We start from the raw sequence: 72,089 nt of genomic DNA, 5'->3' as shown, positions 1-72,089 counted from the left end.
TTCAATCTTAAATCAATTGGTTAGTTGTCTTGGAAAAGAAACTCTCCATAATTGGATCTCCTCTGAGCCTTGGAAAAGGGATGAGGAGATCATGCTAGAATTGCTTTCTCATGTTGGACCAAATTAGGGTTTGGATGGATATAGTGACATTTAATCCTACCAACACTTTGATTTGGAAATACATGTGGTATAATCAGTGACCATACTTCATCTCTTCCCATGAACAATTAAATCAAGGAATTGGGCAATTGTTCAAGCTTAGAGAGATTGGGTTGCCAAGGAATTGGGATCCAATAACTTAAGATTGCCAAGGAGATCAATGAATGCATTGATTGAGGAAGAGATGAGAATGAACTTGATCCAGAGGATTGCAATATCTCTTAATCCCAATGTTCATTTTATTTTTAGTTCTTACATTTACTATTCTTGCCATTTTTCTTTTCTGCAATTTATAGTTTTCCTTTACATTCATGTAATTTACATTTTCTTGTTGCTCATCATCCAAATATGAACCGTCTAACTAGGATAATCAATTAACCATTGATTGCTTAATCCGTTAATCCCTGTGGGATTCGACCTCACTCTATTGTGAGTTCTTACTTGACAACAATTCGGTATACTTGCCAAAGAAAAATTTATTGAGAGACAAGTTTTCATTCATCACCTCTCCACCTGCACATTGACAGCTTCATCCGCCTCTGCCACCAACTCTGTCGATCCCGAGGACAACATCGATTTGAGGGAGCAAGTGCAGAATCTCACCCAGAGCCTTCACCAATAGGCTCAGTAGCTGTAACATGCAGTCTAAGAAGATGTATAATAAAATCCTCGCACATATGTTAGACACAGATTCCCTCAGGCTAGAGCTTAGCCAAGACCTAGAGTGAATTCAACGGATGCAGCAATAGTAAAATCTGAGAAAATTAAATTAAGTAAATTAATTAATTAAAACTGCGCTAATTGGGATTAAGATGTCCGGAATATATATTAGAATTCATAATTAAATTTAATGGTAAAATATAAATTAAGCATAAAAATATAATTATTTTGGAAAAAATACGTATCGGCGTTAACATTTACTGTACCAGCTTAAATCTATCTGATACTGTGAGTGAGAAAGCTAAGGCTATGGAAATGATAAGAGAAAATAATTAGAATAGAAAATCGGACACTTATTTTAAAGATTTTGGACTGAGGTTGGGCCAAACGATCCTAAATCACCAAACGGACCCACGTTGGGTCCAAAGTCTAAGCCCATACCTATAGGCTCATAACTTAATAAAAATTATAACAACCCGAATTTTTAAAAATTAAATAATGATTTATTCATGATTTATTATTTTATTTAAAGAAAATTATTTCTCTAAAAGTAAATAAATTAAATTTTATGATAATTTGAATTTAAAATCCATTAAAATTTTTAAATAATTTTTATTATAATGAGATATTTCAGAAAAAATAAAAGAATTATTATTATTATTATTATTATTATTATTATTATTATTATTATTATTATTATTATTATTATTATTAATGACACCTACTGAGCTTTAATACTACAAATTTCCATTCAACACCATTAGTCTTTAATCACCCTCATTTTCTTTCATTCACCACCGAACCATTAAGAAGAATAAAGAAAGAGAATGAACCGTGGGTGAGGAGAACCATGAACCTCCAAGCTTCTGGTTTTGATTTCTTGAGATCCGTAACTCCAATAAAAATTTAATCCGGTAAAAGTATTCGTATCTTCCTCCTCTACACGTTGGCATCACTTTTGTTCGGTAGAAGTTGACGATAACGTAACTTTCCTTCCCCTTGAATTTGGCCAATTGGAGTTGTGGAAGACACAGACGAATTCTGATATTTTTTTTTTTTGGTAGCTTGGTCAGAAAGCTTTTCCAGAGTTTCAAGTATTTTGACTTCATACAAAGGTAGAGTTTGGTAATTTTAATGTGAATTAAATGTATTCTTGATGTGTGATTGTTAGTTTGATGATTATTCCCAAAGGTAGAGTTTGGTAATTTTAATGTGAATTAAATGTATTCTTGATGTGTGATTGTTAGTTTGATGATTATTCCTTAAATTTGAGTGATTTTGTGCTTAAAATTTTGTTGAATCTCGTTGATTTTGATACTTTAAAGTTTTGCCATTATAGATCTGACAAGAACTGAACTATCTTTGATGTATTTGAGGACTGTTGTTAAACTTGAATATTGAAAAAATTGATGAGATTTAGTGGTTGAAAAATTAAATTAAAAGCTGTAAAAAAATGGTAACCGAAAAATTCAAAAACGGATTAAAATACAAGTAATATTTTGAAAGAAAAGGGCTAAGAGTTTTGGTTTTGGTCTAAGAGGAAGATTAATATTTAAACTTTATTTTTGAAGGATAACATTGTATTTGTATATAAAAATCGAGGTACAATTTGTAATTGTATAAATTTTCGGGTATTTTTGGTGATAAATAAAGTTCAGGGATAAAATGGATATTTTATAAAGGTTCAGGATTATTTCTATAAATATGAAAATAAGTGAGGTTTCAAATATAATTTTGTAAAAATGTTGAGTTAAAAATAAAATATTTAAAAGTTTGAGGTTTAAAACATAGATAACAAGAGTTTAAGAATAAAAGCTTTACGAAGCTAAGTTTTTAAGAACATATATCAATATTATTTATTTACCATTTAAAATATCTTATTTATATTATTATTTATTATTATTTTATTAAGAATATTATCTAGTAAAGATATTATTAATATTATTATAAGTCAGAGAAGAGCACAAAGTGATCTTAAAAGCTTTAGAGAACGCAAACTAATTAAAGTATTTTATAATTCTTTTTCCTAAGACACTTAGGGAAAGGCGAGGGAATAATGCGAAGATAATTTATATTATGGAGTGATAGGAAAGAAAATAAGAGAGAGAAAAAAGAAGTAAGAAAATAAAAAAGAAAGATGAAAAAGAAAAGAAAAGAAAAAGAACAAAAAGAGAAGGATGTATTAAGTAATAGGATCTCTGCCACAGAAAAGCAGAGAGTAGTAACTGAAAAGATTTTAATGAACGTCTGCCACAGTAGAGCAGATAGAAAAGAATGTATTAATTAAAGAGATCTTTACCTAGTAGAGTAGAGAGCAAAGATTGAAAATAAATTGAGTGTTGTTTGGGCATTAGTGCCAAGTGTTTAGTGGGGACGGTGATGCGTAACGCTCACTTGATACTATAAGGACGGCTCAGTGAGGACAGCGATGCGTAACACTCACTGGAGACCGAAAGAAAGGTTTCCCTATGAGGAAGGTGATGCGTAACGCTCATTGAGGGGACGTTGGCTGAGATAGGGACGGCGATATGAAACGCTTATCTCAGGACCAGTGTTGAAAATCGGACAACAAACCGATACATGAGCTCATGGCCTGTATAAGACTAGATAAGCATCATAGACATTTGCGCATATTTCTATGTTGTGAAATTTTGTGAACGTGTTTGTGTGTTTTTGTTAATTGACTTCTGAGTGAATTACTTATCATGCTTTGTTGAAGTTTGTCTGTGTTCTGTGGTGTGCTTCTGTTGACTAAGGAATAAAATAAAATGACTATAACTATACACCCCGACCCTACTAAGAACTCCCCAATTCTTACCCCCCCTCCCCCTATTTTCACCCATTTTAGCTACAGGTGCGAAGGTTTAGTGCGGAGCTACAAAAGCATAGAAGATTATGTTCATGAATTGAGTTGTTAGAATTTATTTTTCCCTCGTCATTTATTGTCTTGATTTTTAGAGGGGTAGAATTTGTTTTTGAGAATCCTGAAATAAGTCTATGAATTTAATGCTATGTAGTTAAATGGTTTAAAATAAAGAATCTTCGTTTTCTTAATTAAAATTTTCGGTTCGTATTCGCAAATGCTCAATATTAAATAAATATAGTATGAAATTGAAGGTTTAGAGGTAAGTAATGGCTGAGCTTTTAGTGTGATCATGAAGTACTAAAAGTTAGGATGTTACAACATTCAGCACGCATCCACCCCTATTTTGAGGAAGAACTTGTGGAGAAAAGAAGAGAGAGAAGGGAAGAAGAAATCCTAGCCCCAAATAGCTTCAAACCTCCATAACTTTTGCTCCAGAACTCCGATCGCCGCACTGTTTGCTTCCACACAAATCTTGTCTGCTTCTCTTCAATTCTAATTGATTACTTTGGTGAGTAACTTGAAATCCCAGTTTTAATTTATCATTCAAATCTGATTTCATGTTTTGAGCTTGGGTATTGAGAATTTTTGGTATTTTGGGTTTTCTAGCTTGTGTTCTTGGTGATTTCCATCACCAATTTCAATAGGGAAAGGTAAGGATCTCTTTCCTCCTCTTGGCTCATCAATTTATATGAGCTCTAGTTTTGATATTGTGTCAAATTGTATGATATAGTGTTAGATTGAGTAATTGGAAGCTTGATTTAGGAGATTTGTGAAATTGATGCTTAGAAATTAGAAGGAAAAGCTTGAAATTGTGACATTAAGGTATGGGTTTATGTTTCGGATAAATACCATATAATGTGACATGAAATCCTAGGTTAGTGGACTTAGGATTATTGTTGAATTGTTGTGGTTGATTGTTTGGTTTGGTGGAATTTTGATATATGGTGGTTGATGATTGAGTATTGATGAGATAAAGTGTGAATTTGCAAAGATTTTGATTGAGTTGAATGAAATTGTGATTTGATTAGCTTTTGAGACATTAATATGAAAATTGGGCCGGAGGCTGGGATAAAGTGAGGAATCCCCTATGTGGTAAGTTGAGGTAAGTTGATGGTTTGGTTAGGTTGTAATTGATGAATTGATGATGTTAAGTTAGATGATTGATCTAATTTGGTGTGAATTTTTTCTATGTTGCAAATGGGTTGAAATAATGATTGAATTTAGTTTGGGAGTGTTATGTGTTGTTGTTGTGAAATGGTATATATGATAGAATGTGTTAAAATACGTTATGATTGGGTTGATTAGGCTTGAAATGGATAAGGATTGATAAGTGAGTGTTTGAAGTGTTTAGAAATGGTATTGCAGTGGATTTGGACTAAATTGAGTTGAGGTTTGATGAAATTGGAGATTTGTGAGGATTTGGTAAAAATAGAGTTTTGACCCACTTCGACAGGTCATAACTTGGCACTCGGAGTTCGGATCTTGATGAAATTTATCTTGAATTAAAGGTGGTGATGAGAGCTTTATATTGGATTAAAAATAAAAAAAATTGGAATTTGGTAGAGAAAGTTATGAGAGTTTAAAATTAGGTGTAAAATTTTGAAATATGAGAGTTTGTAGAAAAAGTAGAATTTCTGGTATATATGCACATGCACAGGTCAGAACGGGTGAAAGGACTCATGCTACGCACAAGGGATGTGCGCACGCTCGAGGAAAACTTTACAAGTTGTGCGTATGAACAACTAGTCATGCGTACCCATAAGCTGGTTGCACTTTTGATTTATGCGTACGCAGAAGGGTGATGCGTACGCACAAGTCTTGTTTTCTCATTTAAACTCTATTTTTGAATGTTTGGCTTTCCTGGAAAACTTATAAACTTTTGTAACCTGTATAATGAGTATAGAGACGGTGGATTAGAGGGTAGAAAGCGTTGGGAAGGAAATTATTGAGTCAAAATGAGTTGGAAGTGATTGAAGGGGTGAGTTGATATGATTGGATGATGGAAACAAATTTGATTGATATGATACTCTCCAGGTAGATGCAGTAATTTACCCCCAATTGCTCCGGATTGAGACTGGAACTCCCTGGATAGATTCAATGGTTCACCCCACTTGCTCTGGGTTGAGTTTGGAACTCCTTGGGTAGATGCAAAGGTGTGGTTCGCCCCACTTGCTCCAGATTGAGATTTGAGACTTTGTTGATCCTCCGTCGTAAGATGTGGCCGGATACTTATACCTTTTCGGATAATTCTTCCAAAGAAAGTGAATACCTCTTGGGGATGCACACACCGAGGGATTGTCCGGGGTTCGCTACCAGACATGTTAGGTTTGGCTGTATAACCTACAGATGAGCTCATTAGACATAGGGCAGACTTACATCATTTTCATTTGTGTGTTTTGATTGGGTGTGTATCTTGTATTTGGCTTGCTTTGTTGAATAATTGTATCTATATGCTATTTGATCTAATTGCTTTATTTGTGTATTCTTTGTATTACTTTGTATGTATTTGAACAACTAAGAGATCCCTTATGCTGGCAATGGTAACACTGAGGGTTGTTTCTGATGTGGTGATTAGAGATTTTTGAAAAAATGAGAATAAATGGTTATATTAGAATCCTTTAGGTAAGTTGTCATATTCTGGTTTAGTGAGAACTCTAGGATTGGATCATTGAGACGTTGAAGATTAAGATTTCTTAGAGAGTTTCTATTACCTTATATTGTATCAATTTAGCACTTTTACCCTACTGGAAACCCTCTTGGGTTGGGTTTGCACCCATATATTATTTCTGTTTTTCAGATGTAGGTCCCAGCACTCCTCAATGAGCGGGAGTTCTATTTGGAGGATGACGAAGAAGACTTTTTGCTTTTGTTTTAATTTTAGAATCTCTCCTTTTGAAAAACGTATATGATGTATTTATTTATTTTAAAGACTTGCCTATAGAGGCTTATGATGTATTCTTAGAGAGATAGGTTATGTATATCAATTGTTTTACTGTTGTAACTCTAGCCGGTTTAATCTTCACGAGCTGAGGCTAGTAGATATTATTATATATACTTATATATATCTCTTTACTCTTATTTTTTTTAAAGCTTTTTGTTATCTTCTTTTCTGACGTGCATACGTATGCTATCGAGTGTGAATGATTGGCAAATTGTCTTTTATCTAAGGTTTAAAATTCTCTTACAAGCTTCTAGCTTAATATTTCTTCTATACATAAGTATTTATATCTCAACTTTGTATCTAGCACCAAACCCTCATTAATTTATGACTTAAGCATAAGGCTTTGAAGGGTAGAGTGTTACAGCAACAGAAGGCGGTGTACTACGAGCAGATGCGTGCTGGTGGTAGTAGCGCTGCTGGAGGGATACCGCATCATTGCCTAGTCTGCCGCCTCAGCAGGACCAGGGGGTGATGATGACGACGACTATCAAGATCCATAGTGATTAGGATTTTCTTCTTGACTATTTGATTATATTTTATTTATTTAACTTTTTATTTTGTAGTAAACTTAATATTAAATAAAATTATTATTTGATTTTTATTATTTAGAATTTTATTACTAATTGTGTTAAAAAAAATTAGAAATAATAAAAAATTAAATTTATTATCAGATTTACCAGAGAAAAAATTTGAAAGTATGAAACAATATAGTGTGACGTCAAAATTATCGACAAAAATTTTTTGCGGCAACCAAATAGTTTTGATAAAAAAATACACTGTAGAATCTGCCGGTAATTACTAATTGAAAAATTCGATAGTAATTAATTACCGGCGAAAATTACACCGTCAAATTATTTTCAACAGTAATATGTTTACCAACAAATTATTTTCGTTATTCTATTGATAAATTCAACAATATTTATCATTTTTTATAGTGTAACTAATATTTTTAAATTGTTATATATTTAATACGTCTTCTTATGCAATAGAATCTTTTGAGTTTAAATAATAAATTAGCATAGGTCAATTTTTGTTTTATACTAGCCATAAAATTTCATCTTTTAAGGATCGCAGCAAAGATTAAATTTTGAATTATTTCTTCATAAAAATTCTAATACTATATTATAAATTTTTTTTAAAAAAAAATTAATACTATTAGATAAAGTCACATAAATAATTATATGTTTAACGTTGCAATATGTTTCTAAGTATATAATTTGATTGCATCTGCAACCGCAACTATGACCACACGATCAAAACGCAAACCCTGCTTCTAATATTATTGACGTTATTGTTAGCTGTAATATATTTACATAGATACATAGGACAAGAACTACAAGTTCTCGTGTGTGTATGTTGGTGTTGATGTGGCCCTTAATTTGAACGCAACTTCAATTTTCTTTTATATCATCATCAATTGTGGTTCTACGCTACTACACAACACAAGTTTGCATACGTTAGGGTTCAGTCCGTGTTTCCAGTCATCAAATTTTGCATATTCTTTCAGCCTCTTCTTGAATGTTGACTGGGAACATTGTCTAATTCTTCATGATTTTTAGGGAACTTGTTGGGCCAACAATTTGGCTTCTGAATCCATGAGAGGCCGCGCACACAACAAATATAAGGAAATTATCAATTAATATATAGTATATGGTTCTGTTAACTTTATTTAAGATAAATTCACTTATTTATGTGTTGTGTCACACCATTTTTTGTGAATGCGACTAAAGTGAAATATAAACGAGATTACATTTAAACTCACCGAAGAATATTCTGTTCATGACTCAACCTAGCTTGTATTATAATGCTAATAGCTGAGATAGTAACTTTTATATCCTAAATGTGCTAAACTAAAACTCTTTTTCAAAATAAAAAAACTTATATCAAAGTAATAAAATTTTGAGATTTTCCATCCATTTATTATCTATGAAAAACTAATTAATAGCGTTAGAAATATAAAATTTTGAGATTTTCTATCCATTTTATTATCATGTGTATTCTACTATAAGATTAAACTTTTAAAACAAGTGATTTCTTAACAAAGAGAAAGTCTAGAGGCCAGCATTTTTATAAAAATTTGGCCAGTATTTAATCATCAAAAGAAAAATGAGTAATCTTACACCATTAGATGTCATCTCACATCATTAAAAATATTGATAATGACTAATTGATGGCTAAACATTATAAATTCTGTTGTCCCTAACACTCCTCCTTAACAAAATATTCAAAAGAATTTCGACAAATAATTTTTAGAAACACTTGTCTTCATCATTTTGATATTTTTTCTTTTAGTATATTTCTTGCCAATTCAACAAATAAAACTAGAAATATGAATCACGGTGCATTTTATTTCACTTTATTTTTTTTAAAAGAATTCTACAATTAATTAATTAATTTATATGAAAAGGAAAAACAGCTTCTCGACCCTTATTATTGGGCTGGCATGTGAACAAAAAAGTGACACACATAAACAGTACACATGAAAGAGTAATGTCCTAAACCGCTATAAGCCCTATCTTAGCATCCGCCAATGGATTTAAGTGCAGATTCTGAAAGGTTCATGAATTTCTCCAATTCAGAGGAATTGAAGAAAGCATGACGTCACTATTTGCAACAATTCTATGTATAGTGACTTCAACAGTTATCAATTAGGTACTCACTCTTACATAACATGTTTTAATAAGCATATATACAACTTCTTAATTCTTATAACAGCGGCTGCAGTTTAAGGTTTTAATGCTATGATGATGTAACATCCTTTATATCACCGCGTATTTATTATTTAATATAATACTATATGTTATTGTGTTTTGGATTCATTAAAAATCTATATATATTGAATAACCCGGAAAAGGAAAATTGTAAATGTTACTTTTATTAGTGGTGGTGTTTAATAAAAGGGATCATGTGTATACAATTGTATAATAAGATCTTTTTGTGCTTATTATTGTAAATTATCTTTGTGGGTTAAATTTAAGGTATGGACTATGGAGGGAACACCAATTGAAGATGTTGAAAGTGGGAAGGAAAAGTATATAAGCTGAAACTTTTAGTACAAGGACGGTTGATGACATTTAAGAGAGTAATTTATAAAAATAAAATTAAAAAAAAGTTGATAACAGGAGAATATAAAAAAAATTATATAATTATTTTATTATTATTTTTTCTATTGTAAGTATTGAAATAATAAGTGAAAAAATAGTTATATTTACTCATTTAATATAACAATTTTATAATTAAAACACAAATTTAATTTTGATGCACTGTTAGTATAAAAATAATTTTTATATGTATCTAATTACATAACATTACATCAATAAAAGTAATTATTTTTTACATTGATTATATGAATAATTATAAAAAACAAACGAGATATAATTAAATGATTGTCTAAAATATTTTATATTATAAATATATTAAAATTAAACTCTTAAAATAAATTTATATCACATATATATTGCCATTAAATCTAAAGCTATTAACACTTCTAACTAATAACGAAATCCTCAAGCTTAGCTTTAGTGGTGCTTTTTTGTGACAATCACAAACCTACTAACTGCCAGAAGCCAAGTGTTACGTGATCACATGGAACTTTCTGTGAGTTTATTATAAATCAAATCAAAGTATACAAATAGATATCCCTAGGCTCTAATTTTTTAATATGGCACTTCGAAGTATGGCGAAAAATGGCACAAATTAATTCTATGTATAATTCTTTGAATTCTTCATATACTAAGTAAGGAAAGTGGGGGCTCTATGCTGGTAGGGTCTTAACCCTTAAGGGAACTTCGGTTGGGGCTTTTTATATGTTTTTATGCACTTACCTAATTGTACATTATGTAATCTAAAAATACATCATGCCATTCGTCACCCTCCAATCCTCCATTGCTATTTAAAATTAACTGAGTTTTTTTTTTTTTTCCCAATAAATGGCCAATTCTAAATCTCTTCTTTTGTTCCACCTCCTATCTGTTAATATCCTATGGCCACTCCTTCAGAAGCTGACAATTTTCCCGAACCAATAATAACAATGCTGCTACACACTCATCCATATTTTTAAGCTAGATTACACCATCTTTTTTTAATTTAATTTTGATATATTGATCATGAGATAATATAAAATATTTTACATAAGTATCTAATCAAATAATTTATGTAATTATTAGATGATTTTGAAAATAGAATGCTTAAAAATTAATTATTTTTATTATTAAAAAATGTTAAAAAATTAATAAAATTTATTATTTTAGTTCTGTAATTAATTATTAATATTTAAAAGTGTAAATTAAAAATATGTTATTAGATTATTAAACTAAAAAAATTAGATTAATAATTAAAAATGATAGTTAAAAATAATAAATTCTGTTAAAACTTTAATATTTCTCTTTATTAATATGACACTATATAATTAATTATTGATGTAAAATTTTTTTATATTTTATAGTGTATGAAAATTAATTTTTTTAAAATAAAACTTTGAATATATAAATAAAAAGGTGATTAGATCATATAACACATTTATCTATATAAAACTTAGTAATGTTGTCTCATAATTCACAAAATAAAATTTTGACCAAAAAATTTTAGTTGAAAAATTTAAACAATTTTATATGAACGCGCGTGTGTACGGCCACCATATATTTGATTTGATAAGGTTTGAATGTTATAAAATTGCAAAACAATATATATAATATAATATAATTAGTACTTGTTCTTCTTGATTAGCATGTGCTGAAAATTATATTCTACAATCTTTAGAACAAAAATATCAAGAAATACTAACTACCTTTTCGTCAGGGTTAGAAGTAAGTCAAGCCAACTTATAAATTAGTTCGAGTTCGACTCGTTATTAATTTGATAAGTTAAATTCGTGAGCTGATAAGTCGAGTTTGAATTTAGAAATAAGCTCATAAATTAAATGAGTCGAGGTTGAGTTTGGATAAACTCAACTCATTAACTCATGAACTGGCTCAATTATATATATATATACACACATATACTATATGCATTTAATATATATATATATATATATTAATGATCTTAATTATTTAAATATTATATTTATTTTTTATATATAATTCTGATATAGGATATAAATAAATATTTTATAATTTATTACTAATAGAGAATATATTAAATTGATTTTTTAAATATTTTTTTTTAAAACATATAAGTTATAATTTATTGATATAAAATTATAGATTATATTCCTATTATTTGAGCCAGCTCATGAGTTCGAGCTTGCTCGTGAGCTTTTGGTGAGTCAAAGTTAAGCTTAAGAAATAGGCTCAATTATTAATGAATCAAACTGTGAGCCAAACTCAATTTTCGTGAGTCAAATTTAAGCTTGGTCTAACTCAGTTCAACTCGACTCACTTTCAGCCTAATTTTTGTAAAGAACTTTTTCTTCGCTTTAAAAATTTCATCTAATATATTCTCAAAAAAACTATAGCATATTTCACTAATTTTAGTTTCTCATAAAAAATTAATCAGATAATTACAAAATGCTGCAGTAGCCATCCCATTATTTGAGTGAAGCCTGACAGAGTTGAATGAAGACCAATTGGTACATGTGGAGCCATTCAGAGCCGTTTTTTGTTGTGACAAAGATGTTATATAACAATTTCGGTTTCTCCTGCTACATTCTTCTTTTAATTTTAATTTTTTCGTTTTATTTAATGAGATTTGCGATAATAAATTTATTTTTTTGTTAAAAAAGGTTTTCTCGTCCAAGCAACAACAAACAAAAATATAAAAATAAGACATTAAGAAATTTTACGTCGAACATTTTTATTCCTACAAAATAATTATTATATTAAATTTTTTAATTTTTATAAAAATAAAATATAAATCTTTATCTTAATTAAATTTATTATTTTTATTTAGATAAATAAATATTTAAAAATATAATAAAAAGATTTATATATTTTATTTTTATAAAATTTAAAAATTTAAAATAAATATTTTTTAAAAATAAAAATATCTTATACAAAATTTTTTAAAAACGTATTTGGATATATACTTGCCTAGGAAAGGAAATAGTGAAATACCAACAGAATATTCTAACAAAACAGAACCCATTTCTATCGGAGGAGTGCGCTCATATCAATTATTGACCACCAAGGAAGAATTAAGTAAGGATAAGTTTGTCCTGCGTTCTCAAATTTTAATTCAAAAAATAAAAAATATTTATGCAGAAATAGACGGTTTTGTATTATTTTAGAGAACTAAATTTTTATTATTATAGAGTTTAATGTTTAAAATTAGAATCTAGAGTTGCAATTGTAACTGCAACATTAATATGTATGATTATGAGAATCAAATCGAACCAACCAGTTTAATCGATAATCAACAATTAGTTATTAGATTAATTCGATTAAAAAAAATCGATTGTCAATGAATCAGTAAAAAATCAGTAAATTGACCAAGTTGGTTTAGCTTTTTAACCGTTAATATATTTAAAATAATAAAATATTTAAAAAATTAAAAATATATATTTTATACATAAATATATCATTTTATTATATTCGGTTCAATTTTAATTAAATCTTTAAATCTTTAAATCTTTAATTTTACCAATTTAATGATCGATTCAATTGTCAAAATCTTAAACAATTACTTTAATAAATTTTAATTGGACGATATACATTCTTGTAAAAGTAAAACAAAAAAACTAATAATTTTAATTTATTTTAGTCAATACTTTTAAATATTATTAGTTAACTGCTAATAAAAAATAATAAATTTTGATCTTATAGCATTGTTCATTCTTGTAACTTGATCATGATATAATCGTATCAAAATTTAATGAAGTATCTCTAGTGACAATAATAAACTCAAATCAAAATGATAAAAACAAATTAAAAAATATTCACAATCCGACACCAATATTGTATTATTATTACCCAATGTCCATCGCAAAAATGATAAATGAAGTATTGCATTGGGTGTGTGGAATAATCCAAAAAGGTCAATTCAAAATTGGGTTATGTGCATGTGCAAAGAGGTTTGTGTTGTGTGTAGAAAGCTGAATATTGGTCAATTCTGTCAATGCCGTCTTAGGACCCCCCCTTTCACTCACTTTGGATCCTTTCTTATTACCCCCCAAACCCAGAAAGGTATATTTTGATGCCTTAATACACATTCTTCCAATTCCCCTCAACTTGTGGCCCTAAACACTTCCATACATATATCTTTCACAACAACCACACCATTAATTAATAATATCGCATTTTTTGGCGGCTTCATTTAATTTAGTAGCCCTCACATATATACGATAATGTAACACTTCAATTTCACATTCTTATATTATTTAATTTACTTATTTAGTGTTTGATAATTAAGCAGTGGTGTAGTGAGTTATTATGCAGAGATTAATTAGGCCCCAGTCAATTGGTCTCTCTATGCTTTCACGGAAATAATGACAATTGAAATGTACCTTTCAATGCAACGTAACATTTTTCTTTGATTGGGGGTGTGGTGTGAACTTGTCATAATAGATGTGACCTTATTCAGAGAAAGCATACATTAGCATGAAGGTGACTATTTACGTTAGGATGTTTTTATATAAATATATATAATAGTTAAAAACGGTAAGATAATTTGATATCTTTTGATTAAATTATTTAATATAATATATATTAATATCTTAATTTTAATCTTTATATAAAAACATCTTTACATAGATAATTATATAATAAGAAATTCAAACACTAATAGTAATCTTAATCTTATTTCTATTCTAAGATAGACAAGCATAACAAATAACTGAATTTTTTTCAATAATTTTTTATTTTCTCTGTAAAAGCTTTTTAACAAGCAAAATTAGTTTTAAGAAAAAAAGAGTATAAATAGAACGACATATATATAAAATGTGAAATTCATATTCGAATGTTGAATATTCGATCCCTAAAATCATTCATTTGGTCTAAGTCCAGCAGAAATATCAGAGGTATTCTTGTAAGGTATAAATTAAAAGAGCGATTGATTGATCAATCAATCAATAATTCTTATCTCAATAGTGAAACAGAAAACTCTATCAAATTAAAAGTGATATGAAACGTAAGATACCTGACGGGTGAATCCAGTGACAAGTGGCACTTCTCAATATCCTGAATGCTACACTTTTTTATTTGTGCTGACTCTTAATTTCATTTTCAATTCTGGGAGTCTTGGCCTTGGAGTGCTTGAATGGCCACCAACGTACCCAATAACTGTAATGTTATAGTATAATTTGCAAAGAGTTAATTCAATTTTCATAGTTCTAATGGCCAGTAAGAGTGATCTAAATACTTATAAACACTATTAATGTCATACTATTTGTTTCATTTGATTTTTTTTTTAACCTCGCTAGGGTATCAAATTAAATTTATATCAAGATCTCAATTTGGGGAGCAGATACAATTCTTATGAAAAAGAATGGACTCGATCCGAAATTACTTAGTATTTGTGTCAAAATATATACAAAATTCTCAATAATATTAAACTATGGCAAATAATATAAAAAATTACAATAAAAATAAATAAAAGCTTTAAATAACCAAGAAAGTAGAATCAAAATCAAAAGAAAGCAAAATACTTGAAGAAAGAAAAAGAAAAATGCTCAAAGAAAATTAAGATAAAATAAATTAACAAGAAAAGAAAGAACAAAGGAAATAATAGAAAAAAAATAAAATAAAATAAATTTAAAATGGACTCCAGACACTCACATGCACTTGCATTCTATGATTCTCTTTGGCGTCAGTGTGACTTGGATTTTTGCAGAGTTTGGTGTGATAGTGAAATATTTAGGTTAAAGTCCCTTATTCCTTTTGAACTTCTCCTATTTATAGATCATGAGGATAGACTTACAGAATGTATTTCTCTTCCCACGATCTAGCTTCTTTTTTTCCCCTCAGGCTATGACCTTACCTTGACTATGAAGAATCTTGATATCTAAGTTTGCCACTCCACGTCTTCTCTCTTCAGCTTACTCCTCAAAATTCGCCCATGTTCTCAACTTAGGTTGAGGGTCAAACAAAAGTCTTAATGTTCGAGAAAAAAACAATAACTGTTTTTTGACATATTTTTCACGTGTTGAAAATCTTCAATTTCGATGCTCTTGCACTGTCTATTATTAGCTTCAACTAATTCTTTTCTTTAGATCGACACAATCTGTAGTCGAAGCTCATCTTAGTCGAGGAATCTATTTTTGGCCCCAACAAATTCTCACGTTCTGTATCATGCTATCAATTTGGAATTGCTCAGTTTCTACTCCGATCATTCTCGACTCAATTAATAATCGTTGTTCTGCTTTTACCATAGTCGAATTTCACCGCCAGTCGAATTTTTTTATGTTAACAAATTTTTTCTTAAAACTTGTTTTTTCGGAAAATGAAATGACAAGTTCTATTTGATCATGTGCCAGTCACGTGCCAAATTTTAAATTTCAGAATTTAAAGAGACAGTTACACAATTTTTAAAACGGTTGGCATGTTTTCCTAAAAATACATAACGTTCTCCATGGGCTTTAATGGACCTTTTTATTTTTAAACTTCTTCAGTTTCTCTTAGGAGTTTGTTCATCCCCATTCACTCTCATTGTCTTCACCATTACTTTCTTTCGAAACTTTTCTTTTCTTTCCTGAAGCCGCTTTTTGCCATTTCCATGGATTCTCAATTAGCTCAGCACCAAACTTCTTCCCCGTCTATTACAACTGCTTCTTCCACTTAAGCCACAATAGGTATGGCTATGAATATTGCCTCCACCATTCTTCCACCAACAATGGCGTTAGCATCCTCTTCTCTTCTAGCCATCACCTCTATGGCGACTGCCTCCGCTTCTGGGATGGCAACTATTCAAAACTTACCTCAACAACGTGGGAAAGAAGACGATGATGTGCAAATTAGAATGAAGGGAGCTCTATCCTGAAAGTTGCGTCGAGATCTTTCTCGACTACCACCTCTTCTGCATGTCCCTCATTGAAAAGCACATTTCTTCTGAATTTCAGCCCAATTTCCAAAACCTCCTCTAGAAACGTTAAAGTTATAGTTCCTTGAGTAGTTTGGAGCATTGTTCTATACCCACTTATTGTTTGACACATTAGCAAGCGGGACTCATGTTCGATTTGATACCTGGTATGCGAAATTGTTACTCGGGTTGTGAATTATTGTTCGAAATTGATTTCCTGGCAATGGCACCAAAAACGGATGCACAGAACCATGGTCTAAACATATCTTCACAACTTCGCATAACTAACCAACAAGTGCACTGGGTCGTCCAAGTAATACCTTACGTGAGTAAGGGTCGAATCCCACGGAGATTGTTGGTATGAAGCAAGCTATGGTCACCTTGTAAATCTCAGTCAGGCGGATATAAAATAGTTATGTAGTTTTCGAAATTTAATAATAAAAGAAGGATAGAAATACTTATGTAAATCATTGGTGAGAATTTCAGATAAGCGTATGGAGATGCATTCGTTCCTCTGAACCTCCGCTTTCCTGCTGTCTTTATCCAATCAGTCTTACTCCTTTCTATGGCTGGCTTTATGTAAGGATGTCACCGGTGCCAATGGCTACTTTCAATCCTCTCGGAAAAATGGTCCAAATGCTCTGTCACAGCACGGCTAATCGTCTGGAGGCATCACCCTTGTCGTTGGTTGCATCCTATTCCTCTCTGTGAAAATGGTCCGATGCACTGTCACTGCATGGCTAATCATTTTAGAGGTTCTCGATCATACTGGAATAGAATTTACTATCCTTTTGCGTCTGTCACTACGCCCAGCACTCGCGAGTTTGGAGTTCGTCACAGTCATTCAATCCCAGAGTCCTACTCGGAATACCACGGATAAGATTTAGACTTTCCGGACTCTCATGAATGCGCCATCAATCTAGCTTATACCACGAAGATTCTGATTAAGAGATCTAAGAGATACTCATTCAATCTAATGTAGAACGGAAGTGGTTGTCAGGCACGCATTCATAAGGAATGATGATGATTGTCACGTTCATCACATTCAGGTTGGAGTGCGAATGAATATCTTAGAAGCGAAATAAGATGAATTGAATAGAAAATAGTAGTACTTTGCATTAATCTTTGAGGAACAGCAGAGCTCCACACCATAATCTATGGAGTGTAGAAACTCTACCGTTAAAAATACATAAGTGAAAGGTCCAGGCATGGCCGAGATGGCTAGCCCCCAAAACGTGATCTAAGATAGCATACAACTGATCAAAGATATCTAATACAATAGTAAAAAGTCTTATTTATAATAAACTAGCTACTAGGGTTTACAGAAGTAAGTAATTGATGCATAAATCCACTTCCGGGGCCCACTTGGTGTGTGCTTGGGCTAAGCTTGAATGTTACACATGCAGAGGCTCTTTCTGGAGTTGAACGCCAGGTTGTAACGTATTTCTGGCGTTCAACTCTGGTTTGTGACTTGTTTTTGGCGTTTAACTCCAGATAGCAGCGTAGAACTGGCGTTCAACGCCCTTTTACGTCATCTAAACTCGGCCAAAGTATGGACTATTATACATTGCTGGAAAGCCCTGGATGTCTACTTTCCAACGCAATTGGAAGCGCGCCATTTTGAGTTCTGTAGCTCCAGAAAATCCGCTTTGAGTGCAGGGAGGTCAGAATCCAACAGCATCAGCAGTCCTTCTTCAACCTCTGAATCTGATTTTTGCTCAAGTCCCTCAATTTCAGCCAGAAAATACCTGAAATTACAGAAAAACATACAAACTCATAGTAAAATCCAGAAATGTGAATTTAACATAAAAACTAATGAAAACATCCCTAAAAGTAACTAGATCCTACTAAAAACATACTAAAAACAATGCCAAAAAGCGTATAAATTGTCCGCTCATCACAACACCAAACTTAAATTGTTGCTTGTCCCCAAGCAACTGAAAATCAAATAGGATAAAAAGAAGAGAATATACTATAAATTCTAAACTATCAATGAAACATAGCTCCAATTAAATGAGCGAGACTTATAGCTTTTTGCCTCTTGAATAGTTTTGGCATCTCACTTTATCCATTGAAGTTCAGAATGATTGGCATCTATAGGAACTCAGAGTTCAGATAGTGTTATTGATTCTCCTAGTTCAGTATGATGATTCTTGAACACAGCTTCTTTATGAGTCTTGGCCGTGGCCCTAAGCACTTTGTTTTCCAGTATTACCACCGGATACATAAATGCCACAGACACAAAATTGGGTGAACATTTTCAGATTGTGACTCAGCTTTGCTAAAGTCCCCAATTAGAGGTGTCCAGGGTTCTTAAGCACACTCTTTTTTTGCTTTGGACCTTGACTTTAACCGCTCAGTCTCAAGTTTTCACTTGACACCTACACGCCACAAGCACATGGTTAGGGACAGCTTGGTTTAGCCGCTTAGGCCAGGATTTTATTCCTTTAGGCCCTCCTATCCACTGATGCTCAAAGCCTTGGGATCTTTTTTATTGCCCTTGCCTTTTGGTTTTAAGGGTTATTGGCTTTTTCTGCTTGCTTTTTCTTTTTTTTTTTTGCCTAATTTTTTTTTCAACAAGCTTTGTTCTTTGCTGCTTTTTCTTGCTTCAAGAATCATTTTTTATGATTTTTCAGATTATCAAATAACATGTCTCCTAGTCATCATTCTTTCAAGAGCCAACATATTTAACATTCTTAAACAACAACTTCAAAAGACATATGCACTGTTCAAGCATACATTCAGAAAACAAGAAGCATTGTCACCACATCAATATAATTAAACTAAGTTCAAGGATAAATTCGAAACTCATGTACTTCTTGTTCTTTTGAATTAAAACATTTTTCATTTAAGAGAGGTGATGGATTCATAGGACATTCATAACTTTAAGACAAAGTTACTAACTACTAATGATCATGTAATGAAGACACAAACATAGATAAGCACATAACATAGAAAACGAAAAACAGAAGAAATAAGAACAAGGAATGAATCCACCTTAGTGATGGTGGCGTTTCCTTCTTGAGGAACCAATGATGTCCTTGAGCTCTTCTATGTCTCTTCCTTGTCTTTGTTGCTCCTCCCTCATTGCTCTTTGATCTTCTCTAATTTCATGAAGGATGATGGAGTGCTCTTGATGTTCCACCCTTAATTGTCCCATGTTGGAGCTTAGTTCTCCTAGGGAGGTGTTGATTTGCTCCCAATAGTTTTGTGGAGGAAAATGCATTTGAGGCATCTCCGGGATCTCATAGTGATGAGCTTCATACGCCTCTTGAGCTCCATGAATGGGCTCTCTTGCTTGCTCCATCTTTTTCTTAGTGATGGGCTTCTCTTCCTTAATGGGAATGTCTCCTTCTATGAAAGCTTCAGCTGAGTAACATAGATGGCAAATAAGATGAGGAAAAGCTAGCCTTGCCATGGGGGATGACTTTTCGGCTATTTTGTAGAGTTCATTAGAGATGACTTCATGAACTTCTATTTCCTCTCCAATCATGATGCTATGAATCATGATGGCCCGATCCACAGTAACTTCAGATCGGTTGCTAGTGGGGATGATGGAGCATTGGATGAATTCCAACCATCCTATAGCTACAGGCTTAAGGTCCAGTCTTCTTAGTTGAACCGGTTTGCCTTTTGAGTCAATCTTCCATTGAGCTCCTTCTACACATATGTCCATGAGGACTTGGTCCAACCTTTGATCAAAGTTGACTCTCCTTGTGTAGGGGCGTGCGTTCTCTTCCATGTTTGGCAAGTTGAATGCCAACCTCACATTTTCCGGACTAAAATCTAAGTATTTCCCCTGAACCATGGTGAGATAATTCTTTGGGTTCGAGTTCTTACTTTCATCTTAGGTTTCTCTGCAAACTTCAATCAACCATCTTTGATTGTCAATTGTATCAAGTCCCTAAAACGTACATAATTATTATTATAATGACCAAGAACTTGATAAAATTTACAAAATTTCTTATTTCTAATTTTCAAAATAGATGGCATTCGTTTTCCTTTAGGAAGTACGAGCTATTTGTCTTTTAAAAGCATGTCGAATATTTGTTTTGCTTTTGTCAAATCGAGAGAATAACTTTTTCTTCCTGACAAAGGAGTGGTTTCTTTTCCTGGATTAAGAGATCAACATACATATGGTAGTCTATCTTTTAGTTCTGCAACAAAGGCAGACTCGTTATTCGACTCTTCTTCTTTCATACAATCAACATAATTCACTTTCTCATTAAAGAAAGTTTTTCTTTTACTCGATTCATGTTCTTTTTCTTTATTCAAATTTTCAATTTGCTGAACCTTATCAGCCAACTGAGCCAAGTCTAAGAATTGCTGGTTTACTAATTTCTTTTGAATATTGAAGTCGAGACCATTGATGGCCATTTTGAATATCTCAGGTTCATGAATAGGAGTGAAACATTTGTTTCTCATATTCTTGAATTGTATTAATTAAATAGTCATTGATCGACTCAAATTTCTCCCTTTCCACTTTGAATAAATCAGACAAAGTTTCTTTCATTTCATCTCTAAAGAAACTGATTATTAAAACTTCTCTCTAATTGAACCAAACTATGGATCCAGTTAGGTTGCAGGTTAAAAATCAAGTTAAGGCATTTTTTGTGAGAGAAGAGGGAAAGTATCTTATTTTAAAACATTCATTACCAGCAATTTCTCCTATTTTGATTATATATCGAGCTACATGTTCGATAGTCAATTCCCCACTTTCACCTGCAAATTTGGTGAGGGATTTTGGAGCCTTGACTCCTCTGGGGAGTTTGGCTTGCAAACCATAGTCTGGAAAAAATAAATAAAATAAGGTTGATTTATCTTTCTTATATTTAACCCTGCTCCATTCAAGATTTGTTCGACAACTTGGGTTATGTTCTAACCACAGACTTGAGCACCATTGTTTGTTCTGGCCTCATTTAGTATCCTGTTTGGGTCATATCCCCTATTTATTATTAAGGGAGAGTTATTAGCATGCATTCCCCCTATGAGTTGTACAAACATTCGATTGATCGCTCCTGCAATATCATCGATTCATCGAGAAACTTGTTCTATTCTAGCATTGTTATTTTCTATCGTAGGGTTTAAAATTGTAGCCATCTACTGAGTAAGCATATTGACTAAGTCATGATGGTTATCTTTAATCTATCGTCTAAACATAGCAAAAAATTTAACCATATTAGGAGACGTTCCGACAGAAATTTTTCTCGACATTTTTTAAAATATAGAAGTCCTTACTCCACCAGTTGGCAACCTTGTCGGGGTTGTCCTTGTACCCTGTGTCGGAAAGACATTTGGCATCATCAAGGTGGGTTGTGAAGACATGGGTACCAACCTAAATATGGTGGACTATTCATCATATATTGATAAGCATTATAATTTTTTATATTAGGATTATAGTTAGTTGGTATACCCACTGGAGGGTAACCTGGAGGAGATGTAGGGTTATACAAAGGATTATTCCTTGTAGTTGTCATGCCTCTCACATATCCCGTGTTGGGATTTTCAAATAGTGGAAAATAATTTGAAGGCAAACTATATGGAGGCCACATCGTGATCACAATCAAAGAAATTTTTTCTATAATCACAATATTCATCCTTCAACTTGAAGTGTTGATTTGTGGGATAGTTTCTGTCTCGGGACCTCTTGTATGTTCTCCGGTATCATTATTTGACGTATCAATCGAAGTAGAGGTTCTATCAGACATTATGAATTTGTCATTGCGTAATTGCATGCAAAGTTTGACAAGTCACTTAACCTAGGGTTTCACTGGGCGTGCTAATTTGTTTCACATGATTTTTGGTAACCTCAACAGGATGTCGAATCAAACTTGTATCAAGATCTCAGTTAAGGGAGCAGATACGATTCCTTTGAAAAAGAGTGGGCTCGACCCAGAAATTACTTAGTGTTTGTGTCAAAATGTGTATAAAATGCTCACTGATATTAAACTGTGGCAAATAATGTAAAAAATTGCAGTAAAAATAAATGAAAGCTTTGAATAACCAAGAAAGTAAAATTAAAATCTAAAGAAAGCAAAATGATCGAAAAAAGAAAAAGAAGAAAACTCAAAGAAGATTAAGATAAAATAAATTAATAAGAAAAAAAATAACAAAGAAAATAACAGAAAAGAAAACAAATGAAATAAATTTAAAATGGAGAAACTTATATGTACTTGCACTCTATGATTCTTCTTGGTGTTAGTGTGACTTAGATTTTTATAGAGTTTGGTGTGATGGTAAAATGTTTAGATTGAAGTCCCTTATTCCTTCTAAACTTCTTTTATTTATAGATCATGAGGATAGATCTACGGAATGTATTTCTCTTTCTATGATCTAGCTTCCTTCTTTTTCACAAACAACGACCTTGTCTTGACCATGAAGAATCTTGATATCCAAGTTTGTCATTCTACATCTTTTCTCTTCATCTTGCTTCCTAAAATTTGTGCCCATGTTCTCAACTTAAGTTGAGGGTCAAACAAAAGTCTTAATGTTTAAGAAAAACAATAACTATTTTTCGACCTGTTTTTCATGTGTTAAAAATCTTCGATTTCAACACTCTTACACTGTCTATTATTAGCTTCAACTAATTCTTTTCTTTAGATTGACACAATCTGTGGTTGCAGCTCATCCTGGTCGTGGAATCTATTTTTGACCCCAACAAATTTCTATGTTCTGTATCATCCTGTCAATTTGAAATTACTCCAACTTCAACTCCGATCATTCTTGACTTGATTAATAATCATTGTTCTATTTTATCGTAGTCGAATTTCACCACCAATCAAATTTTTTGTATTAATACTATTATTATCTACTAATATAAGATTTTTAACACTTTTTTATTATTATTTGTTAGAGTCCAACTTCCATATTGGACTTAAAGTTGTAATTAGTCCAAGAGGACTCTCTCTAAGAGTATGCTGGCCATAAAGAATATAATTTAGACTATATATATCTACGTCATATTTTGTATATATTTTGTACAAATTTATTTAAATTCTATTCAGATTTACTTTTTAAATACCGTAAATAAATAACTTAACACACGGTTAAAGAATGTTTTTTATTCCTAATTATTGTATCTCTTATACATTGTTATCGACTTAAACTTTAGAATATTTTAATGGCAGAGGCGAATTTAAGAGAAAATAAGTAGTGATTTTTTTTCCTCAGAATTTTAAAGAAGTGTATATATGATATATGTACTTGATAGGATATAAAATATTTAGTGACTTTATATGTAATTATTTTTAATAATATAATAGGTTTAAGTTCTAATCATTTTTGTCGTATGATTATTTAATTAATTAAATATTATACACTCAACTTTTTATACTTTTTTAAATTAATCTCTATATACTTATTTCTATGGAAATAATAACTGACATCGTTATGTTTTGATAATTACATTGTTATATTAGAGATAATTATTAGTTTATTATTTGTTTTCAAATTTTTAAAATTTTTAAAAGAATTATTTTTAATTAAAAAATATATAATAACTTTTTAACTAAATACACTATAAAAATACCAATATCTTGTAATTTTATAGAATACTATTGATATTGTTATATTTTTTTATATAACTCATGTCAAAAACAAAATTACTAAAAAAAACTTTATGATTTTTTTTTATATATTAATAAACCTTTTTTTAAAATAATTTAATATAGTTACATATTATGCATAAAAGTATTTATGGAATGAAAAAAATAACACAAAACCATAAGTGATTAAAATAGTTAGTAAAAAATATTAATCTGGAAAGATAAACATCTCTAAGATCTTAATTGTTTTTTTTATATTGATTTTACACTAATTTTTACTTGCTTCTCTTATTTCATTATTTTATGCGTTTATACCAACAACCTTCTTCTACTATTTGCCTGACTAATTTCAACAAGATAGCTATTGCTTATTGAATCTAACAATCTTCGTGGGATCGATCCTCACTCACCTGAGGTATTATTTGGACGACTCGGTACACTTGCCGATGAAGTTGTGCGAGTTCTAAATTCGCGCACCAAGTTTTTTGCATCGTTGGGACTCCTCACTAGTTCTACGTTTTCTCTGTAAGTCATGAGCAACTAAACCTCCTGGTTAAGGTTAGGAGCTCTGTTTATTTCTATGGATTAATAATATTACTTTTCTATTTTAATATATGCTTGATGACATTCTAAGGTGTGACTCGTTCTTAATACTAATGAAACTGGATGGAATGGAAGTATGACCATTTTTCTACATGAGTTCTTGTGATACTTGGCCAAGGTCACTTGAACTACAGCTTGAGAATACACCTCCTAGATGGCTAATCCACAACTCGTTGGGGATATGAGAACACCTGTTCAGCCGAGATATGGGATGATTAGGATCTTTGTGGTATAGACTAGAATACTGAACTTCATTCTCTGATTCAAAACAACTAACTTTGTCTGTGGCGTTTTAATAGGATCAGAGGATATTAATCACTAAAAGATTAGGATTAATTACTTACAATTTGCCATAGAATGAATAATTCATTGTTAAAATAGTCGGTAAGAGGTATTAATCCAAAAAGATAAACATCTCTGAAGTTTTAATTGTCTTCTTTATATTGATTTTACACTAATTTTTACTTGTTTTTTTTATCTCATTACTTTATGTGTTTACACCAATAATTTTCTTTTATTATTCTTTTATTATTTGTCTGATTAAGTCTAATAAAATAACTATTACTTACTCAATTTAACAATTTTAATTAGATCGACTCTCACTTACCTGAAATAAAAAATAATTACAAATTCATATAAAAATCGATTTGCGCATATCAAAATTTTTGGATTTGTATCTGCTTACAAGTATACTTCTATTCTCGTAGAGATGCCGCCAACTGGAGCAAAAATATATGCTACAATCAAATAAACCTATTATGAGAGATTATCTTACCTCGATGATATTATTGGACATTTGCAACCTAAAATTTGTATAAGAATAATATTACATAATCAGTAAATATTATTATTTTTTGTTAATATTTAATCAGTAATAATTTATACTTATATTTACAAAAATTTTATATGCAAAAAATATATAATTTATATTTATATTTATCAGAGTTTACACATATAAATCAATACAATTTGTATTCATATTTTTTAAAATTTACATATATAAATTAATAAAATTTATATATTAAAGACAATTTAATATTTATAGTGATCAAATAATAATAAAAAATATTAAAAATTACAGGTAAAATTTAATATTTATGAGTGGCCTAACAACCAAACTTATATAGAATGTCATATAACGTACTACCGCCTTACTTATCCCTTAACTATGTAACTGGAAATTCAACTCTCATTGTAGAAAAAATACATACTGTATACACTGCGTATTATTTAGCTATGTAACATTTTTACCGCAAGAGAATTAATTAATAATGTTGATGGTTTTCCAGCTTCTCTTTTTTAAATAATTTTTCAATACCTTAAATAAAGTGTATGACGAAAACTAGAGTGAAGTAAATGAAATCAGGTGTATATATGCGGCGGTATATAACTAACAATAACTAGCCGCAATGAGTTACATACACAACTTGATTGGTAGCATTTGATGAGAATGGCAATTTGAGTGACACATATTATTTACTCACTTCTTGATATTAAATGCATCAACAAGCTAAGCAGCCTTCTACATGCTTCTAGTTGTTTCTAAAGGAATTTCAACAAATAAATTCGTGACTTCAAAATGTTGAGGTAATATAATTTATATTCATATGCATATGCATATGAACAATAATAATAATAATGTTTCATTCCCTATGGTATTCTTTGTTCGGCTAAACAAGTAATAATTAAATGGACCAATGTTGGCCACAAAGGTTGCTTGTAAAATGGTTCATTATAATAGGATGGAAGCTAGCAGCGTATACCTTATCCAATAGCATACATAAGCCTTGTTAGAATTTTCTGTGTGGCCGAAATTTTGTAGTCTAAGGTGTCACCAGTAGTTGTCATGTGCAATCACATTACATACATATGACGACACAATAATTATTGTTATTATTATACTATACTAAATAATAATTAAAGTAATATTTTTCTATCTAGCTAACTCTGGCTAAATGGAACTCATGAAGTATGGAATAGAAATTGGAAAGCAATTGAAGCGAGTATATAGCTAGAAATTGTTTAGATGGATATATATCAGGAGTGGTGTCTTTTTTGAGTTCTAAAATGCATTGGAAATTGTGCTCAGATCTTCGATTGACCTGGAATTAGCAACAAAAATAGGTTCTTTGCATCTCTTTATTTTTAGAAAAGAGCAATTTCCCATATAAATAATGTCTGTGTGCTCGCGTATATATATAGAACACAAGTGAAGGAAAATATTTTACATGAAAAATGATATGAGAAAATTTGATGCGAATTCAAAAGAGTTAATAGTCAAAATCGTCCCTGAAAGATACCCAAATCTCCATTTTCGTCATCAAAAGATAAATTTAATCAAAATCGTCCTCGAAAGATTTAAAATTAATCACGTTAGTCCCTCCGTCTATTCTATCACTAACAACGTTAACTTTGCTGATGTGACACGTTAGTTTTTTTTCTTTTTTTCTTTTTGGTCATCCAAAAAACAGAAACAAAACACTAACTACCCAGAGCCCGACCCACCCGTACCCGTTGCAACATAACCCCCGCAATGTGGTTCTTCAAGCTTCACGCTACGCACCGTCTCCAGTAACCACCACAGTCGTCGCCGGATGTTGCAGAGATACCATGCCTTGCCTAAATTTCAACCTCTGCCACCTATCAAGCGTCTTAGAGCCCCCGCTCCACAGCTGCTGCCACCGTCGCCGCATCAATAGTATAGTGCTCGCTTTCCACCCCCAATCCAATTCGGTGCATGTCAAAATAAACAAAGGAATCAACATAGCATCATCACAATCTCAAACATGCAAAATAATTAACCAAGAGAAAATGTTCAATTTTAATGTTTAAGCAAAGATAAGACCTCGTTCTATGAACAAAACCAAGCATGCAAAAATGCAACCCAAAGATAAACCAAAAAATTACTAGAATCAAAAACACAAAAACAAAAGCGCATGATCAGTGTACCATGAATGATCACACCACCACATCTAATATGCCCCAAAAAAGGCACAATCTTTGGACACAACAGCTTCAAAAAATGAAAATTTCACACGATATAAAATAGTAGTAATAAAAGGGAGCTACAATGATAAAACATACCAGTATGGTGAAGGAGTGAGATATAAGCTTAAGCACCAAGAATATTTGTTAAATAACCCTAACGAAAGTGATAGAGAGAAGAAAAATCGTTTTTACAGAGACGACCTCCAAAATCCAAACTCCAAAGTAAGTCAGATCTCTCTCCAAATGTGAAAGACTTAATCCAAACCGATAGTAGAGAGAGGCAACAGCTGTGGAGCAAGGGTTCTAAGACGCTTGATAGGTGGCGGAGGTTGTGTTGCAGCGAGACGGGAATGGAGACTTGAAGCTACTCAGACAGTTGAGGAAGGATTTTAGGGGTGGGTACTGGTGGGTCGGGTTATGGGTAGTTAGGATCTGTTTTTGTTTTTTGGGCTTAACAGCCCATGATAAAAAAAAAACTAATGTGCCACGTTAGCAAAGTTAATGTCGTTAGTGACAGAATAGACGGAGGGACTAACGTGATTAATTTTAAATCTTTCGAGGACGATTTTGATTAAATTTATCTTTTGGGGACGAAAATGGAGATCGGAGTATCTTTCAGTGACGATTTTGACTATTAAATCGAATTCAAAATATAAAATTTGTGTTTTTTTAAATAAATATTTATTGTCTATATTTAATTATACATTTTAGTTTCAGTTATATTTACATTCTGTTATCACATATAATTATCTCATTTTCTATTAATTTAAACTTTTAGAAAAAGTAATATAAGAGTTTATATAATTTACTAATGAGTTATAACTCAAATGACATAATTTCTCCATACTCATGTAAAAGGTCGCGCGTTCGAGTCTCCCTTTGTTTGATAAAACAAAAAAAAACAAAAAGAATTTATATGACTTAAAAGCCTAGAATTTAATTTTTATTGGATCCAAAAAAAAAATTAGTATAAGACAAAAAAACGTTTATAAAAATTCATGCAAACTCAAGAAATCTCTTGTGTGAAGGGTATTAGAGATATAAATATTTTTATTCACCTCTTATTAGTTAAATTTGTGTGAGAAGTGGTATTACGATAAAAATTACTTTTCCCTTATCAAAATTTAGATGAACATTTAAAATTAAAATATAAGGTCATATAATTTTTTTAAAATAATTTTTATAAATGAATTTTAATTACAGTTATATATATAAATTCAAAAGCAAACTTAAGCTGATAATAGAAGACATGAATCGTTACATCATACATACACCTCAAATAAAAATTTTTGGATTTACTTGAATTTTTTTTGCTTAGGTTTTTTTTATTTGTTTCATACAATTTTTTTGAAACATAACAAAAATTGAATTCTAAACCTTTCAGACATAAAAATTCTAATACTATGTCATAAAATTATTATTTTTAAAGTTTAAATTAATAAAAAATATATATAAATAATTATATATCTCTAAAAATATATATTTGATGAGGTATAGAACCAGAGGTCGATTTATATTTGTGGCACCCTAGCATACATTCTACATAGATGAGGTGACACAAACACAATACAATTTGCACAAAGATTTTTTTTTTTTTTTTTGGTGTTGGATATTTCTCATTCACACAGATATAAGTGAACATGTGAATAATGATACATTACGAATTCAGTCTTTTGATAACAACAATAACACTAATAATGAGTTCTGAAAATGCTCTTTTGTTATTGTGTGGCTAAATAGTATTCTAATAAGTCATCATCCAAATGAAATATGGTTCTGTCAAATTGAATTGAAGCACAGCCAGAACTTGTTTTTCATGGTCGTCTCTGATGAGTGGCTTCATGGAAACGTTGGTAATTGTGTTGCAGTCTTCTAGTAGTATATAGTTTACCAACTTTGTTATTTAATTAATAAATATGAAACAATATAATATAGTAGTATAGTTTACTAACTTTGATATATTTAATTCAGATCGAGCATTTGTGGCACCGTGTCTACGAAGGATGCTGCAATAGAAGTAGAGAACTTTGTCTAGTAATGTAAATTTTCAATTTAAGGAACAAAAGACAAGGGAATTGCACATGTTGGTTACTGGTTAGATGACACTAATATTGTAACGATTTGTTTTCTTGACCGGAATTCGAGAAGTTTTCATACAGTAAAGTTGTTGTGAGTGTGAATGTGAGAACTGATCCCAAATAGAATAATGTTACTTGACTTGTGCAGTATATCCCAATATATATATATTTCTCTGTGGCAATAATAATTGGATTCTAAAGTTTTTTTATTCATAAATTTTGATACTATTATATCACAAACTATCTTTTCTAAAAGCTTACATATTTAAGAAATAATGAACATGAATGATTTTATATTTAGTATAAAATATCCTATTAATTTTTTTTTGAGTTTTTGATTTATAAATATGATACTAATGATGTTTGGTAAAGTTTTTTAGATATGTTTTTAAATTTTTAAAAAATTATTTAAGAGCTTTTGAAGAAGTTAAAAAATTTGACTTTTCTCTTTATCAAAAACTATTTTATCACTCATATTTATTACAAAACTTTAAAATAAGTACTTCTATGATAACTTTCTAAACACAAAAAAATTTATTATTTATAAGCTGTTTTTAATATAAATTTTTATATTTTAAGCTTTTTTTTTTTAAAAAATTTAATTAAGTTGTTTATCCAAATTGACTCTTAGTCTATAAATTTGTACCTATCTGATTTTGAAACTTTCTAACCATTTGAGTTCAACAAGTATTATTAGTCGAATTTTTTATTATAAAATAAAAAAAATCTTTAATTCAAAAAATAAATTAAATCAACTTTATTTTTGAAGATGTTTTTTTTTGGAGTTTATTTGAAGTTTGTCCAACCCCTCGGTGAACTTTAACAACTTTTTTACAATTCATCCAATTTTTCGATAAAATTGTGAAAATTATACAAAGTTCGCCTAGGCCTTCAACGAACTTCATTTGAATCACAAGATTCATCCAGGCATTCGACGAATTTGTTCTCTGCAACGGTAAAAAGTGAAGCCTATAAATATTATCGAGAGAGAAGCTTTACTCACTAAAAAAATACTATAAGAAAAACACAGAATATCATCGGATTTAACGTCGCACATTAGCATCTACCGGCGGACGTGGCAACGAATTCGTTAGTTCAAATCATTATCGCCGGATTTGCATTTTCGATGGTAAATTCTCTAGTAATAGTTGGAGGAAAAATGAAAAAAATAGGCATAAAATTTAGCGTCGGACTCAATTAATGGAATGCAGCATTTTGGCGACCCACAATGCGTTACCGTCGGCGATAAATTCAACGGTAAACTTGTCCTAAATTTAAAACGTGCACCCTGCCCACACATTTTTGAAACAGACACTCTCTCTAACTTCATCCTCGCTCTCTCCGCCCCCTCCTCCCAAAACCACCTCCACCAGCACCAGCCATAACCAACATCCTCCAAAGACTATGTGGACTAGGCTAGAACTCCTTGCGTCATGTGGTTCACTGTGTCGCCACTGCTTTAGTCGCTACTATCGCTGCTATTGTTGTTGCTGCAGCCGCTACTCATTGGAGTTGCCTCCTTCTTTCCTCTCTCTCTCTCTCTCTCTCTCTCTCTCTCTCTCTCTCTCTCTCTCTCTCTCTCTCCTATTTTTCATTTGTGGTTTTGTAAAAAAAATCCTAAATGCAACCTTGCAGGTTGGTCACCACTGCCCCCACTACGTCATCCATGCTGCCATCACCACGCCAGAAAAGTTCTTTGCGCTGCTGATGAGCAAATATTTTATATACTTTTTGGCATCCTTTTCATATAGGTTTTAGCATATTTTGTTTAGTTTTTATTATATTTTCATAGGTTTTAGTGTTAAATTCACATTTTTGGATTCTACTATGAGTTTTTGTATTTTTGTACAATTTCAGGTATTTTCTGACTGAAATTAAGGAGCTGGAGCAAAAGTTAGCAAAAGTCTGACTTAGAGACAGAGAAAGCACTGCAGATGCTGTCCGGATCTGACCTCCTTGCACTCGGAAGAGCTTTTCTGGAGCTACAAAAGTCCAAATGCAGCGTTCTCAATGGCTATAGAAATTTGACTTCTAGAGCTTTCCAACAATATATAATTTTCTATACTTTGCTTCAGATTAAAAAGTCCAAAACTGGCGTCCAACGCCAGCCTCCTGTCCCATTCCAGGCATCCAGCGCCCAAATGGGGAGACTAGCGTCCAAACGCTCAAAGAGGACCCCTAGCTAGCGTTCAACGCCCTAGAGGCCTCCTAACATGTGGATCTCATCAAAGCTCAGCCCAAACACTCACTAAGTGGGCCCTAGAAGTAGATTTTAGCACTAAAAGACTGTTTTACCCTTTCTTATGTAATCCTTAGTCATTAGTTAGTATTTAAAGACTTTTACACGTTTTATCAGGGGATTCTCCAGAGGAGACACACACCAGATTTCGTTTATCATTGTATTTCCTATCAGTATGAGTTTCTAAACCTCCTAGGATGAGGGGAGGAGCCCTGTTGAGTTCTATGAATTAATAAAAGTATTACTGTTTCTTTTCAATCCGTGTTTGATCCAATTCTAAGATGTATATTCATTCTTCAACATGATGAATGGGATGACCCGTGACAATCAGCTCCATTCTTTATACTAAGACCGCGTACCTGACAACCACCCGTGTTCATCTTGGGTTCATGTGAATACGTGACTGGAAAGCATTGAACCACTAGCTTGATTATACATCTCTTAGACGGTTAATCCACGACATCGTTGGGGACTTCTCGAGACACCAGTTCAGCCAAGGTATGGGGAGATTAGGGTCTTTGTGGTAGAGGCTAGAATGCAAAGGCGCAGCATTCTCTGATCCGGAAGATTCGACATTGTCTGTGGCGTTTTGAGTAGGATCAACAAGGGAATAGACTGCTAGAGATTCACCCCCATTCAGATTGAATGACCGCTGACCCGGTGTTTGATCTGAAGCAGAGGAGATTAATGACCGCGGCCATACGGCGTTGATCAAATACAGCCTGCCATAGAAGAAATCATTCACAATTGAAGATGACAGTAATACCAGAGTTAATCTAGAAGGATAAAGCATCTCCAAGCCTTAACCATCTTCTTGTCCCTGATTATAATTCAATTCACAAAGTATTTTATACACTATTCCTTTTATGCTTTTAACCAAATTGAAACCAATAACTCTTCTATCCGCCTGACTAAGATCTACAAGATAACTGACGTTAGGATTTTTGCTAGTAAAGAATTTTATAAAAATAGTCGCATTGTAGATATAGTTTCTAAACCAACAGAAATCCCTTCGTACAAACGTTTTGGTTGTCACAAGTAACAAACCCCTTAAAAATTGATAACCGAAGTGTTTAAACCTCGGGTCGTCTTCTCAAGGAACTGCAGGAAAGTATGTTCTTATTATTGGTTATGAAGATTATAAATTGGGGTTTTGAAGATGAGGAACAAGTAATTTAAATGGCAAGTAAAATAAATAAATAACTGTAAAATAAACTTTTGGCAAGGTATGATAAATTGGAAGTCCTATCCTAGTTATCCTTATCAATGATGATGAAAATTGAATCTTAATTCCACTTAGTTAACCTTTACTTAAAGCAAAGGAAGGTCAAGCGACTAATTAGTTTGATCTTCAGATCCTAGTTTCTTCCTAAGAAAAGATTGAGATTATTGAAGTTCAATTCAATTAGCAAAGGTAACAATTATCAATCATGTTGAGTTTGATGACTCCTGAGTTACTGATCTCTTAACCAAGACCAAAAGAGGAAAAAAAAGTAGATCTATTCGAATAAAAATGTCTTCAGATTGGAAGCAACAGTAACATAAATAAAAGAGAGCAATAATAAACTGAAATACCTCAAATAACGTTAATTAAAAGAATCATCTGTAACATAGAAGAATTCATAAATTGAATTGAGAAAATAAGTAATTAAAAAGGAATATTGAACCTGATAAAAAGGGGTAATCATGAAAGCAAGAAAAATCCTAAATCCTAATCCTAAAGAGAGAGAGGAGAGAACATCTCCCTAAAAACTACATCTAAATCATGAATAGTGAATAATTGGAGACTTTCCTCGAATGGATGCATTCTCCCATTTCATAACTTCTGATCTGTGCCTTCTGAACTTGGATTTGGGCCAAAAAGGGCTTCAGAAATCGCTAGGAGCGTTTTTTGTAATTTTTGGTGCGTGGCCTCTGTCACGTGTCCGCGTGGTCATCTGGAGTTTTCCTTATCACGCGGTCGCTTCAGTCATGCATCCGCGTCATATGCGTTTTGCTTAAAGCGCGCGATCGCGTCAATCACGCGGTCGCGTCACTGCCATTTCGCGCTGGCATACGGCCGCGTTGTCCATGCAATCGCGTCACTGCCAGTTTCTCCAAAAACTCCGTTTTGTGCTTTCCTTCCATTTTTGTATGTTTTCTTTCCATCCTTTAAGTCATTCCTGCCTTAGAAGATCTGAAACTACTCAACACACGAATCACGGCATCGAATGGAAATAAAGGGTAATTAAAATAATTATTTTTAAAGCATAGGAAACATATTTTTTCACATACATCACATAATAAGGAAGGAAAAGTAAAACCATGCAATTTTCATGAATAAGTGAGTGAAGGATTGAATAAATTACCTAAATTGAGCACAAAATATATCATAAAATATGGGTTTATCAACCTTCCCACACTTAAACAATAGCATGTCCTCATGCTAAATCCAAGATAAAGAGTAAGGTAAGGTTGAAGTGGTGGAATCTCATGCAATGCAATCTATTCTAAATGTAACTACCTAAATGAATTATGCAATTTTAATTGTTATTCACTTGTATATTAAACTTACATGTAGTTAAATTAATTCACATTCTCAAGGAATCATATATGCATAGCCAAACCTTAGATAATGATAAAGCACTTTTACAATTGAGATGGGAAAGAAAAATATTTTACAAACTTGCAAGACAATTAACAAATTAAGCAGAGATATATGTTGATGAGCTATTGAATCCTCACTGGATTTTGTGTTTACTCTCTAGTCACTCAGTGTTTATTGGGTTAATCACTCTATTCTTCTTTTTATCCTTACTTTCTATAACTTTGTTCTTCATCTAATCAATCAAAAATTATAGAATATAGGCATACAAAAATCATGAGGTCTTTAATTAAGGTTGTAATGGGGCCAAGGTAAAGGTAAGGGTATATGTATAAGGCTAAGTGAGCTAATAGGTGAATCCTTGATTAGTCTAAGATCTCACCTAACATACATACTTTGTAAGGCAAGAATTTCTTTACCTATTCACCCAAATTTTCCCACTTTTGATGTTACATGCTCATGCATTAGTTTTAATTTTGTCCCATGTGCATTGCTTTATTTTGTATTTGGGGCATTCTTTTGTATCCCCTTTATTCAAATACTGAAAAATAATTTTTTTTAATGCACATGGTAATTCAATTATTTTGATTTCACATAAGCATGCTTCCCAAAAATTTTTATTTTGAATTATTTTATTCTTTTTAACTTTCTACCCTTTGTTTTTATCATCCATGTTCCCAATAGGTTTCCCACACTTAAACAATACACACTTTCTATCTTAAGCTAACCAAGGATTCAACTTGGGATTTTTATTTTGTTTTTCTGCTTAAGGCTAGTATTGTGGTTTATAGAATAAGAGGGGATTTAAAGGCTCAAGGGGGCTAACAAGGGTGATGTAAAAGGTAGGCTAATTTGGGATAAGTGAGCTAGAATCAAACAGTGGCCTCAATCACTTTCTTGGTATGTATCTATATTCTATAATCAGACATATAGATTAAAACAAAGTAAAAAACACCAGAATAAAAAAGAAGGGCAGAACACACAGGAATAAAAATTATGGTTTGAATGTAACCATACAATTAAGCTCAAAACTCACAGGCTGTGTGTTCTCTAACTCAAAAATCATATATCAGTTATATATGTCATGCAAGTAAAAATTAAGAGTTTCCATTATTCTCAATGTAAATCTTAAGGTGGCTTTAAAGTTTTAGTGTTTCTCCTTGATGAAATGTTGTTAACTAACTAACATGTAATGCTATATACAAGGTGTGTGGATTGTTTTTATTATGTTAAAGTCTCTTGTTTACTTCCTTTTTATATTTTCAATTTAAACTAAGTTATCTTATGCTAAAAAGGGTAAACTATACTAATTAATCCACATTTTCTATAACTAATAAGTTAGAATTGCAACTAAACTAAATGGCTAAAATATGAACTAAAGTGCAACATGCAGAAATATAGTAAAAATACATGAAAATAGCAATGTATAAGTACTGAGAAAATAAAAAATAAACAGAAAAATACAGAAAAGTAGCAAAATAAAGTAAAAGAGTCTGTAGTGGTTCACCAAAAAAAATACGCTAGAGATGGCGACCTCCCCACACTTAAAATGAAGCATCGTCCCTGATGCTCACTCAAGCAGGGTGTGAAGGGGTGTCATCACTGGAAGGATGGGTAGCCGGAGTCTCTGTGGGGGTGGGCTGAGGATCTGCCTGCTGCAGAGGGGGTGCTAACTGAATAGGGATCTCTGGGTCTACAGCCTGAATCTGAGGCGGGGACTCCTGCTGTGATGCAGCCTGCTCCATGTCTGCCTGCGCAGCCTCTTTTTGTGGATGGGTCTCCGCCTCGTGATCATCCGCCTCGTGATCATCCGCCTCCTCTTCAGATGGCTCTGATGGTGTGTCAGACATCCTGAAAAATAGAAATCAAGGATATAATAAAAACAGGAAAACAAGGAGGCAAATAACAAAAGAAGCACATAATGGCAAAGGAGCAGTAGAATGATGAAAATGAGTTAAGTAAATGTGCATTAAGGATTGTATAGGAGTTAGAAAACTGAGAAGAAAAATTCACAATCCAAAATGTAAGATCCATAGAATTCATGTTAATTAGGAAAACCACAAACATGCTTTGAGTTAAAATAAAAGTAAAGAGTGAGTCAAAAAGCAGAGGGGGTTGTTAGAAAGTTAAAAGTGGTGTGAAATTGAAAAAGAGGTTAGAAATAAAAAATCAGTGAGTTAGTAAAAAGAAAGTTAAGGTAAGCGGCATAATGATTGGTATCTAAGTAACAAGGATTCACAATTATAAGCTACAGGCAACTCATATTCAAACAAGGAAGTTGATGATGATTCATATGGATACAGAAATAGTAGATATGGAATCTAAACATCAAAAATGCAGATTATTATCCAGGAAATTAAAAAGAATAAGAAAGCTTGCCCTGACATTCATGCAATGGTTTGGTAAAAGCAGAGTAAAGCAGAGTGCAAATTGCCAAAACCAAGATATGAATGAAAATCAAAACGGTTTACAGAAATTTGGGTAGCATTCCGGCTAAAATTGGATGTTCCCGAAAAATGAACAGTAACAGAATAGTTCATATAAGTTAAAATAAACTGCAAATAGATATAAATAAGATGAACATGAAGGAACATTCGCAATAGCAGCATGAATAGTAAGAACATCATATGAACAGTACGTAGAGCACAGCAACAGCAGAATTGCGAAAAGTATAAAGCAAGTAGCATGAACAGCGCAATTAACAGGCCTAAATCCACTAACCACATCCTAGGCTACCTAACCACCTAGAATCCACTATAACATGCATATCTAACTAGCCTAATTATGAACATAAACAAAAAAAATTATGGTATTAACTATGAATTGAAAGAAGGGTGGCGTTTGGCAGAACCTGGTAGGCGTATGAATGAAAGTGAGACAGAGAGATGGTAGGGGGTGGCTACGGTGGTGGCTGACGCGGCAGTTGAGGGTGGTTGGCGCGGCAGTGGTGGTTGTTCGGAGGCAGGGGGTTTCGGGTAGGGTAATGGGGGTAGGGTTTAAGGGGGAAGGAAGGGAAGGGGGCGTGGGTGGTGGGTGGAGGCGCGGCGGTGACGGCGCGGTGGGCGGTGGTTGTCGCGGAGGGGGTAGCAGTGGTGGAGGGAAGAAGAGGAAAGAAGAAGAAGAAAGAGAGGGAAGGAAGAAGGGGGTGGCGTTGTGGTGGGGTTTGGGTGGTCGACGGTGGGGCGGTGGTCGATGGTGGTGGCTGGAAGTTGGTGGTGGTTGGTTGCAGAGAAGGGAGGAAGGAGAAGGGGGTTAGGGGGGGCGAATGGGTAGGGTTTCGCGTGGATGGGTGTTATCGAATTTGAATCCACGCGATTGCGTGGGGAACGTGGTCGCGTGGCTGGGGTGGAATGGGGGTTGACGCGATCGCGTGAGTGATGCGATCGCATGGAATGGGTAAAATGATGAATGACGCGGTCGCGTGAGGCATGCGACTGCGTCGCTGGAAATTGTGCTAAATGCAAAATTCCAGTGTCGTTTCAGCGCAACTCTCTGTCTCCTTTGGGGTGTTGTGCAATCCACGCGACGCGATTGCGTCGCTCACGCTTTCGCGTGGGATGAGTGTTGTGCAAGTGACACGATCGCGTCAGGGACGCGACCGCGTGTGTCATTTTGTGCGAAACGCGCAACAGCCGTACGATTCCAGTCCAACTTTCTGGGCATTGGATCCTTACGCCGATTTCCAGATCACGCGGCCGCGTGAATGACGCAGACGCGTGGAAAGTGTTTTTCGCAACTGACGCGATCGCATGAGTGATGCGGTCGCGTCGCGCGCCCTTTTTTTTTATGCAGGTATGCAATTATGTAGTATGCAATGCAAGTGAATAATATTTAGGTTCAATTGAAAAGGAAATAAAAATAAATAACACGAAATAAAACTGAAAAAGGAACGACCATATCATGGTGGGTTGTCTCCCACCTAGCACTCTTAGTTAAAGTCCTTAAGTTGGACATTTGGATGAGCTTCCTGTTTTGGCGGCTTATGCTTAAATTCATCCGGAAATCTCTACCAATGTTTGGAATGCCAATGGCCTCCGGGGTCCCAAACTACGCATGTAAAGCTTCTGAGCAGCTTCAAACAGATTCTCAGGTTTCCGGGGTGGCGAATGTCAAAATAGATTCCAGGATCCCAAACTTTACTTTTAAATCCGCCTCCGTCTTGATCTATATTTTTCCATCCGGGCGGTTTAGAAAGTAGATTCTCACCATGGTGACCAAACGTTTTTCGAGATCCATTCGATTGATCACGATGCCAATCCGTGCACTTCGAGTTGAAGCGTAGAACCTTATTGAACCTTGTGCACCAGCTCTGAGTACGAGCCATTTCCTTCTTACTCTTAAAGCTGCAGAGAGCTCTAAGCTGGCCATCTGTTTCAAGCAACCCATATTCAAGTGGAAAAATAAAGCTAAAGGTTAAGGATTGTACCCACTTGAAGCTTGTATTGGGTGGTAATGGCCTTGGGATAGGTATTTCCAGTGGTTCTGTAAGTTCTACTCCCTTGTGCTCTTCTGTGAATTTCTTCACTTCCTTGCAGACTGCTTCAAATGCATCCATGTCCTGATCAAAGCCTTCTATGTCTTCCTCGTCACTTAAGTCATAAACGGGAGGTTGAGAGAAATCTACCTCTGCATCATCTTCGTATTCACTTGGGGAAGATTCTTCGATCTCAGAGAATTCACTTGCGGATGCAAGTTCATTACTAGGAGAACTTGACTTGAGATTATCATCATCAAGGAAACTTGCTTCTTGGATTATACCGTCTAATTCTTCATAAAAGACTTGCTTTGGGAGTTGTGCTCTATCCTCCTTAGCATCAATTGTAACGTCCTTGACAAAATTTTCCACAATTCTGGATTCCCATGGAAGTTCAGCTTCTCCTAAGTCTTCAACCAACTCTTCTTTTTTTACAATGATAGCTTCCTCTACTTGTTCCAGTACGAAGTCATGCCCTGTTCTGTCTACTGGAGTTTCTAGTATCTTCTTCATACTACGCTCTTCATTAGATTGTCCACATGGGGCTGTGGGAGGTCCTTGAATGTTCGAACGTCTAAAAGATAATTGACTTACTGCTTGCTCCAGTTGATGAAGGGTTGTTTGAAGTTGATCTACTGTTTCCTTGAGGCGAACCTCTGATTCTCGGGGTGATGGATTTGGACGTGGCACATGGGGAAGTGGTGGTGTTTGGGAGTAATTGGATTGGAATTGGGGTAAATGAGGATCATATGGTGGTGAATGGTGAAAAGGAGCTTGTGAGTGTGGTGGTTCGAAGTTATGTTGAGAGGATGGCCTATAAGCACAGGGTGGGGCTTGTTGGTAACTACAAGGTTATCCACCATGTCTATTGGCTTGGTATGCATTGTAGAATGGTCTTTGTCCATGATATCTTGGAGGGTGTTGTTGCCTAAAGGGTTGATCAGATCCTCTTGGCTCCATCCATCTTTGATTGCTCTGACCTTGATGCATGTTCTTGTTATAACTTTCACTCCTTTCAACAATATTAGAACCAAACTCAAAGCGAGAGGGGTGAGAATTCATAGTAGCTAATAAAAATAAAAAAAGGGAAAATAAAGACAAATAAACAAGCAAAAGAAAAGTATTTACAATAACCAATAATAAGGCACACGATTCCAGTTCCCCGGCAACGGTGCCATTTTGACGTTAGGATTTTTGCTAGTAAAAAATTTTATCAAAATAGTCGCGTTATAGATATAGTTTCTAAACCAACAGAAATCCCTTCGTACAAACGTTTTGGTTGTCACAAGTAACAAACCCCTTAAAAATTAATAACCGAAGTGTTTAAACCTCGGGTCGTCTTCTCAAGGAACTGTAGGGAAGTATATTTTTATTATTGGTTATGAAGATTGTAAATTGGGGTTTTGAAGATGAGGAACAAGTAATTTAAATGGCAAGTAAAATAAATAAATAAATAACTGTAAAATAAAAGTTTGGCAAGGTATGAGAAATTGGAAGTCCTATCCTAGTTATCCTTATCAATGATGATGAAAATTGAATCTGAATTCCACTTAGTTAACCTTTACTTAAAGCAAAGGAAAGTCAAGCGACTAATTAGTTTGATCTTCAGATCGTAGTTACTTCCTAAGAAAAGATTGGGATTATTGAAGTTCAATTCAATTAGCCAAGGTAACAATTATCAATCATGTTGAGTTTGATGACTCCTGAGTTACTGATCTCTTAACCAAGACCAAAAGAGAAAAAAAAAGTAGATCTATTCGAATAAAAATGTCTTCAGATTGGAAGCAACAGTAACATAAATAAAATAGAGCAATAATAAACTGAAATACCTCAAATAACGTTAATTAAAAGAATCATCTGTAACATAGAAGAATTCATAAATTGAATTGAGAAAATAAGTAATTAAAAAGGAATATTGAACCTGATAAAAAGGGGCAATCATGAAAGCAAGAAAAATTCTAAATCCTAATCCTAAGAGAGAGAGGAGAGAACCTCTCCCTAAAAACTACATCTAAATCATGAATAGTGAATAATTGGAGACTCTCCTCGAATGGATGCATTCTCCCACTTCATAACCTCTGATCTGTGCCTTCTGGACTTGGATTTGGGCCAAAAAGGGCTTCAAAAATCGCTAGGAGCGTTTTCTGTAATTTCTGGTGCGTGGCCTCTGTCACGCGTCCGCGTGGGTCACACGGTCGCTTCAGTCATGCGTCCGCGTCATATGCGTTTCGCTTAAGGCGCGCGATCACGTCAATCACGCGGTCGCGTCACTGCCATTTCGCGCTGGCATGCGGCTGCATTGTCCATGCGATCGCGTCACTGCCAGTTTGTCCAAAAACTCCGTTTTGTGCTTTCCTTCCATTTTAATATGTTTCCTTTCCATCCTTTAAGTCATTCCTGCCTTAGAAGATCTGAAACTACTCAACACACGAATCACGGCATCGAATGGAAATAAAGGGTAATTAAAATAATTATTTTTAAAGCATAGGAAACATGTTTTTTCACATACATCACATAATAAGGAAGGGAAAGTAAAACCATGCAATTTTCATGAATAAGTGAGTGAAGGATTGAATAAATCACCTACATTGAGCACAAAATATATCATAAAATATGGGTTTATCAATAACCATCACTTGCTTCAAACCACAATCCTCGTGGGATCGACCTTGACTCGCTCAGGTATTACTTGGATGACCCAATACACTTGCTGGTTCAGCTGTACTAAGAATGGGGATTCGTGCACCAACTGCCACTGTCTTCAGGTAACTCACTGATGAGCAGATATTTTATACGCTTTCCAATGCTATTTTCCTTGTGTTTTTAGTACATTTTGTTAAGTTTTATTATGTTTTAATAGGTTTTAATGGTCCATACTTTTCTTTGGAAATGATGGCCCAAAATGGGCGTTGAATACCCAAACTACCCCCTTTCTGGCGTTCAATGCTCCAAGAGGACTGAAGCCAGCATTGAATGCCCAAGACTGGCATTCAACGCCACAAAGGGAGAAAGGAAGCAGTATATCTACCCCCTAGTGGTCGTTCAACGCCCACTCCTTCAAGTTGGACGCCAAGCTCAACCCAAACATTCACAAAGTGGGCCCAGAAGTGAATTTTTGCAACTTTAGCTTAGTTTATTTTATTTTTATAATTTCTAATTATGATTAATATCTTTTTAAGATTAGTATTAGTCTATATAAGAGAAGATCACCATTGGTTAGGATCTTCTCCACCACATTCAAACTTCACACATTATTTTCTGTACAGTATGAGTAACTAAACCTCCTAGGTTAAGGTTAGGAGCTCTGCTGATTCCTATGGATTAATGCAATTACTTTTCTACTTCAATCTATGTTTGATTCTATTCTACGATGCATTGTCGTTCTTCATCCTTATGAATTTGGGGTATGACCCCCTGTTCTACATGAGTTCTTTACGAGTCCTGACCCGGATAGTATTGAGCTATGGCTTGAGAGTGCATCACGAGTTCCAACAAGTTACTTGGGCTAATTGGAATTTGTGACATGAAATCCCGTTAGTCAAGGATAATTGAGGTTCCTGTGGCTCTAAGGGCTAGAATCATAGAGTGTCATTCTCTGATCCGGAAGATCCAACCTTATCTATGGCGTTTTGAGTAGGATCATCAAGAGATTGAATTGTGCACGCTTCACCCTCTCCCAGATTGATCTAGCCTGTTCGGGTGTTTGGTTTGGATCTGAGGAGATTAATGACCACGACCAATGGCTTAATCACTTACAACCTTTCCATTGAAGGAATCATTCATCGTTTGAGTAGTTAGTATGATGTGTTAATCCAGAAGAATAAGCATCTCCGAGGTCCTAACTGATTTCTCACTACTGTTACTACGTTCTATTGTTATTGCTTGTCTATGTGCCTACAACAAACAACAACTATCTTTCTATTCGCCTGACTAAGATCTGCAGGATGACCACAGCTTGATCAATCCAACAATCCTCGTGGGATTTAACCCTCACTCACCTAAGGTATTACTTGGACGACCCGGTGCATTTGCCGGTTTAGTTGTGCGATTTTAATTTTCGCATACCAAGTTTTTGGCGCCGTTGCCGGGGATTATTTGTGATTGACAAACTAACGGTTATCTTGCTACTTAAATTAGGTACTTTTACTTTTTTTTCTTTTTGTATTTCTTGTTTTCCTTTTAAAACTTTTCAAAAAAAAATATCTTCATCCTTAGTCATCTTTTTCTTTTGTTGAGTCTTGTGTCAATTCTTAAGTTTGGTATCCCTTTGGTTTTCATTTCTTTTCTTGAGTCTTTTTGAAAATTGTTCTTGTTTTTTTCTTTCTCTGTGTTTGAAAATTTCTTGGTATTTTTCTTTGTTTGATTTCAAAATCTTTAAGTTTGGTGTCTTTTAGTGTTTTTTCTTTTCAATTTTTCAAAAATTAGTGCCTTTGATTTAAAAAAATTTTAAGTTTGGTGTCCATTTAGTGTTGTTCTTTTCTTTTAAATTTTTAATTTTTTGAAAATTTTTAATTTAAATTCAAAAATTTTAAGTTTGGTGTCTTGATTAGTATTCTTGTTTCTGTAGTTTGTCTTTTCTATCTTTTCAAATCTTTATCTTATCTTTCCCTTTAATTTTCAAAAAGTTGTTATCTTATCTTTTCTTTTTTAATTTGAAGTTTAAAATCTTTTAATTTCTAAAATCTTATCTTATCTTATCTTATCTCCCTTTTCTCTTGATTTTTTTTTAATTTTTAAATTTAAAATCTTTCTTTGACTTTCTCTCTTTAATTTCAAAACTTTTTAAAATCAAATCTTTTGTCTTAAATTTTAAAATCTTATCTTATTTTGTTTCTCTCTTCTAACTTTCTCTTTTTTAATTTTTAAATTTCAAAGATTCTTTTCCAACTTCTTACTTTTTAAAATTTCAAATATTTTCAAAAATCAAATCTCTTTCAAATCTTTCCTAGTTAGTTGCATGTTTATTTCATCTTAATTTTAAAAGTTTGATTCTTTCTAATCCTTCTCTCTCTCTCTCTCTTCTATTTTCGAAAATCTCTAACTCTTTTCTCTTTTTTCTTTTTTTTTGAAAACTTTCTTCTTCCTTCTCTCTCTATTTTTGAAAATTCATTTTAAATTAAAAGACATATTTCTTTTCTTTTCTCTTCTTCTAACTCTCTCACAAGGACTTTTATACTCTAACATAGAGACACTTTTCTCTTCCTCTTCTTGGTTTCTTTCCTCTTGTTTATGAACAGGAGTAGGGATAAAGAATCTCTCTTTGATCCGGATCCTGAATCTGGAAGGACTCTAAGAAGACGTCTGCAACACGCTCAAGCTAGCAGAGCCGTAAGGAATCTCACAGGAGCTCTAGAACAAGAAGCTGAAGATACAACAATGGTAGCTCATCCAGATAATGGGGTTGACACAAGAAAGGTCCTAGGATCTTACACTGCACCCAATTCTGATTTCTATGGGCGCAGCATCTCCATTCCTGCCATTGGGGCAAACAACTTTTAGTTGAAACCTCAACTGGTCACTCAAGTACAACAGAACTGCTAGTTTCATGGACTTTCACAGGAAGATCCAAAGAAATTCATATTTGACTTCCTGCAGATATGTGACACTATCAAAACCAATGGAGTTAATCTAGAGGTTTACAAGTTCATGCTCTTCCCCTTTGCTGTAAGATACAGAGCAAGGCTATGGATGGATTATCAACCTAAAGAAAGCCTCGACACATGGGAGAAGGTGGTCAATAGATTCTTGACCAAATTCTTTCTACCTCAAAAGCTGAGCAAGCTTAGGGTAGAAGTTTAAACCTTCAGACAGAAAGAGGGTGAATCCCTCTATGAAGCTTAGGAAAGATACAAGCAACTGATCAGGTGATGTCCTCCTGACATGATTTCAGAATGGACTATGCTAGACATCTTCTATGATGGCCTATCTGAGGCATCCAAGATGTCATTGGACCACTCTGCAAGTAGATCCCTCCAATTCAAGAAGACGCTTGAAGAGGCGCAAGAGCTTTAGATATGGTTGCCAATAACCAGTATATGTATAGTTCTGGGAGGAACCCTGTGAACAATGGGGTAGTTCAGAAGAGAGGTATCTTGGAAGTGGACACATTAAACACCATCTTGGCTCAAAACAAGCTCATGTCCCAGCAGATTAACATGATCACTCAGCACTTAAGTGGGACGCAGAGCTCTGATGCTTACTGTCCAGAGACAGCTTATGAGATAGACGCAGGTGATAACGCCTGAACCACCATGGAAGAGGTTAACTACATGGTAAACTCCTCCAGAAACTCAAACAACAATCCTTATTCGAATACTTTCAATCAGGAATGGAAAAACCACCCCAATTTTGGGTGGAGAGATCAACAGAAGCCTCAACAAGGCTTCAATAATTAGGGTGGAATGAACCAGAACCGATTTAACAACAGACCATTCCATCCTGCTCAACGGTAGACAGTGAATCCCACACAGAGCCTCTCTGACCTGGCTACTATAGTCTCTAACCTCTCCAAGACCACGCATAGTTTCATGGCTAAAACTAGGTATTCCATTTGGAACTTGGAGATATAGGTTTGTCAGCTGAGTAAGAGGATATCGGAGATCTCTTCCAACACTCTTCCAAGCAACACAGAGGTAAATCCAGGGGAAGAGTACAAGGCCCTCATGGTGGAAGCTATGACCGAACCCAAAGAGGAGTCTACTAGGACACGCCCCTTTACTGGGAGAGGAACCTGAGGAATACACTTCTTCAGATGAGGATGAGGAGTCCAAGGAAGAGCAAATTACTCGATTCCTAGCAATCCTCAGGAAGCTGAAGGCCAACTCCTCTCATACAGAAGCATTGGAGGAGGAAGATGAGGCTGTGGTACTGGCCAAAGAGTGCAGTATCTTAGTCCAGAAGAAGATCCCTCAAAAGCTGTCGGATCCTGGAAGCTTCCTGATTTCCTGTACTATAGGGACCATTACCTTTGAGAAGGCACTATGTGACCTTAGTTCAAGAATCAATCTGATGCCTTTATCTATAATGAAGAGGCTAGGAATTCTAGAAGTGCAGCGTGCCAAGATCTCATTAGAGATGGCAGACAAGTCCCTAAAAAAGGCATATGGCATGGTGGAAAGTGTCCCAGTGAATGTTGAAGACCTTTACATCCTTGCTGATTTTGTAATCCTAGACAATGGGGAGGATAGAGATGAATCCATCATCCTTGGAAGGCCTTTCCTAGCCACTGCTAAGGCCATTATTGATGTGGAAAGAGGAGAACTAGTCTTGAAATTACATGAGGATTATATTTTGTTCAAGATACCTAACCCTCAATCTCCCTCTGACAGAGGTGGTACCATTGTGCAACACATAATGTTTCAACCTTCCCTCTCAATACAGAGCTTTACAGAGCCTCCAGAGACCAACTCTAAGTTTGGTGTTGGACAACCAGCATTAAGCACTAAGAAGGAAGGTACTCAAAAGAAGGTCCCTAAAAAGGCTAGAGGGATAAGAAGATCCCTGTTGAAGGCCTCTCATCTGGCATGAAAGTTGTCTTCACTAAGAGTCCAATCCTTCAACATACAGTGAACAGGATCCTGCCTCTAGAGCATGTGGAGCTCATTCATGAAAACACAGGAAGAAAGTTCACTGTGAGGGGTGAAGATCTGAGCCCCTATTTACCTCCGTAAAGGAGCTGTCCATCAAGCTAATGACAGTAAAGAAGCGCTTGTTGGGAGGCAACCCAACCATCATTAGAATACTCTTGTTTCCTTTCTTTTGTATATTGTCATTTGATTTTGTTTTAGTTCATTCTCTATAGTTTTCTTTTTCCTTTGCTTTTTGACATTTGTGATCAAGTGCAGCGCTTAGAACAGTGACAGAAACATTCAGAACTAAAAATAGAACACCTTGGGGAGAGTCCCTTACTGGCGTTGAACGCCAGATAAGGAGAAAGCTAGGCATCCAACGCCCATAAATGAGCTAAGAAGCTCTTATGGGCATCCTGCTCAGGAGCACTGGAGGTATCACCCACCGCAGGCTCTGTCGACGGGGTCGCTGCATCTGCAAGGGGGCGTAGCAGAAGGAGGCACCCAATTCTGGTTTAAGACCATGATAAATTTCTGGTCTGACGGACCCTCCTATGACGTTATAGGGATTGACGAGGTAGTCGTGGTATAGGGCGATGATTGGGTAGTCTTGGGGGATTCGGTGGTAGCCCATATTCTACCACGACCATATGTCCCACTCGATCAACTTCTGCTATCTGTCGTCATGTCTGTACAACGAATATATTAACAACATATTAATAACATAATAAACACCAATATATTAATCAACTGCACAAAACCAACATGTCTTAGAAATTCAGCATGAGCAAGGCAACAAATTGCAATTCCTAGTTAAAGAAATTCAGCAAACAGTAGTAACATAGTAAATCACCACACAATCAAACAATTAATAACATGAACATCAGCAACGATTCACATCAAATTAGCAACAATTAATCCATCATACATCAAGTCAATCCAAACAGTTTTAATAGTCAGAACCTAATAATCTAAAGCAAATTATCTTAACCTAACCACCCTATAATCAACTGGCAGCAACTAATCTAACTAAGCTCCGCAATTCACATAAAATTAGCAGCAATTAATCCATAATACATCAAGTCCATCCAAATACTTTTAATAGCAACAATAAGAACCTAATAGTATAAAGCAAATTATCATAACGTAACCACCCTATAATCAACTAACAACAACTAATCTAACTAAGCTCCGCAATTCACATCAAATCAGCATCAATTAATCCATCATACATCAAGTCAATCCAAACACTTTTAACAGCAACAATCAAACCTAATAATCTAAAGCAAATTACCCTAACCTAACCACCCTATAATCAACTAACAGCAACTAATCTAACTAAAGCTCCACAATTTACATCAAATCAGCAGCAATTAATCCATCATACATCAAGACAATGCAAACACTTTTAACAACAACAATCAAAACCTAATAATCTAAAGCAAATTATCCTAATGTAACCACCATATAATCAACTAACAGTAACTAATCTAACTAAGCTAATTATCAAAATCAAACTAACTAAATAAAACTAATCTAACTTAACATAAATTTGAAAAAAAAAAAGAAAGACAAAAACCTGTAATGATAGGGAAATAGGGGCTGGAGTAGCTCGAATAGGGGTGCCCTGTTTTGGTTCTACTGTCGTGGAGGTAATGGAGAGACAAGGGATGTAATTAGAGGAATTGAAGGAGATGATGAAGAAGCTGGCTGCAGTGAGGGTGTCGCGGTAGTGGCAGAAGGGTAGGTGGTAGTGGCGGCTCAGGGGTTCTATGATTCGGTGAAGAGGGTGGGAAAAAGAGTGGGTAGCGGTGGCGGCGACGACAGTGGCTGGAGAGTGATTAAGAGGAGAGAGAGAAAGAGAGAGAGAGAGAGAGAGAGAGAGAGAGAGAGAGAGAGAGAGAGAGAGAGAGAGAGAGAGAGAGAGAGAAAGAATTCAAAATGAAGGGGGAGGGGTTTGCGGTTCCAATTTAGGGCATGGTTACCGGCAGATATTTTCGACGGTAACGCAGTTTGGATTACCAAAACACAGCGTTTCTATTAAACGTATCTACTGTCAGATTCTTCCGACGGTAAATTCGACGCTACAGTTGGCACCCATTTTGTCATGGTTTGCCGCCAAAGGTTACCAGCAGTTTTACCATCGGTAGCCACTATCCGCAGGTAATTGTTCTACATAAAGAATTTTTCATCAGACCCATCGCTAAATCCGACGGTAAATCCGACAATTCTCAGTTTTCTTGTAGTGAATGTAGCAATTACAAACTGGATAAAATAAATCTCATGTTAATAGTATATTGACAAGGTCACAAGTTTGGACACATGAAAACAAATATGTTTGAGTGCATCAACGCTGTCATAAAGGCTACTCGCAATTTGTCAATAACCGCTCTTGTCAAGTCGACTTACTTTTGATTGGGTGAGTTTTCTGTGAGGAAGCACACAGAGGCTCAAGCACAACATCAAGTGGATGTTTAATTCGCACAGACACTAATAAAAGCTATTGAGTTCAACTCAAAGCATACATGTGAATACCATGAATATTTTCTCACTGCGCGACGCCAAAAAATTTCTTCTCGTCCATAAGATCCGAAAACCCGAAAAAAAAAACATACTTATATAAAATTGAGGCTCCAATTAATAATAAAAATTTTAAATATATTAACGACACAAGTTAGATGTTATACTAGTTTCCAAATCTGCCAGTAATATAGTTAACCCAATATAATTTATATAAGGTGTTCTCTAGCCTAACAAATTTTGTCCCATTAAACTACATTAAAATAAAATAAATATAATAAGATAATTTAAAATGAACTAAAATAAATTTATTAATCATAACAATAATTAAAATAAATTAATTTAACAAATTAACCTAACATAAATTTCAATACAAAATAGGATAAGCTATTATGACACATCAAACATAAACTGAAAACATTAAATAAAATAATTGTAAGATATTAATTCTATTTAACTAATTTGAATGAAATATTAATCTAGTACTCTTTAAATACACCAGCATTTAATATTATCTAATATAATATAAAATAAATTAAATATAACATTATGTAAACTAACTATAATCATTATCTATTCTATCAATATCTATCTAAATAATTATTTCAATAATATTTAACAACTATTTTTATACCATATCTATTCTAAATAATTAAGTATAATGAAACTATAAAAAAAACATAATAACAAATTAACTTAAAAAGAAGAGAAAAAAATTATTCCATGTGTGATGAAATGAGAAAAAAAAAAGTAATTAGTACGTAGAGATAAAAAAAATGAGAATTTTACGAGAAGACAAGAGAAAAGAGAAGTGAAGAGTTAATTTAGTAGGACCATCATATATAGGTGGATAAGCATGATGGAGTTCGTCGAAAGATTCAACGATCTTCAACTCATTTGTTAAGTTTATTGGGGAGTTCGACGAACTTTATATAAATTGTTAAATTTGTCTAGAGTTGGATGAATTTCAGATAAACTCCAAAAAAATGATTGGAAAATAAAGTTAGTTTAATTTTTTATTTTAGAAATAATTTTTTTATTTTGTAATAGGGAAAAAAATCCATTATTAGTCTATTAGATATTATGGTTTGTTTAAGCCTCAGTTACGTTGAGTATTTAAAGTTTAAATGACATGACGATTTAGTAGCATTAAAACACAGGACTTTTTGTGTTTGACTTTACTGCTTCTAGTGGTCAAAGCTTTCACGCACGCACTAAAGAAAAACAATAGCGTGCATTCATGTTAACCCTTACATTATTTGCTAAAAGATATTATGTTAAAAGTTAGAACTTCAACTGTAAAATGTAAATTATATATTAATTAAGTATGGACCGAATCAAAAACATATTTTTCCGTGTCTCATAGATTCATTTTTGTTAATATTTTGGGTAAAATATTTAAAGCATTTTATTTCTTATTTAATTTGTCAATTTGAAGTTATGTAATTCTGAATTCCCACTAACATCGTTTTTACAATATGTATGTGGTTACTTGCCCAACCGGAAGTTTGAAACTTCCATATATACTTGTCAACCTGTTATTGCATTGGACCGAAATAAATAAATAAGCTAAGTAAATATGTAACTCTTCAGTTTAGAATTGTTTTGGTGGGTTTAAAAGCATAAGAAACGCGGTTACTTGTCAATTTGAAATTGTAAACTAAATTTCCAATATTTAGTCACTATTTTGATCGATATTGTTCATTTTAAGAATTTGTAATAATTTTAGGATGCCCTCATCACCCTATCCATATGAAATCTGTTTATCATTCATTTATACGAATATACTAGTAATTCAGTTGCCTTTGCCAATTCTCATGATAAACACACTAATAATAATTTTTAAAAGAGAAAAAAAATAAGACTATTATCGGAACATCTCATGCATGTTCATATTCGAGTATCAGAGAATCAAGATTACTCTGTTTGAACTAACATGCATCAACACATATGCTAGTACTAATAATTATACTGTTAAAGAAAAACCATAAAGTGATGTTAGGCTTTTTAAGTGTCTTAGGACAAATATATATAAACAAGAAATATAGAGAAGATAAAAAAAATGTATTTCTATGCCTACTTTTGTCTATTTAGATTTTAGATCGACAGAAAATTGAATATTATCTAAAATTAAACAAAAATATTTCACTTATTTTTATATTTTTATTATCAAACAAATTTATATCTCTATGTTATGGATGGAGCCCACAGATTTCACACCTGAAACGACTTCCGTACCTGGTTATCCGGGTCCGAACCATCTCATCCTTCCAGAAGGCCCGAAACCGGCCTACTAAAGCTCCTAACTAACTTTCGAATTCAAATACCTCCCTTATCTTAACCAGATAAGATAAGATAAGATAATTATTATCACCTATATAAAGGGGACCCCAGGCCCCCTCAGGTATGTCATTCACTCTACACACCTTATACCTCTTAGATCCATTCTGACTTGAGCGTCGGAGTGTCTTTGCAGGTATCACCCCTCATTGCTCCAGTCAAATAATCCGGTATCCGCCTCAACCCGCAAGTTCCCAATCCATCTCTCAACCCGTACCGGAGACTTCCAGTACATTGGCGCCGTCTGTGGGGAACTCGCAACGTTGAGACGGAATGGTGGACGGATTCAAAGAGCAATCCCCGAGCCACCACGACAACTCCCGAACAAGGAACCCGACTCCCGAACACCAAGAGACTACAACCCACGGAAGGATAGCAAGCAATATTCCCCAGACCTCGACGCAAAACAAGGAGAACGGTCCCGAGATACCGATTGCCAAAAACCTGGGAGAAAAAGCAGCTCAGATAATCCAAGACCTCTATCTCCGAGTACAAGAACTCGAGGGACGAGTCCCAGCTAAGGAAAAACACCACGTCGAGGACGCAAGCCACGCGACGTCCCGATCAAAGTCCCGCAATGAGGCTAGACACAGCAGGTCGCTCGAACGGTGACACAACAGGAGATACGATCGCAACGCCTCTCATGACACGAACGGCAGAAGACACGCCAGGTCGCCCGAACGGCGGCATGGCAAAAGGCACAACCGTAGCGCCTCTCGTGTCCCGAGTCCTCGACACGACACCGACGACAACCGACGGCATCGAGAAGCCAAACACACGAGAAGCGACCATGTAATCATGGGAGCTACCCCTTCACTGAAAGAATCCTGAAAGCAAAACTCCCCAAAGGTTTCAACAAACCTACAGACATGAAGTACGATGGAACCAAAGATCTCCAGGAACACCTCATGGCTTTCGAAGCAAGAATGAACCTGGAAGGAGCCCCTGACGCGGTCCGATGCAGGGCCTTCCCGGTAACCCTGGCCGGACCCGCGATTAAATGGTTCAACGCCCTTCCCAATGGGTCTATAATGGGCTTCCACGACATCTCACGGAAATTCATGGCCCAATTTACCACTAGAATCACCAAAGCCAAACATCCTATCAGCTTGTTGGGAGTTACCCAGAGACAGGACGAGTCCATGAGAAAATACCTTGACCGATTCAACGACGAGTGTCTAACGATCGATGGACTCACGGACTCGGTCGCAAGACTCTACCTAACTAACGGACTCATGAATGAAGATTTCTGGAAATACCTCACTACCAAACCGGTATGGACCATGCACGAGATCCAGAGCGTCACAAAGGAGTACATAAACGACGAGGAAGTAAGTCAGGTCATAGCCGCCAACAAACGGCAGCACGGCAACACGCACCATGGAAATATGACACCTCGCCACCAACCCCCACCAAGAGAAACCCAGAAGGAACATCCCAAACCAGCAGGCATATACCGACCTCCCAGAATTGGAAAATTCTCTAACTACATGATGCGGGAGCATCTTTCCTATCTTTTCCTAGTGAATTTGCATGTAATTTGTTAAGTTTTATCAAGAATTAATTATCTTTTAGCCACTATGGATGCTACTTTGAGTCTTGTGCAATTCTATTTATTTTAGGTAGCATTTGGTTGGATTTGATGGAGTTTCTGCAGAGAAAGAGAAGAAACCAAGGAGCTGACCAGCGAGGAGCGACGCGTGCGCGTGCCTGACGCGTACGCGTGAAAAGCGAATTGGCTCAGCGACACGTGCGCGTTCCTGACGCGTACACGTGACACGGGAAAAAGGCTATCGACGCATACGCGTGACATGCGCGATATGCAGAAAACACAGAAAATGCTGGGGGCGATTTCAGGCCGAGTTTCGACCCAATTTTCGGCCCAGAAACACAGACTAGAGCCAGGGGATAGCAGAGACTCAAGGGAGATTTACACAAGAATGGTTATGCCTACTCCAAATTAGGCGTGGACCCTATAAAGCAAGTGGTCTCCATCCATCAATTGAAGACATGCTGATTGCTTTAATTAATTCTGATTTAAACTTTAATTTTTATTATAAAATAGAAAAAGATATTATTTTAGTTTTAGAAGATAGATTTTAAATTAATTAGGATTAGATATAAAAAGGGATTCTAACAGGGGGATTCCAACACAACATTATTCCAATTCACAATTCACAATCCTAGTTTTCACTCTTTACCATGAGCAACTAAACCTCCATTGTTAAGGTTAGGAGCTCTGTCTATTTGTATGGATTGATTTTATTGCTTTTTCTATTTTAATTCATGTATGGATTTATAATTTAAGAATTATTTTCGCTCTTTATCTTATGAATTTGGGTGGAACGGAAGTATGACCCTCTTTCTATTTGAGTTCTTGTATAACTTGGAAAAGCTCTTTACTTGAACAACAGCTTGAAAACATATTCTCCTAAATTTTAATTATCTGGATTTAACGGGATACGTGACATATAATCCTTTTATTTTTTGGTAATTAGAGTTTTTATGGCATATAAACTGGAATTTGATCATCACACTCTAATTTGAATTAATTGACCAAGGAATTGGCAGTTGATGAAAACTAAAGGAGACTAGAAAGGTCTAAGGAATTAGGGTCTAGTCACATATAGTTTGCCATAAATTAAATCCTACATGATTAAAATAGTTAGTAAGAAAAGTTAATCCGGAAAAATAGATAACTCTGAAACCTTAACTGCTTTCTCCATACTTTATTTCCAACTTCTTTACTTGCTCTTTTAATATTCTTTATATTGTTTAATGTCTTTTAAAATCTCAAACATTACTTTCTGTTTGCCTAACTGAGTAAATCAAGTAACCATTATTGCTTAGTCCTTCAATCCCATGGGATCGACCCTCACTCACCTGAGGTATTACTTGGTACGACCCGGTGCACTTGCCGGTTAGTTTGTGGGTTATAAATTACCACACCAAGTTTTTGGCGCCGTTGCCGGGGATTGATAGTGATTAACAACTCTTAGTTGTTTGATTGCTTAGATTAGGTGTTTTAATTTTAATTTTATTTAAATTTTGCTTATTATTTTCGAAAAAAAATAAATAGCATTAATATTTTCCTTAATTTCTGAAATTAAGTTTGGTGTCTCCTAGTTATTTTTATTTCAATTTTTTCCTGTTTATTCTCCCTGTTAATTTTCGAAATTTTTTGTTTTATTTATTTAGTATATCTATTTTATTATTTTGCACATGATACCTCACTGGGACTTCTTTGCACTCTGACGTAGAGAATCCCATCTTTTCTTGTTTTCTGTCTATTTATACGCAGGAACAAAAACAAGGAACCTCTGTTAGACTTTGATCCAGAACCTGAAAGGACTTGTAGGCGACGTTTACAACAAGCAAGACTTTGCAAGGCTGCAGAATCCACTATGGATCACAATAATGCTGTTAATGCTAATGTGGTAAATCTGAATGGGAATGAAGAACAAAGGAGAGTGCTTGGCTCTTACTCTGCTCCTACTGCAGATCTTTATGGAAAAAGCATTGTGGTGCCTCCTATAACTACGAACAACTTTGAGTTGAAGCCACAATTGGTCACCCTGGTGCAACAAAACTGCCAATATCATGGTCTTCCCCACGAAGACCCAAATCAATTTATTTCTAATTTTCTGTAGATTTGTGATACTGTGAAGACAAATGGAGTGAACCCAGAGGTGTACAAACTCATGCTCTTCCCGTTTGCTCCGAGGGATGGAGCAAAGCTATGGCTAGATTCCCGACCCAAGGAGAGTTTGGATACTTGGGACAAGGTTGTTACTGAGTTTCTTACAAAAATTTTCCCACCAAAGAAGCTGACTAAGCTTAGGGTAGAGGTTCAGACCTTCAGGCAAAAGAATGGTGAAACTCTTTATGAAGCTTGGGAGAGGTACAAGCTACTGACTAGGCAATGCCCTCCAAACATGTTCTCTAAATGGATCCAACTAGACATATTTTATGAAGGCTTGGGTGAAATATCCAAGATGTGCTTAGATAATTCTGCAGGGGGTTCATTGCACAAGAAGAAGACACCGAAGGAGACTATTGAGCTGATTGAATTGGTTGCTAGCAACCAATATTTATACTCATCTAACAGGAATTCTGTGAACTCAGAGACTTCTCAGAAGAGAGGTGTGTTGGAAATGGAAGTTGTTAATGCTATTCTTGCTCAGAACAAGCTTATGTCTCAGCAAATAAATTTACTTACTCAGCAGATGGGTGGCATGCAAGTCTCAGCTATCAACACCCAAAATCCACCTCAAGGGGTCTCTTATGACATGACAGATAATTTTGTACAAAATGAGAATTATGATTATGCTCAATATTTTTCTGAATAGGTCAGATTACGTAGGGAGTGGTCCTAGAAATCCAACAATGATCCCTATTCTCAGACCTACAACCAGGGGTGGAGAAATCACCCAAATTTTGGGTGGAGGGACTGATGAGAGAAACTTTTGCGTGGTCTAGAAATTTGCAGATAAATCCTCGTTGCAAGTATAGTTTCTAAACCTTCAAAAGTCCTTTCATACAAAAGTTTTGGTTGTCACAAGTAACAAACCCCTTTTAAATTGATAACCGAGTATTTAAACCTTAGGTCATCTTCTCAAGGAACTGCAGGGAAGTATGTTCTTATTATTGGTTATGGAGATTGTAAATTGGGGTTTCAAGAATGAGGAACAAGTAACTTAATGGCGGGTAAATTAAATGGCAATTAAAATAAATAAATAACTGCAAAGCAAACTTTTGGCAAGGTATGAGAAATTGGAAGTCCAGACTTAGTTATTCTTATCAATAACAATGAAAGTTGAATCTTAATTCCACTTAGTCAACCTTTACTAAAGTAAAGGAAAGTCAAGGGACTAATTAGTTTGGTCTTCGAATCCTAATTATTTCCTAAGAAAAGGTTGGGATTATTGAAACTCAGTTCAATTAGAAAAGATAACAGTTATCAATTATGTTGAGATAAGATAACTCCTGAGTTACTGCTTTCTTAACCAAGATCAAAAGAGAAAAAAGTAAATCTGCTGGAATAAAAATGCCTTCAGATGTAAAGCAACAATAACATAAATTAAAGAAAGTAATCATGAATTGAAATACCTCAATTAACATTAATAAGGGAAATTATAATCTAACATGAAGAGTTCATAAACTAAATTGGAAGAATAAATAAAAATAAAGAACCTGGGATTGAGAGTTACTCCTAAAACTAAGAGAAGTCCTAAATCCTCAGAGAGATAGAGGAGAGAACCTCTCTCAAAACTAGATCTAAAACATGAGAAGTAACTAAATTTGCAAACTCCCTTGAATGGATGCATTCTCCCACTTCATAACCTCTGGTCTATGCCTTCTGGACTTGGATTTGGGCCAAAAAGGGCTTCAGAATTCGCTATGAGCGTTTTCTGCAATTTCTGGTGCGTGGCCTCTGTCACGCGTCTGCGCGGGTCATGCGGTCGCGTCATTCGGAGCTTTTCTTATCACGCGGTCGCGTCAGTCATGCGGCCGCGTCACTGCTTCTTCGCGCTTGGCATGCGATCGCGTCGTCCATGCGATCGCGTGGATGCCAGTTTCTTCAAGGACTCCGTTTTGTGCTTTCCTTCCATTTTTGTATGTTTCCTTTCCATCCTTTGAGTCATTCCTGCCTTAGAAGATCTGAAACTACTCAACACACTAATCACGGCATCGAATGGAAATAAAGGTAATTAAAATAATTAATTTTAAAGCATAGGAAACATGTTTTTCACATACATCGCATAATAAGGAAGGAGAAGTAAAATCATGCAATTAATATGAATAAGTGGGTGAAGGATTAAATAAATCACTCAAATTAAGCACAAAATATATCATAAAATATGGGTTTATCAACCTCCCCACACTTAAACAATAGCATGTCCTCATGCTAAATCCAAGGTAAAGAGTAAGGTGAGATTAAAGTGGTGGAATGTTATGCAATGCAACCTATTCTAAATGCAACTACCTAAATGAGTCATGCAATTCTAATTTATTCACTCATATATAAAGCTTACATGTAGTTAAATTAATTCACATTCTCAAGAAATCATATATATACATAGCCAACCCTTAAATAATAAAGCACTTTTGCAAATAAGATGGGAAAGAAAAATATTTTACAAACTTGCAAAACAATTAGTAAATTAAGCATAGATATATGTTGATGAGTTATTGAACCCTCACTGGATTTTGTGTTTACTCTCTAGTCACTCAGTGTTTATTGGGTTAATCACTCTATTCTTCTTTTTATTCTTACTTTCTATAACTTTGTTCTTCATCTAACCAATCAACAATTATAGAATATAGTCATACCAAAAATCATGAGGTCTTTAATTAAGGTTGTAATGGAGCCAAGGTAAACGTAAGGATATATGTATAAGGCTAAGTGAGCTAATAAGTGAATCCTCAATTAGACTAAGATCTCACCTAACATACATACTTAGTAAAACAAAGCTACTTTACCTATTTTCCCATCTTTTTCCACTTTTGATGTTACATACTCATGTTTCAATTTTTATTTTTATCCCATGTGCATTGCTTTTATTTTTGCATTTGGGGAATTCTTTTGTATCCCCTTATTCATATGCTTGAGAAATAAATAACTCTTTTTTTTTGAATGCACATGGTAATTCTTTCAATTTGATTTCTCATGAGCATCCTTCCCAATAATTGTCATTTTGATTTATTTTTGTTCTTTTCAACTCTTCTACCTTTTGTTTTTGTCATCCATGTTCCCAATAGGTTTCCCACATTTTAAACTATACAAGATTTTCTATCTTAAGCTAACCAAGGATTCAACTTGGGATTTTTATTTGTTTTTCTGCTTAAGGCTAGTAATGTGGTTTATAGAATAAGAAAAAGGGATTTTAAAGACTCAAGGGGGCTAACAAAGGTGATGTAAAAGGTAGGCTATTTTTGGGACAAGTGGGTTAAAATCAAATAATGGCCTCAAAAGTAGAGCACGTCCCTCCAAAGCGTGCGAACAACCCATTCCCAGACTCTTTTGACACTTATCTTACATTGCCAAAAGCTCCTGAGTACAAGCCTAAAATGCCATATCCTCAGAGACTTCAAAAGGAGACCAAGGACAAGCAGTTTTCAAAGTTCTTGGAAGTCTTCAGAAAGTTGCAAATCAATATTCCTTTTGCTGAGGTTTTGGAGCAAATGCCTCTCTATGTCAAGTTTATGAAGGAGTTGTTGTCAAAGAAGAAGCCTTTAAAGGGAGATGAGACAGTGGTCCTGACCAAAGAATGCAGTGCCATCATTCAGAATAACTTGCCAAGGAAGATGCCGGATCCAGGGAGCTTCCAAATTCCATGCACCATTGGGCGCACAACCTTTGAGAAAGCATTATGTGATCTGGGAGCAAGCATCAATTTAATGCCCTTGTCTGTGATGAAGAAGCTGCAAATCCAAGAGGCACAACCCACAGGGGTAGCATTATAGATGGCAGACAATTCTATGAAGCCTGCATACGGATTAGTGGAAAATATCTTGGTCAAAGTAGGTAAGTTCTTCCTCCCAGCAGATTTTGTGATTCTTGACACAGGCGAGGATGAGAATGCCTCTAAATTCTAGGAAGACCTTTCCTAGCCACTAGAAGAGCTCTAATTGATGTAGAAGTGGGTGAATTAGTGCTCAGAGTGCATAATGATCAACCGGTCTTTCATGTCTTCAAAGATATACATTCAGCAGGTAAATAAGAGAGGTGCATGCAGACTGAGCTTATTGATCCAAACCTTCAAGAACCCCCTGATGACGGACAGCAGAATCTGCAGCTCAAACCTCCTTTGGTGACAATCAATAAAATTCCTCCTGATATCAAACCTATGTTTAGTGTCGAAAATGCATCATCCACCAAGGAGGAGGTTCCCAAAAAGAAGAAAATACCCAGGGGATGGAGAAACAAAAAGATCCCTACTGAAGGTTTCTCCCCAGGAATGAAGGTGGTGTTGACTAGGAATCCAGTATGGATTTATACAGTAAACAGAATTCTCTCTCTGGAGCACATTGAGCTAATTTATGGAGACACAGAAAAGAAGTTCAAAGTAAGGGGTGAAGAGCTGAGCCCCTATGATCCTCCTCCTTAGAGGAGATGACCGTCAAGCTAGTGACGGTAAAGAAGCGCTTGTCGGGAGGCAACCCGATAATTTCGTATCCTTAGTTATTTTTCATAGTAGTAGTTTTCTTACTTGTTTGATTTTTATTGAGTTTTTACTATTTTTCTGATGATGCAGCTATTTTATAACAGGAACCGAACACTTCAGGCAACAAAAAAAAAAAAAAGAGCACACAACGCGCAAGCGTCGCTGACGCGTACGCGTCATGTGTGTGCATGTGAAAAATTAAATTGGACAGAGAGTTGAGCAGGAGTGGTGCTGGGAGCACAAGTCCCATCACGCGTACGCGTCCCTGACGTGTGCGCGTCCTTTCCCCAATTGGCCATCCACGCGTGCGCGTGCATGACGCGCACGCGTCATATGAAAATTTTGATTCCCATACCATGCGAGCAGAGAGTTGTGCGTGCGCGCGGCCACCTTCGCGCGATTCGCACAAAACCAAGTCCACGCGTACGCATCCCTGACGCGTACGCATCATCTAAACTTAACGCAATCCACGCGTACGCGTGCCTTACGCGTACACGTCACATACGACGTCCAAATTAAACCCCTTAGCGCCTGAATTCAAATTATCCACCCCCAATCCTAATTCTCTCTCGTTCTTTTATCCTTTTATTATTCTTTCATCTTACTATTTTTTTTATTTTCGGTTATTCTTTGCTTGAGGACAAGCATTTAAGTTTGGTGTTGTCGCTTCGCTGATGTTTTTTTTAAAGCACTAAAGGGAGATGAATGCTCTTCATGGAGGAATGAGATGGCCACTAACATAACTAAGGTGGTTGAGTTCCTTTCATTCTATTTCTCTTCCATTCTTATTTTGTTGTTTTCTGTTTTCTGTTGTTTTGTTTGCATGATCATTAGTACTTTCAGTTCTTAGAATTAGTTTCATTCTGTTATATGTCTCATGTACTGCTCACTAAACTTGAATCCAAAAAGAAAAAGAAAAAGAAGTGATATATTGCATGAGAAATTGAGTTTATATTGAAGAGTAGTCTTATTCACTTAAATGTGGTGGTATTTTCTGTAACTCTGAATGCATGACATGAACAGTGCATATTTAAATTTGAATCAAAGAATGTTGATGTACAAGGAACAGGGATTTAGAGAATTATTATGACTTCTCTGAAATAAACAAAAATTTAATCCTTGAAACAAAAGAAACAGCATTGAAAAAAAAAAGGTCCAAGGCTAGTCAGGAGGATACTGGTGGACACAGGAGCAGACTCAAACATCCTTTTCAGAGGAGCCTTCGATAAACTCAGACTCCGCAATGACAATCTCCAGACACACCGCAACGGGATCACCAGACTCGGAGACAACTTCCTTAAACCAGACGGCTCCATCATCCTCCCCCTCACCATAGGGACGGGAAGCCAAAGGAAGACAATCTTATCCGAGTTCGTGGTCCTCAAAGATTCCACTGCCTACAACGTCATCCTCAGAAGAAAAAGGATCAACGACCTCTCTGCCGTCATCTTCACAAAATACCTCCTCATGAAGTTCACAGCAGATGACGGCTCCATCGGAACAATTCACGGAGATCAGGAAATCGCAGTAGAATGCAACAACACTAGTTTAGCCCTACAGAAAAGATCCCACAACGCGGCCGGCATATCCCTGGCCGACCTGGACGCCCGATAAGACGGACAACCCAGACCAGAGCCAGAAGGAGACATGGAGAAACTACAGATAGGAAAAACAAAGAGGAATACACCTTCATCAACAGGAACCTCCCATACGATCTTAAGGAAGATCTCTCACACCTCCTAAGACAGAGCAGAGACCTTTTCGCATTCACACCAGCCGACATGTCAGGAATATACCCCGACCTAATGTCCCACTGACTAACCGTAGACTCCAAGGCCAAGCCCGTGACACAAAGAAGAAGAAAAATGTCCACCGACTGAGCAGCCGAGGTCAAAAAGCAAGTCAAAGCCCTCCTCGAAGCAGGCTTTATCAGAGAACTACCCTACACAACCTGGCTAGCTAACGTCGTGCTAGTAAAAAAAGCCAATGGAAAGTGGCGAATGTGCGTCGACTACACGGACTTAAACAAAGCCTGTCCCAAAGATGCCTTTCCGCTCCCAAATATTGACGGATTAGTAGACGCCGCATCCGGTCACCAATATCTCAGCTTCATGGACACATACTCCGGGTACAACCAGATACCCATGCACCAACCTGACGAGGAGAAAACGGCCTTTATCACCCCCGACGGCACGTACTGTTACACAGTCATGCCTTTTGGTTTGAAAAACACCGGATCCACTTACCAAAGACTCGTCAACAAGATATTCCAAGGCCTATCCGGAACCAAGCTCAAAGTCTACATTGATGACATGCTTGCCAAGACCGAATCCGGTGAGCAACTCATCAGTAACCTCGAGCTCGTAATGAACACCTTGAGGAGGCACCGAATGCGCCTCAACCCGACAAAATGCGCCTACGGGATGGAGGCGGGAAAGTTCCTTGGATTCATGATCACACAACGCGGGGTAGAGGCAAACCCCGAGAAGTGTAGAGCCGTCCTCGAAATGGCATGTCCGAAAGACCTCAAGGACATTCAGCAACTTACTGGCCGACTAACCGCATAATCGCGTTTTCTCGGCGCGTCAGCCCAAAAGGCAATCCCTTTCTTCAAACTCATGAAGAAAGGAACCCCCTTTCTATGGGAAGCAGAATGCGAGGAGGCATTCCAGCACTTCAAGAAAGTCCTAGCGAAACCTCCGGTCCTCGCCAAACCCCAAACGGGAGAGAAACTCTACTTATACCTATCAATAACGGAAGAAGCACTCGCAGCAGCACTTATCCGAGAAGACGAGAACAAGACCCAACAACCCATCTACTTCATAAGCAAAGTCCTACAAGACACAGAATCACGCTACTCACGCCTCGAGAAACTAGCCTTCGCACTTCTCACAGCCTCCCGACGTCTCCGATAATATTTCCAAGCCCACCCCATTACGGTCCGAACCGACCAAGTGGTCAGGCAAGTCCTACAAAAACCCGACCTAGCAGGGAGAATGCTAGCATGGTCCATCGAACTATCCCAATTCCAGATCAAGTTCGAACCTAGGAATGCAATTAAAGTGCAAGCCATGACAGACTTCATCGTCGAAATGACTCCAGGAAGCCCCACCTTTCAAACTTGGAAGCTACACGTAGACGACTCATCCAACACCACCACCGGAGGAGCCGGTGTGATACTCAAAAGCCAAAATGGAATCATAATCGAACAATCCGTTCGGTATGAGTTCCCAGTCACCAACAACCAAGTAGAGTACGAAGCTCTCCTGGCCGGCTTGACTCTAGCCAAGGAGGTCGGGGCAAAGATCTTAGAAGTATGCAGCGACTGACAGGTGGTTAGCTCCCAAGTCAACGGAGACTACCAAACACGAGACCCCCTGCTCCTACAGTACCTCACCAAAGTAAACAAGCTGAAAGATGAATTCGATCGTGTCACCATACAACACGTCCCCAGGGAACGAAATGCAAGGGCAAACCTTCTATCGAAACTGGCCAGCACCAAACCAGGACAAAGTAACCGGTCGCTAATTCAAGAAGTCATCAGAACGCCGTCTATATCAACCACAACCGACACCGTCCTACCAGTCTCCAACCAAGAATCATGGACCTCTCCTATCCTGCAATACCTCCTTAACGGAGCACTACCCGAAGACCACAGGGAAGCAAATCAGATAAAAAGACAAGCCGCCAACTACACCGTCGTAACAGAACGACTATACAAACGAGGATTCTCGCAGCCCCTACTCAAATGTGTCGAGCCTGGGGACACGGAGTACGTACTCCGCGAAATCCACGAAGGCTGCTGCGGCCATCATGTCGGAGGCAAAACCTAGCCTAAAAGGTTATCCGAGCTGGATACTTCTGGCCCACGGTTATCAAGGACTCAATGCAGCTGGTAAAAACCTGCAACAAATGCCAAATACATGCCGACTTCCACCAAGCCGCCCCACACCAGCTCAACGCCATAACGGCGGATCGGCCATTCGGAACATGGGGCGTCGACCTCGTAGGCCCATTTCCCACGGCGCCCGGACAACTCTGGTATCTCATCGTCGGCATAGACTACTATACCAAATGGATCGAGGCTGAGCCCTTGGCATCCATCACGTCAACCCAATGCCAAAAGTTTCTGTGGAAACACATTATAACATGGTTCAGAGAAAAAGTTCAGAGAGTTCCTGGAAAGGCTGCACATAGCCCAACGTTTCAGCTCTATAAGAACATCCCCAGACAAATGGACATGTAAAGTTCGCAAATAAGATAATAGTCAAAGGGCTCAAAAAACAACTCGACGAAGCTAAAGGACTCTGGACTGACGAGCTCGGGTCGGTCCTCTGGTCATATCGGACCACCCCCTAGAGCTCTACGGGGGAAACTGCTTTCCGCTTGACATACGGGATGGAAGCCATCATTTCCGTCGAAGTCGAGGACCCCAGTCCCAGAAGAACCATTGGAGGTAACGATGAACAAGAAGAACGGGACCTAACGGACGAGATAAGATCCATAGCCCATATGCGAGAGCTGGCCTTGAAGCAAAAAATCAAGATAAGATACAATAACGACGTGATACGGAGAGACTTCTCACCTGGGGATCTCGTCTTACGATGGAACGACATCGGACCTTCACGCCCGGAGAAGGAAAACTCACCCCCAATTGGAAAGGCCCATACAGGATCAAGGCGGCTATAGGGAAAGGAACATACAAGCTCGAAAGACTCAACGGCGCCGAGATCTCGAGGACCTGGAATGCCGCCAACTTACGACGATATTATGTGTAGGCTCATCCCCGACCTTTAAGTTCCTCTTTCACTTATTCTTTTGCTTTACCTCTCCTTGTGCTTTATTTTTTCATAAGTGTTATTTTCGGGTACTCTTTCCTGCCACGTCGGAGGGTTTTAACGAGGCCCAATTTAATAAAAGTTCTTTAATACACTTATCCTGCTTCTCCCTATATTTTTGTAACGGGAAAGAACGAACGGCCAACATCGAGGACCGATCACCCTCGAGACCCAAAAACGGATATCCATAATACACGACTAAATGGCCTACCAGGCATGACTAACGAAAGCCAATGCAAACGGCTTACAAGATAAAAAGCCCGACCGGCCCAAAACAAAAATCTCGAAAATTTAAGAGTCAATAACATGGCTCAATAAAGATAAAACGGCTCGACCGGCCCAACCACATGAAAACGCAAAATATCCAAAGTCACAAACCGCGGTCACACGACCAAAACATCAAAAGAAAAAAGTACTGAGTACTTAAGTCGGAATAACACAATACATAAACAAAGCTCTACAAATCAAAAATACGACCATCCTGAACGGTCTTAAAAGCCCCCATAACAGATACATTGGCATCCGGAGCTAGCACCCGAGCCTGAGCCTTCATCGTCTCTTCAGTCGCCGATATCGCCCCCTGCACATCAGCCAGCAACACCGCTTTCTCCCCCTTTAGCCCCTCAACCTCGGCCGTCAAACCCGCCATGTCGGTCTTCAAGGTGCCACCTCGGAAAGAAGCACTGCAGCCCGGGATTCGGCGTCCGATGCCTTCCTCCACTCTTCCCCAAGTTGAGACAAAAGCGAAGTCTCAACTTCGGACAGACGAAGGATCTCAGTACTAGACTCCTCGGACGCCTTTACCGCCCTCTCCCTTGCCAACTCGGAAACTGCAAGCTGCTCTTTCAGCTTCGCCACCTTGGCCTGAGACTGACGCAATTTCTTATCCAGAAGACCCACCTGGGCCATCACGGGTTCGGCCTTCCGCACAATCATGGCGGAACGGAGGAGAGAGCGATAAAGCGACTTCGCCTGGAAAGTCACATCACACTCACGAAAGAACTCCTCCGTGCCAGGCATAAGGTGCTGGTCTATGAAGGCCGGAGCATCGAAACGACGATCCATCACCGACGGGACCACAGTATCCCCTTCCACTAGATTCTCACTGTCAACCTCCTCTGACCGCCTCCGCTTCCGTGAAGCACCCTCCGGCGAGACGACAACCACCTCATCGTCTTCCCCTGCTCCCAAACCGTGACCCGACCCTTGGACACCACCCTCAGTCAAGATAAGTTCCTCAGAAACAGCCCTCGTTTCATCGGCAGGGCGGGAAGTGAGAATGGACGGAGAACTATCAGAAGGAGTCCCCTGGGTCAGCAGAGCCTTCAGCCTAGCGAGAGTTGTCAGACCACCAACCATCTCAACTGAAAAAGAAAGAAAAGGAAAAAGCATAAGTCCCATGCTTGGTAGAGCGGCCACAAAGTAATAAAAAAGATAAAAACACACCGAAAAAAGTACGGCAAGCCTCGGGATCCCCCATAACATCACAAGGATGCAAAGGACGCTCCCAAAAAGATGCCAAAGGACACTAGCGATATCCCGATCTTCCGCGGACAAGCCCTCATAAGTAACCTTTGTCAAGTATGGCGGCCCAGCACCAAAATTCCAGTAGGTCGGGAACCGGCTCTCCCCCTCTAGTGTTAGCCAAAAAGGATGCTGCCCCTGAACGGGGTGCACCTTAAAAAATCCCCTCTTGAATTCGTGAAAGGAATCCTTGTAGAAACCAAATATACGACGATGTGGCTGAGCTCTAAAAGACATGTATCCCTTTTTGTGCTTTCCTTCCTTAGTAGGAAGAGTGCACAAGAAAAGGAAAAGGAAGACGTTAACCGAAATGGGAAGTTCCAAATACTCGCACACGAGCTCGAAAGTGCGAACGGCCGCCCAACTGTTCGGATGCAACTGAGACGGAGCGACGGAACACTGACTCAGTAGCGCCTGAACAAAGGGAGAAAATGGCAACCGCACCCCAAGCCTCGTAAACATAGACTTGTACATTCACATCCAGTCCGGAACGGTCGGCGAGTCTAAATTCAAATAACACACCCTCTCGTCAACCCCAGGGACGACGAGCTCATACTGGCGCTCGGTATCACTGCCCCCAAACACAGCCCCCTGGTCGCGAAGCCGCTGGAGATCTGTCTCTGTAATCCGAGACGGCGTCCCCCAAACATCGGAGGTCACCCAATAATAGAGGCGGGGGACACCCCCAGTCGGAATCACCAGAGCGACCACACCCTCCCTTCTCCATTGAGACATGCCTAAAATAGGAGGAGCACCACTATCAGCCTACCAAAAACTATACGGCAAAAAACTATGGAAGAAATGAAAAAACTCCACCACCTATAAAAAACTAAGCCTATAGTGGTGCTCATCCTCCCCCAAATACCATAACCCTCATTTTCGAAGAAACAGTGCCAAAAGTACGACCAAATGCAACTCAAATACAGGAAAACAAAAATGAAAGACATAGAGAAGGAGTACCAACCTTATAAAAGCCGCTGACAAAAGATGGAAGCAGGATAGAGAGACAGTGCAAATGCAGAGCCAAAACGTGCAGAAGAAGAACAAAGTAGGAAAAAGTGAAGAGGATGTAAAACTGAGAAGACTGGAAAAATGAAACGAATGAGGGAAGAGAAAGCAAAAAACCAAAACAATTGAAGAACGAAAAAACCAAAAATGTCCTCAACAACCAACAAACACAGAAAGGCAAAATTGAGAAGGCAGCCCAAGCGCTTCCCCCGCAATAAATGCCCTCTTTAAAATGCAACTGACAGCGCACATTGGAAAACCAAACGGGCGCAGGAAGACGGAAAGATCACACTAACTAAAACACGGACTACGAGGCTGACAGAGCCTACGAGCTAACCCATCTCAAGACCCGACGCGCCGACCCTCCGCGATAAGCAAGACCTGCCAGAAGAACCCTCCGGCGTACCAAAGAAGGCCACCAACGGCCGAAACCATATCCTCCAACGACGGAGACCGACCTTGTTCGCTGCTCTCCCACTGCAGGACAACTGTTACGGATCGGGCCCACAGATTCCACACCTGGAACGACCTCCGTACCTAGTTACTCGGGTCCGAACCACCTCACCCTTCCAGAAGGCCTGAAACCGGCCCACTAAAGCTCCTAACCAACTTTTGAATTCAAATACCTCCCTTATCTTAACCAGATAAGATAAGATAAGATAATTACCATCACCTATATAAAGGGGAGTCCAGGCCCCTCAGGTATGTCATTCACTCTACATACCTTATACATCTTAGATCTATTCTGACTTGAGCGTCGAAGTGTCTTTACAGGTACCACCCCCATTGCTCCAGTCAAATAATGCGGCATCCACCTCGACCCGCAAGTTCCCGATCTATCTCTCAACCCGTATCGGAGACTTCCAGTACATTTTACATTTTACTCTCTGATAGTTAAACAAGGCCTGAAATAATACAAAAAAGCACAGAAAATAAGGTAGGCCAATTATAAAAGATTCTTTTAAATAAATTTATAAACATTATTTGTTTAATAATAATAATAATAATAATAATAATAATAATAATAATAATAATAATAGTAGTAGTAGGAGTAGTTGTAGCAGTAGTAGTAGTAATATAGTAATAATATAGTAATAATTATTATTATTTAATTATATTCACTAATTAATTTAATAAGTATTAAAACTTATTTTTCTTAAGATTTTGAATTTAGTTAATTTTGCTAATAAAAGAATTACACTAAAAAGTTAGCTTATATAGGTTAATAATAAAAAATTGTGTCAAATTATTTAGGCGTAGCTGCTTTTAAAAATAATACTAGAAAAACAAAAATCTAAAATTAATTTATTTTATTAAACATCTATAATTTTATATATGTAACATCTATAATTATATATTTATTACATCTAATATTACTTATTTATTACGACAATAATTAATAAATACAAAATAAAATAAATTTAGACTAACTTTTATTATCTCGTAAACAATTTTTTTTTTTCATTCTGAAAATGTAGAGACATGTGGGGGGGGGGGGGGGGGGGATGGTCTAAGTAATTAATGCCATGACCATGGTTGAGGATTGAAAAAGACCTTGCCGCATTTTACATCCATGCACAAGTACTCTAATTGAGAAATATTTATTGAACATAACCCATTTATAACTAACATTAGTAAATACATCTTACAACAGGTAATGAATATTTAAAAAGAAATGAAGCAAATAGGCTGGATAATTAAGTGCATCCTATTAGGACTTGGTAAATGCCAATGACATACACTTGATATTGAAAAAGGAATAATTATAGTTTAACGGCTGCTATATATACATGTCGGTCATATTATGTCATTATTTACAAGTTATATATTTGAGCATGAAAGATTAGTTTTATGTAATTAAATAAGATTATATTAACATGGTAATAAGCTAACTATTTTGTGCATAAGCTGGCACAAACATTTACTAACATTTGGTAGTTGAAATGAGAGTTATTACTCTTTCTTCTCATATGAAAATATTCAATACAAAAAGTATACCTCCAACAAACAGTTATTTCAAATAGAAACATGCATACATGTGGTTCAAAAAAGCAGAACATCAGAAACTATAATTTTTGGGCAACTAAACAAAAGCCATCACATGCAAAGCGGATATCAAAATGAATCATGCATATGTGCGAAAAGAAACGCGGAATGGAAACAATTCTGTTGCTCCTTCCTAAAATACACACACCGTTTGTGCTTTGATTTTTCTCTCTCCACACTTCGGATATGTTTCAAAATTTTACTTTCAATAAAATATACACACACCCTTTTCTCTTTATATATATAACGTATTATACCTTATGATTTTGAGAACCGGACCAAATCTATCTCTTCGATCGGATTACCTGAAAAAAACAGTCAAAACATTAGTAAGCTAGTCAAATCAATTTAGATTTTATCAATTAATTAATTGATTTAAATTAATAAAATATAAAATAATATTTTAAAGAAATATATATCTTATACATAAATATAATATTTTATTATATCAGATTTGATCCTGATTGAATATTTAAAAATCTCTAACTCTACTATTTTAAAGATCGAGTCTATTTTCATAATTTTAAACATATGTTTTTTGTCCTTAATAATATAATTTATCTTATATTAATATTATTGATATGAGAAGTGGAAATAATTTTGTTTTTATCTATTTTAAAACTATTTTTAAAACTTAAAAGTATACATTGTCAGTTTGTAAAATTTAAACATTATTTTATGCATTTAGTACTGTTGAAAGAGAGTTTTAAAATAACGATTGAATTATCTTTAATTGATATCAAAATTATGGGTTCAAGTCGTAAAAAGATATTGATATAATTATCTGATTAGACTATACATAATACATTTTTTTGAATGTTTTGGTTCCCTTTCATTAGTAAGTAGGAAGCTTAAGAAGGTCAATGTAATTTGGACAATTAGAGAAAAATTACGATGGAGTTCACTGAATCTTAAGAAAAATTAGTATAGCTTTGTAATAGAGATAAAGAAATAATAAGTGTAAAGGAAGTATTGGTTAGGTTGCTACTGATTTTATTAGAGCCTTAAAACTGATTCTCTTAGAGTTGGCTAGGTTGCCTTTATTTAGCATAATTAGTTAGAATGCTATATAAGCATGTTAAGTTGCAGAGGCAATTGAGAATTCATTCTTATCATTCAGTAATATTAACTACGAGAATTTCTTTCAATTCTCTACTTTGCTTCTCTGTATCAAGCTATCGTTTTAGTTCATCCTTACCAAAATTCTTTCACTTTCACTTTCTTAAACAACAAAATTTTAGGTTTATTTCAAGGTTTAACCCTTCCTAACGGTTAGAAAGGGTTAAACCTTGAAATAAACCTAAAATTTTGAGCATGCTTTTAAAATAAAAAATATTATGAATATACTAAAAATCAATATAAAATCTTTCATCTTGTATTATATATATATATACATATATATTATTAAACTCAATTCTATTGATATTTTATATTTTAACATATAGCTATAATTATTTAAAAATAGATGTGTCCAAATTTACCAACCAAAATGAGTATGAACAAAAATGTAACCCAATTAATAGTGATGCATGAATACAATAATAGCAATGAGGTAAGCTACTCTTGTTTGCATCACTAGTCTATAAATAAAGAGAAAGAAATTGTGATAAATATTAATATATAAATTAAATAGAGCAAATTATTGTGTTGAAGAACCGACATAGATAGAAAACTACACCTTCTACATAGGCAAATTGGTGGTTGCCATGTGCTAATCCAAATATAGAATGGGAGCAACTTTTCAGCACTAAGGCAGTGATAGTTGGTTCATTTGCCTTCCACGGAGAACAAGTATCCAAACATTTGGACCCAAAAACAAAAGAATTTCACCAACTTGCAAGAAGTCATAGAGAGACATGTCTTTCTTGAAGTAATTCCTTTCGGTACAACTTTTTTTTTTCTTTCTTACTTGAATATGACTTTGCAAAATTTTTTAAAGTGTTTATATTGTTCAAAAATACTAATAATTTGTTTTATGTTTGATGAATAAGAAAAATTATGTGTTTGTATTTTTAACTTTTAAAAATTAGACATACTTTTAAAAACATTTAAAAAAATTTAAAAATAAATTTATATTTATCAAAATTAAAAAATTTAATATCACTTCGTGTATTAATAAATATTTAAATTTACTCTTATATTTATATTTATTATAATATTTTTAAAATTTTAAAAATTATTTTACTAAATATAATTATTATTACTTATACTTATTGAAAGTCAATTATTTTAGTTTAATTTATCAAACATAGATATATATTACAAATTTTAAAATTCTATCTTTCGAAAGTCAACTTTAATAATTTGCTTTCGAAAAGTAAAAATGTTACTAAATCAAGTCTAAGATCTATATAATTTCCCTAGAATTGTTTAAGTGAAAAAAATCAACCATCAATGTTTTGTATATAGCAATAATATGTTTTACTGAAAAATTATACTTAATATATAGGTGTTCTAAAAAATATTATTATAACCATTCACTTTTTTAATACAATTTTTAACTGCTATACATTGAAAGTTTAGGTAGTAGTAAATTTTAAAAGATATATTTAAAATGTTTCATGTATACAAAAATATTTAAGGTGAAGTCCACTTATTAGAGTGGAATGATGGTGAAACCATGACTGAGTCTGACTCAAAGTTCAAGTTGGGTTTGACATCACTGCACAAAGCACAATTGCACATTTCTTCTTCTCGAGATAGAAACAAAAAAAATAATAGAAGACCATGACAACCTGCACTATACACATCAATAATATTGCATAACCAACTGAAAGACAGTATTACCAAAGAACATGCCTTACATACCGAATCACATTGCTAACTATCAGAATTGCCCATAATTTTAGTAGTGATCAAAATAATATAATTAGAGAAACTTTCATGTTACAACTTGCTTAATGGGGTAATTTTCATTGGTTGGACCTCCAAGCACCTTGGCACTTTGACATTGACACAACCATAGAAGCGTACCTTATTTGTATTCATCGTCT

General features: G+C 35.4%; 2 non-coding genes and 1 pseudogene across 2 annotated transcripts; all 3 read right to left on the bottom strand.

Annotated features, from left to right (window-relative positions):
• Positions 1–44,862: 44,862 nt before the first annotated feature.
• LOC148548078 (small nucleolar RNA R71) lies at positions 44,863–44,971 on the bottom strand. The gene has a single exon (XR_015897857.1). It is a non-coding gene; the product is annotated as a small nucleolar RNA R71 (small nucleolar RNA).
• A 10,375-nt stretch (positions 44,972–55,346) lies between these two features.
• LOC148548077 (small nucleolar RNA R71) lies at positions 55,347–55,452 on the bottom strand. Its single transcript, XR_015897917.1, has one exon. It is a non-coding gene; the product is annotated as a small nucleolar RNA R71 (small nucleolar RNA).
• Positions 55,453–64,975: 9,523 nt separating this feature from the next.
• LOC148548076 (uncharacterized) lies at positions 64,976–65,583 on the bottom strand (annotated as a pseudogene).
• Between the last annotated feature and the right edge of the window lie 6,506 nt (positions 65,584–72,089).

Source organism: Arachis ipaensis, chromosome B8 (assembly GCF_059453495.1).
Source record: "Arachis ipaensis isolate K30076 ecotype BB chromosome B8, ASM5945349v1, whole genome shotgun sequence".
In the NCBI taxonomy this organism is placed as follows: Eukaryota; Viridiplantae; Streptophyta; class Magnoliopsida; order Fabales; family Fabaceae; genus Arachis; species Arachis ipaensis.
The sequence above is the reverse complement of the archived record's forward strand: the minus strand, read 5'-3'. Positions and strand labels throughout refer to the sequence as shown.